Source organism: Panthera uncia (genome assembly GCF_023721935.1).
Source record: "Panthera uncia isolate 11264 chromosome A1 unlocalized genomic scaffold, Puncia_PCG_1.0 HiC_scaffold_17, whole genome shotgun sequence".
Taxonomy (NCBI): Eukaryota; Metazoa; Chordata; class Mammalia; order Carnivora; family Felidae; genus Panthera; species Panthera uncia.
In genome coordinates this window covers 27,245,777-27,316,471 of record NW_026057577.1, presented here as the reverse complement: position 1 = coordinate 27,316,471, position 70,695 = coordinate 27,245,777, and the positions used below count along the sequence as shown (strand labels likewise).

Genomic DNA, 70,695 nt, shown 5'->3' with positions numbered 1-70,695 from the left:
ACTCCTCTGGTGTGGTTGGCTTTGTTATTTATTTCTAAAAGAATTAAATTCATTTCTTACTATCTTTATTCCATTTGGGGTTCCCCTGCATCCTGGTTGATGTGAATGATTATCACTATTATTTTTTGGTATGTGAAGTATTACCGTGGTTTTAAGACTTAGATCTAGACAGGGCATCCTGGGTGGCTCAGTTGGTTGACTTTGGCTCTGGTCAAGATCTTGCAGTTCCTGAGTTTGAGCCCTACATTGGGGCTCACTGCTGTCAGCACAGAACCCACTTCAGATCTTTTGTTCTGCTTTCTCTGTCCCTCCCCTGCTCCTTCTCTCTCTCTCTCCCTCTCTCTCTCTCTCTCTCTCAAAAATAATAAACACTAAAAAAAAAAAAAAAAGAACTAGGCAAAAAGATTGGCTCAAAGAAGTAGCACTCCGCCATCTTTACTCCTGCCTGCTGTCATTCCCTCCCTATCACCACTGTTTCCACTCTCTCCCATAGGTTACCAGTCTCATGAATTGGCAGTTTCTCCTTCCTCAATTTCTCTTTGCACCATGAGCAGATGTTTTTACATATTTTCTTATACTCACTTCCCTTCTTTCTCACATGAAAAGTAGTATGCCATAGGTACTCTTGCATTTTTCTTGTTTTCACTTAATATCTCTTGGGAATCTATTTGGATTACGTTCCTTATTTTTCTTTCTGGCTGCAAGCTGCTGCACTATGTGGTTCTACCATAGTTTATGCAGCCACTCTCCCGCTCATGGACGTTTAGGTGGTTTCCAGTATTGTGCCACTACAAATAATTCTGCAATGAATAGCCTCGTGCATGCATATTTGTGTTGTTGAAGCTTGGTCTTCAGAGTAAATTCCTGGAAGTTGGTTGTTGGGTCAAAAGGTGAGCGCAGATGTAGGTTTGTGAGGTAACCCATTAGTTTGTTAAGGCTGCTATATGACAAATCATCACAAATCTAGTGGCTTAAAATGGCACAAGTTGATTATCTTCTGGTTCTGGGGACCTGAACTCTGAAATGGTGTCACTGAGCCCAAACAAAGGTTGTCAAGGCCATGCTCCCTCCAAGACTCTAGGACAGAATCTGTTCCCTGGTCTTGTCCAGGGTCTGGAGCTGTGTTCTTTGGCTTCAGGCTTCTTCCTTCATCAACAAAGCCAGCAGGCAGCGTGTTACTGTCACTGTCACATGGCCTCCTCCTGTAAAGAACCCCGCTCTGACTCTCTTTTATAAGAACACCTGCAATGGCCTTCAGGATCCATCTGGATAATCCAGGATAATCTTTTTATCTCAAGGTCCTTAATTGAAACACATCTGCAAAGTCCCTTTTGCTATATAAAAGGAATCTGTAAAATTCACAGATGGCAGGGATTGGATCCTCGATATCTTTGGGGACATTATTCAGTTCACCATAGGTAATGAATGCTTTTTGGAACTAGGTTGAATGTAATCCCTATAGATTTACTGCAAGTTTTCATTATTTTAAAGTTTGTTTGGGGCACCTGGGTGGCTCAGTTGGTTAAACATTCGACTTTGGCTCAGGTCATGATCTGGTGGTCCATGAGTTTGAACCCTGGTTGGGCTCTGTGCTGGCAGCTTAGAGCCTGGAGCCTCCTTCAGATTCTGTGTCTCCCTCTTTGTCTGTTCCTCCCCTGCTCTCTCTCTCTCTCTCTCTCTCTCTCTCTCACACACACACACACACACACACTCTCACTCTCTCTCTCTTTTTGAAAGAGAGGGTTCCGGGTGCCTCTGGAGCATCTTCTTTTGGGTCCTTGGGCTCCCTAGGGAAGAGGTCCTGCTCCAGCAAACTTGGGCCTAATTCATGATTCCAGCACAAACAAAGAACTGAGGGGAAAACTTTTCTACCCTGAGACCTGCTAGTCTGAACGTTCTTATTATTAGAGCTGCCAAATAGAACCTTGTGAGGCAGTGAGTTTCCTGTCACAAGAAGTTCTGAACAGACGCTAAAGGACCAGGAGATACTTCTGGGGGAACCTGTACATTATTTAGGCCCTCACTGTCCGACATGGTGGGTACTAGCCACGTGCTAGCTGATGCTTTATACTTATGTCATTTTTACATTTTTAAAAACTTTTTATTGTGAATTAGTTGTAGATTATTGCAAAAATAGTACAGAGAAGTCTCATGTACCCTTCCCCCAGTTGCCCTCAATGGTTACATTTTATATTCCTGTAGTACAATATCAAAACCAGGAACTTTACATTGCTACAATGTGTGCATTGTCCTATGTGCTTTTCCTACATGTATAGACTTGGGTAACCACCACCATAATGGAGATATAGAACTACTCCATCACCACAGAGCGCTCCCACGTGCCACCCCTGTAGAGTCACCTACCGCCCTTTCTCCCACCACGCACCCTTAGTCCTGGTAACCACTACTGTTTCCCATCTCCATTATGTTATCATTTTGAGAATGTTACATTAGTGGAATCACACACATGTGCTACTTATGTATTAGTTTATATTTTTATTTTTATTAAAAAATTTTCAATGATTATTTATTTCTGAGAGAGAGAGAGGGAGACAGAGTGTGAGCAGGGGAGGGGCAGAGAGAGAGGGAGGCACAGAATCCAAATCAGGCTCAGGCTCTGAGCTGTTAGCCCAGAGCCTGACGTGAGACTCGAACTTAGGAACTGCAAGATCATGACCTGAGCTGAAGTCGGATGCTTAACTGACTGAGCCACCCAGGCACCTCTATTTTTTATTTTTATTTTTAAAATGTTTATTTATTTTGAGAGAGAGAGAGAAGTAGTGGTGGAGGGACACGGAGAGAGAGAATCCCAAGAAGGCTCCACAGAGTCACCGCAGAGCCCGACGTGGGGCTCTATCCCATGAACTGTGAGATCATGACTCGAGCCGATCCAGAGTCAGACGCTCAACCAGCTGAGCTATCCAGGAGACCCCACATGGGCTATTTAAAGTTTAATTCATTAAAATTAAATCAAAATTTAAATTCAGTTCCTTAGTCATACTAGCCACATTTCTAATGCTTAGTAGCCATAGGTAGCCAGTGACAGTCAGTGGACAGCACGGATATATGACTGTCCCAGTATTGTAGAAAGTTCTATTGGAAAGCACTACTTTAGGGAATAAGACCAGATCCGTGATTCACAAATGCTGATTCATAGACAAATCACCCAGGAATGTGATGAAATAGAGTCCTGAGTATATTACTTACCTATTAGTACATAATAATAAACTATGCCTAAAGGTTGTGGCTTAAAACAACCTTTATGATGTTGCATACTTTCTATTGGTCAGGGTTCAGGAGTGATTCAGCTGTGTTATTGAGCTCAGAGTCTCTCATGAAGTAGCAGTACAGTGTTGGCTAGGGCAGGGGTGCCTGGGTGGCTCAGTTGGTTGTATTGGACTCTTGATTTCATCTCAGGTCTTGATCCCAGGGTCATGGGATCAAGCCCCACATCGGGCTCTGTGCTGAGCATGAAGCCTGCTGCAGATTTTCTCTCCCTCTGCCCCTCTGCTTCTCTCTCCCATTTGCATGCATGCTCTCTCTCTCTAAAATAAAATAAAATAAAATAAAATAAAATAAAATAAAATAAAATGTTGGCTAGGGCTGTAGTCATCTGAAGGCATGGCTGGGCTGGAGGAGCGCCCCCTCCAAGGTGGTTCCTCACGTGGCTGGCAAATGAGTGCTGGCTGTTAGGGTTACCAGTTGTCTCCATTTACGCAGGACTAGACTAAGAGGTTGCCTGAATTGTGGGACTTGGCTGTGAAAAGTGGGGCTCTCTGAGACAAATGGGAACAGTTGTTGATGGGAGGACTCCCAACGTGGGCCTCTTACAGGGCTGTTCTAGTGGCCTGTCCTGTGACATGGCCGTCAGCTTCTCTCAGAGCCAGTAATCTTAGAGAGAACAAGGTAGAAGCTCCAGTGTCTTTTCAGACCTGCCTTGGAGGCCACACAGCATCACTTCTGCTGTGTTTTGTCATTAGAAGCAAGTCCCTGAAAACTCTGGTCCACATTGGAGGAGAGGGGGATTAGGATCCACCTTTTTAAAGGCAGGATTGTGAAGGGATAGGTGGACATATTGGAAACCCTCCACAATGGCCTACACCTGAGATCCTGGTGGGGCAAAGGGAGCAGCGCCTGGGAATCCGTACTTTATCAAGATTTCCTGATGACCCCTGGTGTGCCTATCACTGGCTTGCCTGGCTCAGCAGAACTGAGCATGATTCCTGAAGCTTTATTAGATTGTATGGATATCCCATACTGTGGTGTAAATGAACAACAACTGGGAACCATTTAGAAAATCCTCACTGCACTGCATCATTGAACCCTGTTACAAACTATCATTCCCAAACCATATAGCAAAATGGGGGAAGATATGCTACTACACACACACACACACACACACACACACACACATGCACACACTTGAGGAATGGCTGAAATGCTGTAGCAATACATGGACAAAGTCTGGAGATGCATTTATTATACAAAAAAGAACACAACTACAGTTATGGCAGGTCGGTCGGGACTGGACAGTGAATAATTTAAAGAAATGCATATTACTCTCTATTCTGTTGTCTTTTCAATAAAAGAGGGTCATTCCTCCCTCAGACCTTAGCTCACCTGTCACCTTTTTTGAGACCTTTCCAAATTTCTTGGCTAAAGCTGGTCTTCTCTGTACTGTTTTTTAAATTTATTTATTTTGAGAGAGAGAGAGACAGAGACAGAGAGAGGGAGAGGGCTTGAAAGTGGGGAAGGGGCAAAGAGAGAGGAGAGAGAGAATCCCAAGCAGGTTCCTCTGTCAGTACAGAGCCAACTTGGGGCTCGATATGATGAACCATGAGATCATGACCTGAGCTGAAATCAAGAGTGGAACACAACCGACTGAGCCACGACTGAGCCACTCAGGCACTCCTGGTCTCCTCTGAATTATTTGGTAGTTTAGTGCCTTGTTTGTGCCCATATAGCCCTTGTCACATTTGCAAATCTGTTTCTCCCTGCAGCTTGAGAGCTCCTTGAAGAGAGGAAGGGACTGTCTGCTTTTGTCCCCCATGGTCTAAGGCCAGCACAGTGCCTTGGACATGCTTGCTGCCCAGGAATTGTCAATTGAGGCCTGAGTGAGGTGAGATATGAAGGAAGGAGGAGGGAGATGCTGCAGGTGAAGGAGGCAAGGGGACATCTTGCAGCTCGTTGGGGGTGGGGAGGCTGGGATCAGCCTAGTTCAGTGGGCTCTGATCCAGGGATGTCTAAGTCTTCATGGGCCAGCACTTGAACATGTGATTACATCAGTGTTTCTCAACCTTGGCACTGTTGATGTTTTGGGCTAGATAATTCTTTGTTGTGGGGGGTTGTCTTGTGTAAGATGTGTAGCACCATCCCAGGCCTCTGTCCAGTAGAGGCCAATACCACATCCTCCCCTGTTGTGACAATTAAAAATATCTCCAAAGGCTGCCAAATGCGCCCTGGGGATTGCCCATGGAGTTGTGTCAGAAAACCTGTCCAGCATCTTAGTGGGCCTGAAATCTTTGCATGAAGATGAGCTGGGGATGTAAAAGAGGGACGCTAATGCCTGTCTTACGTGGGAACTGCACTCTGGAGAATTTGATTCAGAACCGGCTGGGTGACAGGCACAGCCTGTGCTGCCACCTATTGGTGGATTGTTGGGAGTGCACCCACGACAACACAAACTTGCCTGGCAGGTGGGGGCAGTGGGGCTGGCCATTAAGGGCCTCTCCTTAAGAATGGGCCAGGGAAGCCCCCAATAAGGCCAGCCAGGGTGTGCAGCAACCAGAATAGCCAGGTGGGAACAGGACATTTTCCTATCATTTAGTCAAATGTTTCATGATGTACTTGTTAAAAAAAAAAATCAAGCCAACGTATTCTTTCTTTCTTCCTTTTTCCTTGAAGACACTATGATCCCTCCTCCTTTGAAATTCTCTGATTTGGGCCTGGCCCTCAAGGGTTTCAGTCAGGGCAGGGACACTTTGAGATGGAGTCATGCCCAGCTTCTTGCTCCTCAATCACTTCCCTTGGCCAGACTGCTAGTCATCCCAGAGATAGCCCATTCCCACAGGCTGCCCTTGTGGGGGTAGAAGGGACTGGGGGGGGATTAGGGGGTAGGGGTTGGTTGGGGGGAAGGCAGGAGTTTGGCATCTCCAATGGCCAAATCCAAACTTACCATCTTCTGCTACACCTGCCCCTTTCCTGTGCTCCCAGCTCAATAGGGACAGTACTAGCCCTAGTTACACAGCGAGAAACACCCCCTCCATCACTGACTCCTACAGGTTCCACTATCAGTCTACTTCACCCACTCTCCTGCCTCCCCACTGTTGTTCTTGTCATTGTCTGAGCCCCGCTCATCCCAGTGCAGTGGCTCAGCTGGACTGTTGTGATGCATCTAGTGTTGTCTGAGGTCACACTTGTGGCTGCATTTAGCTGGAAGCTTGGTCACGGCTGGGATGTTCTAAATGGCTACACTCACATATCTGGCACCTGGGCCTGAGGGTGGGTGTGGGAAAGCAGGCCAGTCTCCCTCTCCTGCAGGGTAGTTGAACTTCTTATTTGGGGGACTGGGGCTACAAAAGACAGAGAAGGGAAGCTGTTTGACCTCTGAAGTCTGGGCCTGGAACTCGCATAGTGTTCCTTCCACCACATCTTGTTGGTCAGAGCAGAGCCTGAAGGCCATCCAAGTTTTAATTTTTTTTTTAAGTTTACTTATTTATTTTGAGAGAGACAGAGACAGAGTGAGCTGGGGAGGGGCAGAGAGAGAGAAGGAGAATGCTAAGCAGGCTCCACACTGTCAGTGCAGAGCCCCATGCCGGGCTTGAACCCACGAAATTGTGAGATCATGACCTAAGCTGAAACCAAGAGTTGGGTGTTTAACCGACTGAGCCACTTAGGTGCCACCAAGTTTTAATTTTTAAATTATTATTTTTTTTTATGAGAGAGAGAGAGAAAGAGGGAAAGGGTACAAGCAGGGAGAGGGGCAGAGGGAGGGAGAGAGAGAGAGAGAGAAAGAGAGAGAGAATCTTAAGCAGGCTCCATGCTCAGCATAGAGCCAGTTGTGGGGCTTGATCCCATGATCCTGGGATTGTGATCTGAGCCAAAATCAAGAGTTGGATGCTCAACGAACTGAGTCACCCAGGTGCCCCCAGCCAAGTTTAAAAAGGTGGAGAAGACTCTAGCTTTTGATGAGAGAAGTGGTTGGGAGGAATTGGCCACCATCTTTGCAGACAACCTACCAAGCCCACCTCCCTCAGGTCAGGTCAGCCTCTCCATTGAAGATTCACTTTCTCACTTCATTCATTTCTGTTTAAAAGTCATCTCCTTGGAGAGGCCTTCCCGGACTGTCCTGTGTGGACACTCTCCCCATTGGTTTCTGTCCCTACACTGCCTTAATTTTCTACAGGACTTTCCAGCACTTGACATTATAGTTCATCTTTATTGACTAACTTTTAGTCTTGCCCACTCGACAATGAGCCCCAAGAGGGGAGGGATTGTGTCTGTTGAGTTCAGTGCTGAGCCCTCAACATCTAGAAGAATACCTGGCTCATTGTAGGAACTCAATACATGTTTGTCAGATGAATGAATGTTTCTTTTTATCTTTTTTTTAATTTTTAAAACATTTTTTTAATATTTATTTCTGAGAGAGAGAGACAGAGAGACAGAGAGACGGAGTACGAGTGGGGGAGGAGCAGAGAGAGAGGGAGACACAGAATCTGAAACAGGCTCCAGGCTCTGAGCTGTCAGCACAGAGCCTGATATGAGGCTGAAACTCACCTACAGCAAGATCGTGACCTGAGCTGAAGTCAGACCCTTAATTGACTAAGCTGCCCACATGCCTCACGAATGAATGTTTCTAAGAAACTTTCTTCCATAGGAGTTACCAAAGTTCATCGTTGTGTGTTTATTTGTATAGAGATTTGAGCAAAGTCTGTCTTTTCCACAAAGAAAGGAACAGTGTATGTTTATATCCACCATTAGGTTAAATTGCCAGTTCTGGGGGCAGTGTCTGGAAACTAGCAACCTGCCATGAGGCTTGGCTGAATGAATGAACCCTGAGTGGAGGGGTAGGATTCAGGGCAAAAAGTGAAGTATCTTCCCATGGAGTCATTCCTCTTGACAGCACATGGACCCTGGATCTTGAAGAAGAGGGCTGTAAATAAAAATGTTCTGACTTGGGGGGCCTGGGCAGCTTGGTGGTTAAGCATCCGACTTCAGCTCAGGTCATGATCTCGCGGTTCATGGGTTCAAGCCCTGCGACGAGCTCTGTACAGACAGATTCTGTGTCTCCCTCTCTCTCTGCCCCCCCCCCCATTCTCTGTCTCTCTCTGTCTCTCAAAAACAAACATTAAAAAATGTTCCGACTTGAGGGGCTCCTGGGTGGCTCAGTCCGTTAAGGGTCTGACTTCAGCTTGGGTCACGATCTCACGGCTTGTGGGTTCGAGCCCTGTGTCAGGCTTGGTGCTAACAGCTCAGAGCCTGGAGCCTGCTTCAGATTCTGTGTCTCCCTCTTTCTCTGCACCTCCCCTGCTCATGCTCTGTCTCTCTCTCTCAAAAATAAATAAACATTAAAAAAAAAACATTAAAAAAAAATGTTCTGACTTGATATTCTTTAACCCCCTCAGGGTGTTGGTGTTCAGAGCAGCCACACCTTGAATTTCTTTCTGTGAGGTTATGGAAGGTCACAGCATCTCTCTGATCCTGCTGTTCCGGGACCACTAGCGGTGCTTGGGAAAAATGCAGATGCTGGCCGCACCACAAAAATATTAATGGAGAACCCTGAGTGGGGGAGGCCCCACCACCTGCATGTACCAGCAGCCCTCCAGGTGATTCTCATGTGTACCGTGTTTTCAGAAATACTGCTTTCCATTTCTGTTTTCGATGTTTGGGCTTTTTGGGGAGCTGGGTTTTCTTGTAGACCACTTGTGTCTCTTGAGTCCTTGGTAGCTTTATTTATTTATTTCCCTCAGAAGGCTTTGTGAACAAGCAGTCTGTTCCCTAATCCCTGGAAAATGAGGCATGTTTGCTTACTTTTTGAGGAGGCTGATGCTTAGGGTCATGGAGAGGTCATATGGTCCAATCCCCTGTGGTTGGGCAGGATCATGCTTAAACTACAAGAAGCAGAAAGGATGCTGAAAACTGGGTCTCTCCTTCTGTAGATTTACTCTGTGTGAAATTATGAGGTTTGTGCCTGGTGCTTAGAGAGAGAAGGGGTGGGGTCCTTGATGTGGGGAGGTCCTTGGCACAGTTAATGGGAAGCCAGCATTTCCCCAGGGGTGAGGAGGAACTAGGGAGAGAAAGGGAGGGATAAAGGGCCTAATCTTCTTATGTAAGAGTCATGGAAGAACTTGTTTTGTAATCCCAGGGCAGCAGGGCTGCTAAGTTTAGATTTGAACCTGAAACTTCTAAACTTCGAGAGGCATCTGGGCTGCTGCTCCCTTGGGCTGTGTTGGCCCTGGCCAGAAGGGCTGTCTCTGGCCCCATGGTCTCCACCTGGGCAGCTGGGGGAGATGGTGGGCATTAGAGGAAGGAGACACCTAACTAGTTTTAGGAAAGCTGTGGCATTTCCAGAGAATACCCTGATGGTCAGCCCAACCCCCACAATGTCTCCTCCAGCAAAGACTACAGTAGGCGGTGGGGTGGGGCATGAAAGGCTGGGGTGGGGACAATGGCAGGGGCACTTGGGGTCAGTAGCCCACCTGGTTTGTTGCCTGCCTGCCTACCGGTCACTGCCCACATCATCAGGGAAGTCCCCCCAGCAGCTCGGACACAGGGGGAAGCGCTGCTGGTGGGGCCAGGGAGGAAACAACTATTGTCCTGGAGCACCTGGAGGACGCCTTTGGGAATAAGAGCAGTAGGCAGCGTGGTCTCAGTTGGGACAGATGCCTAGTCTGAGAGCAGACCTAAGTCAGCCAGGAGAAACCAGGAGAAGCCAGTCCTCCTCCTTTAGAGTATATCTGTTTGTACATGTGTTTGTGAGTGGGGTGGGGGGTGGCTTAAGGGACAAGCAACATGAGAGGGAGCACAGTCCCCCAAACCATCCCCACTGACACTAGTTGCAAGTTTCAGGGTTTCCAAGGTCACCTTTACATGTAACGATTTACTAGAAAGACTCATAGAACTCACCGAGGACCATTGTACTCACAACTACGGTTATGGAATATTGCCAAGCCGGAAAGCTCACTCGAGCTTTGGTGACCAGAAATTTATTGGGGGCTCCGTGGTCAACTGTCCATGGAGCTGACATCAGTTTCCAGTCCCTCTGGAGGTCCAGCTGATATGGTGTGACTCAAAGCACCCACCCTAAATCACATTGTTACTTTATCTAGTAGCTGGTCCACACCCTAAATCACATTGTTACTTTATCCTGTGTGGCCAGCCCTCACCCTATCTGGCATGACTTTGCAAGGGCTCAGAGATTATTTTCCAGAAGCTAAGGACAAGTTCCAGATCTCTCTTTGGATGAGGTGTGGTTCAATTATTTTTCCTTTTTTCTTTTTTTTTTTTTTTTACGTTTATTTAGTTATTTATTTTGAGAAAGAGAGATAAAGCACAAGTAGGGGAGGGGCAGGGAGAAAGGGAGAGAGAGAATCCCAAGCAGAGATCCAGAGCTCTAACCCATGAACTGTGAGATCATAACCTGCTTAACTGCCTGAGCCACCCAGGCACCCCTGGTTAAATTCTTTATTACAAAGGCAGACTAAACAGCCCCCAGCCCACAACAAGGCTGTCATCCCATTCTTCCTGGATGATTGACATCTCACAGGGACGATTCCTAGCTGTCTGGACAGTAGGACTGAGAATAGCTGTCCCCGAAGTGTGCCCCCTTACACGCATAGAGGTGAGAGTAAGCCACTTCAAGTCAGTTACCTCCTTTACGCTGTGTGCCACTCACCATCTATTTAGAGATTTGTTTACTCCCCATTTACTGAACGCCTGCTACGTGAACAGCATTCTAAGGAGGGAGACACAGAATAAAGAGCAAACCCATGGTTAAATAATTTTAAAGTGTGCTCATGCTATAAAATAAACAAAGGACTGATCTCAGAATACGGACAGAGAGGAGAAAAGAATCTGCTTTTTAACTGCAAAGCAGGAAAAGGCAGCTTTGAGAAGGTCCCATGTTAGCTGAGAATGAGAAAGGAACCAGCTGTGGGAAAAGCCAGCAGAAGGAGCATGTCTGGTGCAGGGCACGTGGGCCTCAGTTGCCAGCTGATGCCCCCACACAGATTGTGAAAGGCACCTGGAAGCAGAAACATAGTTGCTTCCTTGTGGCTGACAAGAGTGTTGTCAGGACCCCGGGCTTCATGAGCTGTGTGGAGACAGGACCTCAGTCCCACACATCCCCTTGGCCTGTGCTGGTGCAGTGTGTAGGCCACATGACTCAACATGGCAGCCTTGGACAGACAACATCTGGAAGCAACACCCCTGGGCAGTCCTACCAGGTTGGTACCAGGTACAGGCCATTTTAATTCCATCTGACTTCGTCCACGTTTCAAATAATATTTTGCCTGTTAGCAGAGGCCATGGTGCAGAAATTGGGAAATTCTTCATCAGGTCCCAGATCCTTGAGCAGTGTGTGCGAGTTAAGGGCAAGAGGCATTTCTATTTCTGTCTTCAGGGCAAACTGCATGCATCCATTTACTGGTGGGCTCCAGAAAAGGGGTTCCCTGTTCCTTGCAATAAAAGGGGATCCTACGTGATTTTTCTCCTGGCTTTCTTCATCTTTTGCAGGACCCAGTATACGCTGAGCACTGGGGAAACTCTTGCCTTCTTTTAGCTTAGCAGTCTCTGGTAGGATTCCAGCCCAAGTCAATTGTACTTAGCACAGTGAAACCCACCTACCCATACCCACACCCATGTGCACATGAGCACACATTGATGTCCCTTTCAGGGGTCTTTATAAGTACCAGAGTTGGACCTGGATTGAGGCCCAGGTTTGCCATACAATAATAGTAGATTTGGATTCCAAATCACAGGTAGTTTTGTACGGCAGGCAGGGTTCCCTGCCTCTTTTCATGATTGAGTTCAATTTGTTTACCACAGTGCTTAAAAGTCGGAATTTAGTGGGTGCCTGGATGGCTCAGTCAGTTGAGCATCTGACTTCAGCTCAGGTCATGGTCTCGCAGTTGCTGAATTCGAGCCCCATGTGGGGCTCGCTGCTGTCCGCCTGTCAGTCTGTCAGCACGGAGCCTGCTGCGGCTCTTCTGTCCCCATCTCTCTGCCCCTTCCCCCATATGTGCTCTTTCAAAATTATAAACATTTAAAAAGAAAGCTATTTAAAAAAGATGGAACTTAGAGAAAATTAAAAAACAACAACAACAAAAAACAAACACCCACCACTTAGAAACTTGCCATTTATTGTGGACTGCATGCTTGTGTCTTCCCCCAAATTCAAATGCTCAAATCGTACCCCCGCCCCCCCTCCAACAGGATGGTGTTAGGGGGCAGGGCCTTTGGGAGGTCATTAGGGTTAGATGGGGCCTCCATGTTGTGAATAATGCCCTTATAAAAGGAGGTGGGGTCTCCCTGCCTCTCCCTCTCTCTCTTTCCTCCTACAAAGGAAGGCCACGTGAGGACATAGCCCCGAGGCAGGGCTCTCACCAAGAGCCCGACCACGCTGGCACCCTGGTCTCAGACTTGTAGCCTCCAGACAGTGAGAAACTAATGCCTGTTGTTTAAGCCCCCCAGTCTGTGGTTTTCTGTTACAGCATTCTGAGCTAAGACACCGTTCTAACAAATCATTTATAGTATCGTCTCCTGCAGGTTTGTTCACTAGTTTCCTCAGGTATTATAAAAACCATAGACTTAGTGGCTTAAAACCATTTAGATTTATTATTTTACAGTTCGGGAGGTCAGAAGTCCAAAATTAGTCTCACTGGGCAAAAGTTCAGGCGTCAGCAAGGGCTGGTTCCTTCTAGAAGTTTTTGAGGGGAGAGTCTGTTTCCTTGTCTTTTTCAGCTTCTGGAGGCTTCCTGTATCACGTAGCTCATGGCCCATTCTGCCGCCTTCAAAGTCAGGAGTGAAGCATCTTCCAATCTTTCTCTCCAGTCTCTGCTTCTGTTGTTATATCACCTTCTCTTGCTCTGAGTCTCTTGCCTTCCTTCATAACACCCTTGTGATTACATTGGGCCCACCTGGACAGTCTAGGTTAATGTCTCCATTTCAAGACCCTTGACATAATCACATCTGTTAAGTTCCTTCTGACAAGCAAGGTAACATATTTATAGGTTCAGGTGATTAGGATGTGGACATCTTGGGGGGGGGGTCATTATTCTGATAATGAAATTCTGATAATGAAAAACAGTCTACCACTGTTTATCTCTACGTTTTTTTTTTTTTCTTTTTCTTAATATTTACTAATTTTTGAGAGAGAAAGAGGAAGAACGAGCTGGGGAGGGGTAGAGAGAGAGGGAGACACAAAATCTGAAGCAGGCTCTGGGCTCCGAGCTGTCAGCACAGAGCCCAATGCAGGGCTCAAACCCACAAACTGTGAGATCATGACCTGAGCTGAAGTTGGATGCTTAACTGACTGAGCCACCCAGGTGCCCCTCTACATTTTTTAAAAAATGTTTATTTATTTCTGAGAGAGTGCATTTGGGGGAGAGGCAGAGGGATCTGAAATGGGCTCTGTGCTGACAGCAGCAAGCAGTCCGATGTGGGGCTCAAACCCATGAACCTCGAGATCACGACCTGAATTACCCAGGCTCCCCTGTTTCTACAGTTTTTAATGTTGTGGTTGCAGTAATAGTAATACATGATTGCCTTCAATTAGCATTGTAACAGAAATATTTCCCCACAGGAAGTCTTTGTAACCTTCTTTCCTCAAGGCTATGAATGATCCGTAGAGGGTATAAGCTTCAATTTGCTCAAGCTAGAAACCAGGCTGTATTCCATTCTGGGCTGCAACACATCTTCCTGAAGCTAGTATTCCCATTACTTGGGATTGCTTTAACATAGGTTCCTGGGAACAGATCAAAGGAGTGGGTTTATGATTCTTATTTCATATTGTCTAATTGCTTTCCAGGATTGTATCAGTTTATTCTACCTCTCCTAATCAACCTCATTTGGCCTATTTTTTTTTTTAATTTTTAATTTTATTTATTTTGAGAGAGAGAGAGAGAGAGAGAGGGAGAGAGAGAGAGAAAGAGCCAGGAGGGGCATAGGGAGACAGGGAGAGAGAGAGAATCCCAAGCAGGCTCTGCACTGTCAGTACTGAGTCTGATGCAGGGCTTGAACTCACGAACTGGGAGATCATGACCTGAGCTGAAATCAAGAGTTGGACACTTAACCAACTGAGCCACAAGGGACCCTGTTTTTTTTGTTTGTTTGTTTATTTATTTTGAGAGGAAGTGTGCAAGTGGGGGAGGAGCAGAGAGAGAAGGAGAGAATCCCAAGCAGGCCCCTCGCTGACAGTGCAGAGTCTCATGAGGGTCTTGAACCCACGAGCCATGAGATCATGACCTGAGCCAAAACCAAGAGTTGGACGTTCAACCAATTAAGCCACCCAGGTGTCCTCTCATTTGGCTTTCTTATTTATTTATGAATTTACTTATTTATTTTTTTAATGCTTATTTTTGAGAAAGAGAGAGAGCAAGCGTGAGCGAGCAGAGGAGGGTCAGAGAAAGAAGGAGACACGGAATTCGAAGCAGGTTCCAGGCTCTGAGCTGTCAACACAGAGCCTGATGTGGGGCTCGAACCCACAAACTGTGAGATCATGACTTGAGCCGAAGTCCACTTAACTGACTGAGCCAACCAGGCGTCCTCCCCTCATTTGACTTTCTTAAGAAAAAGTTATCTCATTTTATAGTAAAGGTGTTATATCTCATTACAGAATATGTGGGAAATACAGAAAGGGGCAAAGGAAAAAAAAAACACTCATAGTTCCATAAAATGACTTTTTAAAGTTTATTTATTTATTGTTAGTAATCTGTATACCCAACACAGGGCTTGAACTCACAACCCTGAGATCAAGAGTCACATAGTCCCATAAATTGAAACATAACTTTCACTAATGCTTAATAAATTTCTTTCCAATATTTCTCTGTGTACGTACATATAATTTTTAAAAACCATGGATGTTATGTTGGAACATCTTGGAACTGTTTTAGATCTAGGTCACCTTATGTTTCTGGATATGCAGGAGAAAAAAATTTTTATTGGGATGTTCTCAGAATCTAGTCTATGTCTGTCTTTTGTGGGCTGGCTTCATTCTTAGGGCAGGTCTGCCTTTCAAAAGGCCCAGGAAGTCTGACCAGGGTCTTTGGTCCATCCCTATGAGTGCAGTGCTTTGATTGATCCAAGAAACGCCCTGGAGTGGAGTCAGCTCCATCAAAGCTTATGGACTGACAGGAGGAGGGGAAAGTGGTTATTACCCCCAAAGAAAAACTGTTGGACCTGACCTGGGTGTATTTGTTCATAATTGCAAGAGAGGACCTGATTAGCCAATCAGTCTTGGGTCAGGTGCCCACCCCCAGCCCAAAGCCTTGGAAGACAGAGTGGAGGTGGGGCTGGAGGTGGGGGTGCTAAGCCTGGCATAACAGGCTGCCTTGTACAGCTCTTCTGTTGGGGCTATGGTGGGGAGGGTCAACAGTAGGGCCTGATTCCATGTCCCACCAGATTCCTTCACTGTTTCCTGAGTGCTTACTCCTTTTGCCTCCCATTTTAGACTTGCCACAACTCTCTGAAGTTGCAGCTGAGTGGTTAGGTCTGTTGCCCAGAGTCACACAGCCAGTGACTCAAATGGCACTCAGGTGATTAATCTGAAAGCAGCCCGGAGGAGAGCCCCAGAAGAGCCCCAGAGCAGGTGGGGGATGGGGGTTGAGGGTCCTGAAAGGGGGTTTGGCAAGGAGGTGCTGGAGGGGAGGGAGCACCTTGAACATTTGGGCCAAGCATCACATCTGGACTTCACTGACCCAGGGCAAGACTCCTAGCTCATGTGCGGTTTCTGGAGCCCCATCTTCCCGCAGAGCCATCTGGTTCTGCCCTGCCTCCCTGAGGATCTGCCCTCCCAAACTCTGCTTTACCGCACTCATGGATGACTCACTGGCTTTCCTTGCCCCACCCTCTCCCGGAGTGTGCTGAGGCCTTTGTGTGCAGAGTGGGAATGACCAGGTTGGAAAGCTCCGAGTTCCCAGTTGGCCATGGAGTAGCTCAGGGGGCCGGGGGAGAGTTCTAGCATCCGTCCTCCACGCTAAATGAGCTCAAGGGGTTTAGCTGTGCCTGCTCACGTGGCCAGTTAGACTAGGGACCTCTACAGAGCCCAGTGCGCCTTGTCTGCAACCCCCCCCCCCAAGCTCCCCTCTTCCTCAACATCCCGCCCCCACTGGAACAGGTGCCCTTTCCTATTTAAGCTGCCATCTCTTTCCAGCAGCCTGTCCTGACTGCCTCTGCCCACGCCCCAGTTGCCTACTCCTTGAATTTGTGCTACGTCTGATTGGGAGCGAGTGTCCCGATTTTGTAGCCCTGCGCCTCCTCCACGGGGCCCCTAGACGCCTCACGTCTGTTGGCTGAGGCTAAAGAGGTGCAGAAGCTTCATTCAGCCACGAATTGTTTAATACTTGGGGACACTCAGTGGTAATTCTTGGTGAAGGAAACCACCCACTTAAGGCCTAACGCGGAGACGACACACGCTTTCACTGAGCTCCGCGGGGAGGCAGGCCCCGGGTTCCCCCAGGGGCCCTCCACTGGCCGGAACCTGCGTCACGTCTGCGCGCTGTCAGACCCAGCAGGGGACATTCTGGCAAAACGCAATTTACTTTTCTCACTTCTCAAATGCTCCGAAAATGGCTACTAGCAGCTTCGCTGTAGGGGAAAACTGCTAATGTGGAGCGCAAACTCCGCGCACAGGGGAGTTTTCCCAGCGCTTCGCCCACGGCGGCCGCAGGGTTCCGGCGAGCCTGGAGAGGCGCGAGGAAGTGTCGGGGGCGCGGGAAACACTGGGTTGGGAGCCCAGGGCCGGGAGCAGGGGCGGGGGGGGGGTGGCGACAGTCGTGGCTGCTCCTCCGTATCCGCGGTGCCTCCAGCGCCCAGTCCCTCCCACCTCCCGCTCCAGGGACCGCCCCCGGGGGCTCGGAGCCCGATTTAACAACCCGTGGGGGCTTTGCCGAGGTGGGGGTTCCGGGGATCAACTAGTCGAACCGGGCTAGGTCCTGGTCCGGCACCGCACGCCACATCATCTCTTGGGGGTGGGCCGTTGTCTCCCAGCCCCGAGAACCGGTTGGGGGCCCAGGATCCCGTGCGTCTTCCATTAGCGCAGGAGGCCCCGGGCCACGGCTAAGAGAACCGGAAGCCCCCCCCCCCCCCCCCAACGCGGGCTTCAACCTGGCGCGTTTCCAGCCAAAACTGGCTCCCGTGGGCGGCTGGCACGCGTGTCCCCGCGCACGCACACATCTTGTACACGTCAGCCCCACGCCTCCCCGGTCCCGTGTCCGGGCGCACGCAGCACCCACGCGTGCCCGCACACGCCCGCGGGCACACGCGTCCGCGGTGGGCACTGAGGGCGCAGGAAGGTAAGGGTTCTGGCCAGGAGCTGGTTGGGGACCCGGGCCCAGGCCTGGGCGGTGTCCGGGGCGGGCCCAGGGGCGGAGCTCGCCAGGCCGGGCGCGCAGGGTCGGGGCGGGTCCGCGCCGCCGCCGTCCGCGCTGTCCCGCCCTCGGCCCCGCCGCTGCTCTCCGTTCCTCGAGCTGCAGCCCCCGCGGTAGCAGCCGCCGAGCCCGCCGCCACCGCCCCCGAGGTAGGCGCTGCGGACATGGGCCCGCGATCTGCCGGCCTCTGGGGTCGCGGGCCCTGCCCTGGGGAGCTGAGCAGGAGGTGGGGGGGGAGGAGCGGGCGTGGGCGAGGGGCTGAGGACCGGGCCCCAGGGGCCGAGCGGGAGCTCCCGGCGCAGAGCAGGCCGCACAGGCGGGCGGCAAGCGGGCCGGGGCGCGGGAGCGGGAGGCCGGACATCCGGGGGCGCCTGCGGCTGGGACTCGATCCTTCGGGGACCTGCGGGCGGAAGGGCACGGGCCGCCGCGTGAAGGCCAGGCCGGCTGCAGGTCTAGGTGACCTTTCCCGGCGGCGCCCTCTGGCCCTCGATCCCGCCAGCGCGGGTCGGGCGGGGAACCGCCTGCCCCCACACTCACCGGGCTGGGCGCACGGATCTGTGCGGGCCACGCTGTCGCCGCCGGCATGAGTTCCTGAGACGACCGCGGCCCCTCGCTCCCAGCCCCACACGCCCTGTCCGGCCTGTCTGGTCCACGCCCGGAGAAGCTGGCGCCCGGCGCTGTTCCGCGCGTGCCAGCTCCCTACCGGGCGGAACGAGAGGCTGAGAGTCGACTTAGGCCGCAGGAGCCTGTGCAGTAGGCTCGGCCTTGGGAAAGGACGCCCTGCGGGGAGCGGATGTGGCCTCCTTGGCCTTAGGAGAGATCCTGGTTCGGTTGCTCATTCATTCACCGAGTGCGTCTGTGCCTTCACGAAACTGGTTGGAGCCCTTGGATTTCAGGGCTGCAATCCTAGTGACTTGCCCAAGGTCACACAGCCGGGGCGATACGAAGCCTAAGTTTTCTCATCTGTACAATAGGAGCAATTGTAGCTCTCCTTGTAGCGGCCATTCATCTTTGGGAAGAATGATATGAGTTGATTAACGCCAAACCTTCAGTAGAAACCTTGACACTTGAGGCTTTTGGGGAGGATTTAGCCCATCCTCTGTAGACCATTCTACTCCACTTGGTGTTCTGGAAAACGTTTAATAAATATAGCCCCTGTTATTTTAAACGTTATTGCTAAACACTTGTGTGCCAGGCATTGAGTAACTTCCATGATCATTAATGAAAAATTCTTTTAAGTTTATGGACAAGGTCAGGTTGAAGCAGGAAGTGCGTGCAGACCTGAGGGAAGGTTTCACCTGAGGTCTCCATCACCCTGACCAGCCTTACCTCCGCAGAGGAGGTAGAGAATGGGCCCCTACTTTGCCTAATGTGCTGTTGGCAAGGCCAGGGCAGGCTGCCCAGGGCTTGCCTTGTTTCTCCACCCCAGCTCTGGAATGAGTTCTCCAGGGTTAGGCTTAAGCCCTTTGCAGCTTTGTTTTCATTGCCTGGGGTGGTGCCATTTGGCACACAGTAGGTACTTGAGAAGGGTCTGTGGGGGTAAATGTGCTCTTCCTTTTTATCCAAGAGTCACCTTACCCTTACTGATAGGAGGATAGTTGTGGTTTTTGTTTTTTTGTTTTTTGTTTTTTGTTTTTTTACCATTGCAGCATATGTCTTGTAGTAGTTGTTCATTAAGTATTTGTGAAGTTATTGAATGGGCATATGTAGTGGCTGCAGCCCCGGACCATATTCTCTTGATCTTGGACATCCTTTCTGAGGGACACACACATCTATCTCACTCACTTCCAGAAAATAGTCTTGCTTAGCCGAGGGTCACGCCTGTTTAAAGAGCTCCTGCGGAAAGTACAGCCCTAGAGCACTGAGACGCAAAACTGTTTCCCATTTGACATAACTGCTTTAAACGTGCTATCTTCATTCTGTGACTTACCAGGTCCTGTGGGAAAGTTGTAGAACTGGTGTTTCTGGGCCTGCAGGGGAGGGCGACCAGGGTGAATGGGATTCTCCTAAGTGCTTTTTCCCTTCTCTGATGGTGGGTGGTGGGTGGGTCGATAACTTCTGCTGGAGTTGTTCTGAATAAAATGCTTGACCTTGGGGAGGGGGGTACTGCTCTCAGTTGATTGCTTAGTTTTATTTCTGTATTTTTATTCTATTGGGTAGAGGCAAGGGCTGTCTGTAGACACAAACACAGGGGCTCCGGGAGACCATATAGTGAGGAGTTGCCTGTGGGCTGCCGATCCTGCTGGACCCTGGGCAGATGTGGACAGTAACCTTCAAGCTGGTGGTAATGAGGGACATTGACCCCCCCCCCCCCATCTTTACTGATGGGATGCTCCCAAGGCACTGAAGTTCACTTTGCCCTTGATGGAATTTTAATGGCCTGACATCGTTGGTGGTGGTGACTGGGGAATGACTGGGGAAGATGTGTGTGTGTGTGTGTGTGTGTGTGTGTGTGTGTGTGTGTGTGAGAGAGAGAGAGAGCCAGCCCAAACCTGCAGGCAGCCCCCTCAGCGAACTCAGAGAGTCTGTGGCCTTGGGCTCCCCACAGACTCTTCTGGTATCCACTGAGGAAAAGTGAGCAATGGGGTCCTCTGCTGGGCCTGGGCACAATCCTCCATTTTACTGCTTGCTCTCAGGGAGGTGAGGGTGAGTGGGCTTCTAAGCCCTTTTTCCAGAACTGTCCTGGAAAGAGTCCTGGGGAGCAGATTGAGCTCACAACACAGCTCTGACAAGAGCCACAGGATTGAGTACAGGTCAACTCACTGTCTTGTTCCTCAGTGTCTCCTTTATAAAAGTGTGACCATCATCATCATCGTCACAGTCATTCTTTATTGAGGGCCTGCTCAGCACCCTTCTGCGGGGCTTAACATATGTGTGACGTTGAATGTACCATCCTGCAAACCCTGGGAGAGAGGCACTCTTTTTCATGGGTCAGGAGGCTTGAGCCCAGAGTTGGGATTTGGGACCTGGTCTGGCTAGTTCTAGTGCTGGTAATTCCACACTGAAGTTGCCACGGCAAGGGGCCATTGCCACCAGCTAATAGATGTGGATGCATCTGAAAGGTCGAATTTGCTGTTCAGAGGGGAACTGTTCTCCTTTCACGCTGAGCAGAGTGAACGTGTGTATGGCTGTGTGTAGGCTGCCTGGCAGTGGATTGTAATCAGTGGAGTCACTCCTCTTTGTTGCAAGGACAGTGACACTGGGTGTCTATCAGGAGAAAGGTCAGTTTTTACTGGGATGAGGTAGGAGACATTCTTCCAGGACTTACCTGGACAATATTCAGCTCAAGAGTACCTCATGTGGTCAGGGAGGACTCTGGACCTTGTGGTTGAGGGTGGCCTTTTGATAACCTGCACAGCAGCGGTAATTATACTAAGAAATCTATAAAATGTAAACCTGTAATAAAATCCTCTCTCTGGTCGTTGTGTACTTACCACGTACCAGTCACTGTATTAAGTATTTCATATTAGCAGTCCTCACGGTGATGCTGAGACAGATACTCTTTCCCCATATTCGAGCTGAAGAAACGTGAAATGCATATACATTGTGACTTGCCCTGGGTCCCATATCTGGAGAGTCGTGGAGTGGTATTGGAACTCAGGGCTGCTTGACTCTCAAATCTACTTGCCCAAGCACTGTCTATTTAAACCCCACTGGGTCAAGCCAGGCAGCGAGGTTCCAGGAAATGTGAGGTGTCTGAGGTCAGACAGGAGCCCTGGGTGCACCTGGGACCCAGACCTTGCCATGCTGCCTGCCAGCCCAGGCTTTTCTTCCTTTGATGGGTGGGTGGGCCTGCAGGCTGCCCCCAAGTCAGTTACATTCCCTTGCGGCTTCTTATGGAAGGCTGTGCTGGTGGTGGCCTAGCTCCCAGAGTGTTTTAAAATAGAAGCAATGCCTAGGAAGCCGGGCTCCCCGGTGTGAGCCTCTCGTGGAGTAGGAGGGGAGGGCAGCTGTACTGGGAGCACAGACTTGCTTCAGAGCACAGGTCACCGGCTTTGCCAGCATCCGGTAGACATAACCAGGGGCTGCCTTTTCCGTGAGATAGGGATAGGGGTGTGAGGAGGCTTCTGATGGTGTTGGCTTGATATATTGGCTTTCAGAGCTGGGCTAACCTCCTGCTGGGGAAGTTGCTTTTCCTGGTCCCCAGAGTTAGGGGGAGGTGCTTTTGTTCTAATCCCTGGCTGGTCTGGTGCTTCTCCTATGTGCTGGCCCAGTTCTGCTCAGACAAACCACCTTAAATGATGTTAGAGAAACAGCAGAACCAAAGGCTTTCCTACAATTTTCCCTTTCTAAGGGAAATCCAGGATGGTCATGGTGATGGTGGTGGAGGTGACTACCCTCTTGGTCAGGGGCCTTGCACGAATCAGTTGCACACTTACATGGGGTGATAAAAGAAAGCATAATGAAGGGGCCATTTGCAAAGGTGTGAGTAGAGTGTGGAGCTCCTTGGCAGGAGCTGTGGCCTTGGAAAGTAGTCACTGCCCACCTGAGGCCCAGCAGGGAGGGAGCTTGGGAAATGAGTACTCCAGCCTCTCTCCCATCTCCTGCTGGTGCCTCCTGTTGGCCAAAACCAACGATACATAGCCTTTGATAGCAATCCATAGTGATCAGCTCTTGGGTCACAGAGCAGGATGGAGGAGAAAAATGGATCTGAAGGGACAGAGAATATCCAGAATAATGGACTGTGATTAGTACTGCCATTTATGGAGCCCTCACCGTGTGCCAGATACTCCTACGTGCTCTGCCTACCTAACTTACTTAATCTTTGCAGTAGCTCTGGTAGAAAGGCACTAGTGTTAGCCCCATTTTATAGGTGAGCAAAATGAGACCCTGGGAGAGTAAGTTATCAGTGGCTTGTCCAAAGTTACACAGCTAGTAAAGGCTGGTGCTGGTAAATCCTCTGCCAGGCTCATAGCTCCTTCTCATAGTCACTGTGCCTTGCTGCCTGGGCACCCAGTTGTGCTGTGACAATCCGTGGCAGGGTGGCTCCTGGTGTTTGGGTCCTAGTGCTGTTGTACCCTTGCTCTTGAAGATGGTGTCTCTTAATCCATTAGGTGTTACCTTGCTCACAAGACTGAGTCTTGGGAACTTAAGGCCACTCTGCTCCCTGTGTCCCCCACCGCAGTGGTTGTTAGCTCTTTGAGGGTACCACGGCTCCTGTGCCAGGATTCTACCTCTGTCGACAGAAGTGCTGTCCTGCCTGTTTCTTAGGCTGCGAAAGGCTAAGAGGGAGGGAAGGAGGCTTTTGAACAAGTGCTTCAGGCCGTTCTCATGCACATTAAAGTTAGGGAGCCCTGCCCTACTCCTGCCTCCTGGGCAGGGTGGCCAGAGCCACAGGTGGTCATCTGAGGGTAGAATGTTCCCCCTGCAGGCCTTGCCTGTTAACCCTGCCATCTCAGTGTAGTTGGAATCTGTTCTTGGAACCCGGATAGATACTTCCCACGTGGCCTTTTCCTTCTGGCACCTCTATTGCAGCAGTCTTTTAGAATGTGGCTTATTGTGGCATCGTGAAGGCAGCGTAGCTCAGTTTCAGACACGTTGGTTGGGTTTTTAAATTTTATGTCCTTAAAAAAGTTATCAGTATGTACAAACAACTTTAATAAAGTGGAATAAGAAATGAAAATCCTATTTTAACTCTCCTCCTTTCCTAAACCCCCTTCATTTCCAGAAGCAGCTCCCAGTCAGCCACAATGTACAGATGGGCTTGTAGCCTTCCTACATGCTTTCCCATCATTCACAAATGTGTGAGCGCATAAACGTGTGTGTGAAAGGGTTTTCCTCTAATAATGCAGAATTATACATTTTCTGTGACTTGCTTTGTGCAATGAACTACAGTTGGCCCTTGAACACTGTGGGGGTTAGGGGTGCATACTCCTCATGCAGTTGAAAATCCTTCTCTAATTTTTGACTCCCTCCCAATTTAACTACTACTGTTCACCTCAAGTTTTATTGATATTATACAGTCAATTAACACATATTTTGTATGTTTTGTATGCATATATATTATATATTGTATTACAATAGAGTAAGCTGGATAAAAATATTACTACTTTTGAAAAGAACTCTTAAAAAATTTTTTTTTAATGTTTATTTATTTTTGAGAGACAGAGAGAGAGCATGAGCAGGGGAGGGGCAGAAAGGAGAGAGACACAGAATCCGAAGCAGGCTCCAGGCTGCGAGCTGTCAGCACAGAGCTTGATGCGGGACTTGAACTCACAAACTGCGAGATATGACCTGAGCTGAACTTGGACGCTTAACTGACTGAGTCACCCAGGAGCCCCTAGAGAAAAAATACTATTAACGAAATCATAAGGAAGAGAAAATACATTTACAGTATTGTATTTATTGAAAAAGATCCAACATATAAGTAGACTTGCGAAGTTCAAATCTGTGCTTTTCAAGGGTCAGCCATGTGTCAAAGATAGCTTTCTATGGCACCTTGCATAAATCCACCTCATTCTTTTTGATTACCACATGGTGCTCTTTAGTTTTTGTAAGTACCTTAATTTTCATTCATTTCCCCATTGGTGGACATTTAGATTTCTTCTGGCTTGTGTTACAGAACTAATGCTGCAGTGAGCATCCTCGTGTGCACCTCTCTGGGGACCTTGGCTGGGTTCCTAGCAGTCGAATTGTCTCTAGGTTAATGCATGCCCACTTACGCATTGGCCAGTAGTTGTCTCCAAAGGGGCTGTCCTATACTGGCGTGAACAGGGGTGACCATTTTCCACACCAATAGTGGATGTTTTCATTTGCATTTTTGCTGATTTGTTTGTTGAGTGAGCCTTTCAAACACAGGTGTGTCACTCACTCTACAGTGGCTCCCTGAGGCCCTTAGAGTAAAGTCCACACCTTGTTCTGAGGTAGTAAGTGGCCCTGCTCCCTTCTGAAGCCTGGTGGTCTCATCAGCCTGAGTTGAGTTCTCCTTAGGCCAAGGCGGGTGGAGAGGGTACTAGTTGTGGCTGTCTCCACCCCCCATTCCTGGCGGTGCTACAGCCTCCCTGTAGAGGGCGCTCCTGCTGCTTGGTGACATCGCCGTTTACTTAGACTCTTGTCAGATACTAAGTTTCTGTTTTTTTCCTTCTACTATAAAAGTACTTTCATGCTCCTTGCACATTTTCTCATTAAACAGACCTTTGTATTGAATACCTGCTACTTGCCAGGGCTTGTCATCTTTGACACATAGCTTTTTACATATTTTGGATAAATTTATGCATGACAGGCTCTGGGCTGCTTTGAGTTCAAGGGTGTGAGTTGGGGGTAGGTGTGCACGTGTGGGTGTGGTGGGGGCGCTGGAAGCAGAGCAGCTGTCACTGACAGGCAACTGATGAGTCAAGGAAGATATGTCCCCCCAAGGTGGAGGTTATGTAAGTGTTATGCAGACTGTGCTGGGCGATATACTATCTCTCCCCTCTGAGTTTCCAGTATGGGCTGGATTTTCATTCCTCGGCTGGAGTGGAGCTTGCATAATCTGTTCAAGGTCAGCCAGCGAATGGTTGGGTAGGTAGGCGAACAGGCAGTGGAGGGAAACAAGGGACTCCTGTCTCCCACTGTGATTTACTGGTCCTTCTCAAAGTCATCAGTGACTGTGGGAAGGTCTGCTCAGTCCAGTCCTGTCTGTCCCTCATGTTCCACTTATCCTTGGGAACCATGCTCGCAGGCTCTGCATTGAAGCCTTCACCCAGGCCGGCTTCTGATTCCCATCTGTCCAGGGCTGGCTGCTTTCCTGTGTCAAAGTGCCCCGCCTCACGCTCGGACTCTAGAGGCTGGGCTTCTGAAGGCACATGGGGTGGATGCCACCAAGACAGATGGTGAGCGATTTGGAGCGATTTGGAGCTGATCTAGGCGGAGGTAGGGGCCAGGGGGTCAGGGTTCAGCCTTAGAATCAGCACAGGCATCGTGTTAAATGAGAAAGCAGGATGCTGAGGTCTCTTTCACACCCCCTGGTCCCGGCCTGAGAAAACATGAATGGAAATCATTTCTACAAGATGATTTTTGCAGCGGGTGCTGAGAACTGTGTAAAAGTGGGCATTTTCTAGGCGCTGTTGGCAGTTGTAAGAAAGCGGAGCTTTTCAGAGGCACACTGCCTCAGGCCTTGCCTCAGTCCTGTCAGATAAATGCAGGAGGCGACTGGGTGGGGAAAGAGAAGGCTGCAGCAAAAGCCTAGGGGAAGCTACAGTTGCACAGCAGGTGTGGGCCTGTGGTGAAGGGAGCGTCTTGGCTTCTGGGTGGGTGTTTCCTCAGGTCCAGGAGTGGGTTTGGCTCCGCTCAGCTGGGGGTTCCTGTGCATCTTCCCTGCCAGGTGCCGAGCTGGAGCCGCAAGGAGAACCTGGCCTCATCCAAGCTCCCTCTGCCCTCCCAGCTCCCTTGTGTTTGGATGGTAATCTCCTTAGTGGCCATGTACTTTAGGGTGATGTTTGTCGGTGGTGGAGTGTTTTTTGACAGGTGGTTTTGCTGGTTCTTTTTTTGGGGGATTAGTGATGAGTGAGAGCATTTGGGGAACATTAAATGATGAGTGATCTGCTTTTCTCTGATGCGAAAGCTGTTCGTGTCTGGTGAGGTGGGTCCTAGAGCCACAGCAGAGGGTACTTTTTGGAACGCCCTGGCCCCTGAGGTACAGGGAGGTCTTGGCTGACCCAGAGAGGTTGCCACTGTACTGCTCTTTCCTCACCCTGGGGCTGAGTTTGCAGTCCAGCTGGGGAAGGGCAGCGCTGAAGAGGGGTGCTCAGTCCACTGATACCTGTTGGCACTGGTGGCCGTAGAGAATGTTCTGGATCTTTTGCTGAGATGTTCTGCAAGTTTCCTTGGGGCTCCATCACCTCAGCCTTTGATGCAGGTTTGTTTCCTTGCTTCTGGGAGGGGCCAGGGCCATCTGTGGCTGAGACATATCCACGCCTTAGGCTGGGGGTATTCTGCATGACCTGGTGGATGGTTTCTTTGGCTGTCCCTGGGGTGGATGTGCCTGTGAGGTTCGCTTGGGGTGGAAGGGGGACAGGTCGGGGGGGGGGGGTCCCCAGACTTGAAACAGCCAATGGGGACAGCCTGAAATGGATCTTCCCCCATGCTCTTTGTGCCCTGATCCTAATGTGGACTGAGCTGTCCATGGTTCCAGTCTGATCACGTGCAAGAGATAACAAGAGCAACAAAGAGGATCGTAAACAGCTCGCTGGGCTGCTCCACTCTGCTCTGACAAAAAAGTGAATGGAGGCGGAATTAGCAGAACCTCTGAAAAAAGTACCATAGGACCTGGACCACAATTTTATTACTTCAAGTGGTGGAAGTTTGTCGTTGTTTGTTTTATAGCGTACTCATTGCTTCTGTGGGCTCCTTGCAGCATCTAGGATGTTAAAGCTTATGTCAGGAATGCAGCTTCCTGTGGTGATGCTGCTCCCCCTAGGACCGATTGAACTATTTTTCTTAACCGACGGAGCCATCCAGGCGTCCCGATTGAGACATTTTTCGTTGGGTTCCCACTTACCAGGAACATGCCGTGCAGGTGTTTGCTTGTGTGAGTGCATACGTCGGTGAATTCAGGTGGGATATATGCAGGCTCAGTTTGGAAATTTAGGTATACTATATTTTAAAAATTAATGGAACCATCCTTGGGTTAATTGGATTCCTGCTAATTAGGGCTGATGATTTGGGAAATGGAGAAGGTGCAGATCATGGTGCTTTCTCATGACTCCTTTCCTCCTGGATGGAGCACACTGTGTGTGTGTGTGTGTGTGTGTGTGTGTGTGTGTGTGCGCGTGTGCGCTCGCGCTGTCCTGGATTAGGATTTTAATTCTGTGTATGTAATGCGTCAGAATACAGCCTCTCAGGGACACAGTGTGGCCTTAGGGAAAGGACTCTGAATTACTTGCCTTCCTTGAACCCTGAGGTGTTTAATAAATGCTTGTTGACTTAGTGATATGCAACAATTTCAAGTAGTACTTTAAAAAATAAAGTCACATTGTAGCTCAATAGATGTTTGTTTGAATTGATTTTTTTTGGCGGGGTGAGGCGATGTGGTTATATCTCCTTCCATGTGAAGAGTTGCCTAATTGTTAGGTTTTACTGTATTCTCTGTGAGGAATCTGATACTCAAAAAAATGGGGTCCCCTGAAATACAAAGTTTTTTGAAAAGTTGCGTTTATTCTGGCACATAGTAGGTACTCTGTAAGTATTTTGTTGGAATGGATGAAATCAGAACCATATGGAAAATAGGATGGCCTGAAAAGCTCTGATTTCTATTCAGTACACTGAATGCCATAGCAGCCGACATTTTGTAAGAAGATATGTTTTATTGGCAAGAGTCCTGTGATTCAGTAAAGTAGCTGGCTCGTGGGAATTTGTCTTTGACAGTTAATTCATTCAGCAAATGTTTACCGACTGCTGCTATATTCTGCACTTGTGCTCAGTCTGGGGGTGCCAAGGAAGAAGAGGTCTAAAGGCAGGCTGGTCTGCTGTCGACAGAACTTACCTGGGTGTCTCCACCTCTCGACATGAGGAGGCACGAGAGAGCAAGGCTTCTCTGTGCACACCTGGGAGAATAAAGTGCCTGGGACTCTGTGCTGATGATTTTTATTGGTGGTTAATTATAGCTAATAATTTTTATTGATGGAAAACTAATTTCCCTAATTACTGATGTGTGTCTTCTGGTGATTCTTTTATTGTAGCAGAAGATGGCTGTACCTCCCACGTATGCTGATCTTGGCAAATGTGCCAGGGATGTCTTCACCAAGGGTTATGGTGAGTGTTTCGGAGCTAATGGGCTGGGTTGGCATGTTTGGGATTTTACCCCTCACAATTCGGGAGGCCTGGGTGGGTCAACTCTCAGAACTTTGATGTCGGGGGAAAAAAAAGACAAGCCTACTATGCCTAATAAAGCAGTGTTGGTTTGTATACCTGGTAAGGGCAGGCTTACGAATCACTGCAGACAAGTGGACGCCCTGGTTTCCTCTCCCACAGGCGGGAGCAGCTCTGTGTGTGCCGTGGTCATGGAGTGCAATTTCTAAGTGTTGCCCATCCTTAGGCCTGTGCTCACACTGTCCCGTACCTTTCCCTGTCATTCTGCTGGGAGCGCACAGCCACTGTTCGGTAGCCAAAGTTCCACACGTAGGCAGGCAGCAGTGGAGACAGGCACCCTGCACACTCACGGCATCTTGAAACAGGAGAAGGGAGGCAGAGATGCTGCTCTTGAGCTGGTTATTTAGCCTATTAACAGTTCCCATGTTCTTTCTTTAGGATTTGGCTTAATCAAACTCGATTTGAAGACAAAATCTGAGAATGGACTGGTAAGTTGTCTGACCGACACGGAGCATGGGGGTTTATCGTAGATCAGTGGAGAGGATAACTACCGTGTCCTGGGTGGCAGAGTCCAATGAAAGGACCTTTTTTTAAATTAAAAAAAATTTTTTATTTTTTTGAGAGAGAGAGAGAGTGCGCACATAAGTCGGGAAGGGGCAGAGGGAGAGAGAAGGAGAGAATGTTAAACAGGCTCTGTGCTCAGCAAGGAGCCTGACACGGGGCTCAATGTCACAGCCGTGAGATCATGACCTGAGCTCAAATCAAGAGTTGGACGCTTAACTAACTGAGCCCCCCAGGTGCCCTGAAAGGACCTTTTTGATTGTGGCAGTTTGTGGTTGTCACATTCATCGCATCCTGTATGGGATGGGTGGTCCAGGGGCATGCTGCTGATAGGTCCCTAGTTTAGCAGCTGTTAATACTCACTGAGTTAATAAACTGTTTCATTTTTCCTTGTTTCTTTTTAAAATTGAGCTGTTTTCAATGCCACCTGATTATCAAAAAAAAAAAAAAATTAGTAATCCCTTTTAGACTGTGTGTGTGAGGATTGTTGAAAGGAGGACGTTTAGGGGTTGATGTACTCCAGTGTCATCTTGAGCTCAGAGGTTTTGGTCTGTATTTGGCTGTAAGTATTGTGGAAGCGGGATTGTCTTCCTGTCGAGACTAATGTATTACCAGGGTGGAAGGAAGCTGTCTCCTGACAGAGAATTCCCCGTAAGAGTCTTTTAACTAACAGGGCTCTTTAATCCCATCTGTATTTAAATATTGAATTGAATTGTAGAAGTAGCCTTTGCCTCCACACATTCAGGTCTCACCTCTTGCATAAAGGAAAGTCCGTTCCATTTAGGATGCTTCAGTGGAGCCCTGGGGAACAGGCCGTGACTCTCTCTCTGCTTTACAGGAATTTACGAGCTCAGGTTCTGCCAACACTGAGACCACCAAAGTGACGGGCAGTCTGGAAACCAAGTACAGATGGACTGAATATGGTCTGACGTTTACGGAGAAATGGAACACTGACAACACATTAGGCACAGAGATTACTGTGGAGGATCAGGTAATGGTGGTCACTGCGAAGAGACACAGTTTTATTCTGCTGCCCTGCCTTTGACTAAACCTGGCATGTTTCTTTTCTGTTCAGCTTGCACGTGGACTGAAGCTGACCTTTGATTCATCCTTCTCACCAAACACAGGGTAAGAATCTCACGTGTTTTCTTAGCAAGGACGTTTAACAGTGTTTTATCTGTTTGTTTTTAAAAAATTTTTTTTTTTTATAAAGTTTTTTTTTTTTTTTTTTCCAACGTTTTTTTTTTTTTTTATTTATTTTTGGGACAGAGAGAGACAGAGCATGAACGGGGGAGGGGCAGAGAGAGGGAGACACAGAATCGGAAACAGGCTCCAGGCTCCGAGCCATCAGCCCAGAGCCTGACGCGGGGCTCGAACTCACGGACCGCGAGATCGTGACCTGGCTGAAGTCGGACGCTTAACCGACTGCGCCACCCAGGCGCCCCTAAAAATTTTTTTTAATGTTTTATTTATTTTTGAGACAGGGAGAGACAGAGCATGAATGGGGCAGGGTCAGAGAGAGAGGGAGACACAGAATCTGAAACAGGCTCCAAGCTCTGAGCTGTCAGAACAGAGCCCGACGTGGGGCTCGAACCCACGGACCGAGAGATCATGACCTGAGCCGAAGTCGGATGCTCAACTGACTGAGCCACCCAGGCGCCCCTTAAATTTTTTTTTAATGTTTATTTTTGAGAGAGAGAGAGAGAGAGAGAGAGAGCGCACATGAGCATGGGAGGGGCAGAGAGAGAGAGGGAGACACAGAATCCAAATCAGGCTCCAGGCTCTGAGCAGCACAGAGCCTGACGTGGGGCTCAAACTCATGAACTGTGAGATCATGACCTGAGCCAAAGCTGGAAGCTTAACCAACCGACTGAGCCACCCAGGCACCCCTAACAGTGTTTTATAGTGAGATTCTGTGCTGCGTGTTGTGGCCATCCTGGCTTCATCTGTGGAGGGCTACAAGATTTGTGTGGTCTAGTAATGCTGTGTTTCATGTGAGTGAGGCTGCTGGGAATGATGTAAGCGGCCAAGGCTGTAGACAGCCGGCGATGTTGGGAAGCAGTGTCTGAGCGATCATTGTTGCCAGCCCCAGTTTTCAGGCTGGGAGGGCCCTTTCCCCAGTTTTCTACATAGGAGCACTGAGAGAAGATGGGTTTTAAGTGCAATGTGGCTCCTGAGGCTGCACTTTTTGCCCCATGTCCCCCAGCCACAAACCAATTATGCTTCACTGTTATTGGGCTCATCAGGAGGCAAGACCGTGTGTTGGTTGCCTCAGCCCCTGGTGCTTTTCAAAGTGACTAGATGGGACACATGTTGCACAAATAGCATGTCGGGTTCCCTTACATCGTACACCCAGCTTCTCCTAATGTTAACATCTTACATAACTATGATGTAATTATCAGAACCAGGAAATTTATATGGCTGTCATACAGTTAACTAATCTGTTGTCCTACTGATGTCTTAGTTCTGGTCCATGACCCATTTCAGGATACTAGATTGCATTTAGTCCTCAAATCTCTTTGGTCTCCTCTAATCTAGAATGTAGTCTTTCTTTGTCTTTCATGACCTGGACGCTGTTAAATAGGATTGATGAATTATTTTGTAGAATCCTTCAGTTTGGATTTGTCTGATGTTTCCTCATGGTCAAACTCAGGTTATGCATTTTTATTATATTATGTTATATTATTGTTATATTATTTATTTTATTATCTTATAACACTTCTGTTATACAGCCACAGAAGTGATGTTGGGTCTGTCTTGTGCGTGATATCAGGATGTGTATGTCAGTATTCTTTACTGGTGATACTAACTTTGATCACTTGATTAAAGTGGTGTTTGCCAGGTTTCTCTATGAAGTTACTTTTCTCTTTGTAAATGGGTATGTCGGGAGATACTGTGAGACTATGTAAATATTCTGTTTCTTACTTTTTGAAAAACAAAATTAGTATCCATAGTGATTCTTGCCTGCAAATAGTATGTTTGGTAAAGATTTTCTCTTCCCATCATGCCTTCTGCATTTATTAATTGGGATTCTACTCTAAGGAGGAGCTCTTCCTTCTCCATTTATTTATTGAATCATTTATTTATATTGATATGGATCCACAGACATTTATCCTGTGGGTTATAACCTATTACCACAATATATTTGATTCCTCATTTGTTTCAGATATGGCCATTGGGCGTGTCTCCAAGTGTGCTTTTGATAATCCCCTGTCACTTCTTTTGAGCTCTACTTCGGAAGATATAGCAGGCTCATCTTTTGCTCTAGTCCTGCCATCAGGCATTTCTGCAAGGAGCTTCAGTTCCTTTTATTGAAGAATGGCATATAGAAACCAAGATGGTGGGCACAGTGTATCCGCATTGCTCCTGGGTATTTGAGGCAGGTTTTGATGGTTTATGGAGATTGGAAGTGAAAGCTGGCTTTCCAAACCTACTGAGGCGGATAGCCTGGGAAAGCATCGTGGCTTCTGAAGGAGCTGAGTGTAGACCACAAATGGATGAGGCTGCAAACTCCTCTAGGGACCAGCCCCCACATTGAGCACCTACCACAGAAAAACCAGATCGTTAACTGGATATCAGAGTCATGCCTCTCTCAGGTGCTTGTCAAGTTAGTGCTATTGTTTAAATAGCTTAAAAAAAAAAAAAAAAATCCCAGTAATACTTGAAAGAGGGAAAACTCCAAAGACGTGGAGTGTTGCATTAGAGCAGAAGCCTGGAGAGAAACCCGAGTCACTGCCCGAGCACTGCCTATTCTCTGAGGACTTTGTGCTCCTGGCCAGAATTCATTGAGACAGGGTAAGGAGGCACCATGTAAATGGTCTGGGATGGCTGGTCCACACCACTGGTCAGAGGCCCTGCCACAAGCAGCACACTTTGGTCAGCAGCAGCTTTTTACCCAGTGGTTATAAGATCCCTGATTTTTACAGTGCTGGTCTCCCTCCCTTCCTAAATGTCAGCCTCTGAGCAGCTGCCTTTCATCAATCACCCCACTAGCATGGTGCCAGTTGGATAAGCAAAAACCCAGGTTGCTTCCTCCAAAGGGTAGGCAGACCAGAAGAGGTTTATTTTATTTTGAGAGAAAGAGAGAGAGAGAGCACGCATGAGCAGAGGAGGGGCAGGGAGAGACAGGGAGAGAAAGAATCCCAAGCAGGCTCTGTACTGTCAGCTTGGAGCTCTACACAGGGCTTGATCTGACGAACCATGAGATCATGACACCAGGTGCCCCTATTTTGAGTTTTTCTTATTGACAGATAATTTGTTTGGTTGTTATTCCTTTCCTTCAAAGCTTGTGAAAATGTACCAAAGCAACTTGAACAAAAGTTGTAAGCATCATTGTCACTTATGAAGGGTGTTTGGCTTTATTTTCAACCATGACCTTGGAAATTCTCATCTCCTTGATGACTTGGAATGTTTAACCTTAAATTTTTTGTTATAGAAAATTTCAAACATACTAAAGACTGGTATATTAAACACTCATCAGGGGGGTGCCTGGGTGGCTCAGTTAAGCCTCCGACTTCAGTTCAGGTCATGATCTCGCGGTCCTTGGGTTCAAGCGCTGCCTTGAGCTCTGTGCTGACAGCTCAGAGCGCGGAGCCTGGTTTGAATTCTGTGTCTTCCTCTCTCTCTGCCTCTCCCCTGTTTGCTCTCTGTCTCTCTCTCAAAAATAAACATTAAAAAAAAAAATAAACCTTCATCATGTTCCCATCACCCAGCTTTAATAATTATCAACCCATAGCTAATTATGTTTTATTTATGCACTCACAATCAGTCTCTTCCACCCTCAGATTATTTTGAATAACAGTTATTGCATAATTTCATCTGTAGATATTTTAATATATATCTTTAAAAATTTTTTTTAAATGTTTATTTATTATTGAGAGACAGAGAGAGAGACAGAGCATGAGCATGGGAGGGGCAGAGACAGGAGAAGACACAGAATCCAAAGCAGGCTCCAGGCTCTGAGCTGTCAGCACAGAGCCCAACACGGGGCTCGAGCTCACAAACTGTGAGGTCATGACCTGAGCTGAAGTCGGACACTTAACTGACTGAGCCACCCAGGTGCCCCAATATGTATCTTTAAATGATGATTTTTTTTTTTTTTTTTTTTTTTTTTTAGTTTATTCTGAGAGCACAAGTGGGGTAGGGGCAGAGAGAGAGGGAGAGAGAATTCTAAGCAGGCTCTGAGCCATCAGTGCAGAGCTTGACATGGGGCTTGAACCCATGAACTGTGAGATCATACCCTGAGCCGAGATCAAGAGTCAGATGAACTGACTGAGCCACCCAGCTGCCACTTGTTTTTATTTTAATTCTAGTAGTTAACAGTCTTGTGTATTAGTTTCAGGTGTACAATATAGTGATTCAACAATTCCATACATTACCTGGTGCTGATCATGACAAGTGCACTCCTTAAGCCCATCACCTATTTCACCCAACCCCTGGCCCCCTCCCATCTGGTAACTGTCAGCTTGTTCTCTGTAGTTAAAGATTTGCAACGTTTCACGAATTTGTATGTCGCCCTTCTGCAGGGGCCATGTTAATCTTCCCTGTATCGTTTCAGTTTTAATACATGTGCTGCTGAGGCACACATTTTTTAAAAAAAGTTTAGTCACAAAATGATTACATTGTAAAAAATTAATCATCTTTCTTTAATATTGTTAAATCTCTAGTCCGATCAAATTTACATAGTTTCATAAAAAAACTTTTTTTAATGTTTATTTATTTCTGAGAGAGAGAGAGAGCACAAGTGAAGGAGGGACAGGGAGAGAGGGAGACACAGAATCTGAAGTAGGCTCCAGGCTCCTAGCTATCAGCACAGAGCCTGATGTGGGGCTCAAACTCCTGAGCTGTGAGATCATGACCTGAGCCGAAGTCAGACACTTAACCGACAGAGTCACCCAGGTGTTCCTACATGATTTCATTTTTAATTTATAGAATTAATATAGAAATTAATAGAAATTAATATAGAAAAAATTGTCTGTGCAAAATTGTGAAAATTGGGTCGTTTGCCTCCTTAAATCTCTTTAATTTTTAGATTCTCCTCTGCCTTTTTCTCCCCCCCTTCTAACTTATTTGTTGAAAGTAGGTCATTTGTCTCATAAGATTACACATAGACTAAACTATGCTGTATGTATCTCTATGGTCATTAAAAAATTAAAAAAAAAATATTTATATATATTTTTGAGACAGAGAGAGACAGAGCATCAGCAGGGAAGGGGCAGAAAGAGAGGGAGACACAGAATCCGAAGCAGGCTCCAGGCTCTGAGCTCTCAGCACAGAGCCCAGTGCGGGGCTCAAACTCACAGACTGTGAGATCATGACTTGAGCTGAAGTCAGACACTTAACCAACTGAGCCACCCAGGCGCCCCTCTCTATGGTCATTTAACTTACCCTGTCCCTCATATTTACTGTGAATTGGTAAGTCTACAGGCTTCATTGCATTTAGATTCCATTGGGGAGGGGAGAGGGTAGAATAAAAGTGGTGACGTATGCTTCCATTGGATGTGCATAGAAGGGTGGGTTTTTTCTTTGTACGTTAGTGCTATTCACAGTTCACTCAGGGGTTACAGACTGGTGATAATTCCACTTTAATCATTTATTCTTCATTTATTAGGTAGACTATTTTGATAAAAAGAAACTTCTAAACTATTGGTTACTCTGAGATAGTGTATCAAAGGTAGTAAACGTTTGCTTCCTTTTTATTTACTGTTTCAAAGTAACACATTGGTTCTCTAGTCTCTAAAGATGCCCAATGTGTGTGTTTTAAGTGTCAGTATGAATGAGTTCATAGATTTAAACATATTTGATATGTTTCAATCCATTGCCAGTATTTTTTTTTCAAAATTTTTAATGTTTATTCATTTTTGAGAGACAGAGACAGAATTCGAGCAGGGGCGGGGGCAGAGAGAGAGAGATTGGGAGACGCAGAATCTGAAGCAGGCTCCAGGCTCTGAGGTTTCCCAGCCCCCATGACTACAGGGTCCCGGGTTCTACATCTGTACCCAGGTCTCAGAAATACATGCTCATTGGGATCTCATGAATACCGAGTTAAAAGCTATCTGTCATATTTACTTAGGAGGGATGTACCTAGTATTTGTTTCTTTATTTACTTACTAAGTGAACCACAAAGTAAGAAAGCAACCATCTCCTTAAAAGCTGCTGTTTAGGAGCGCTTGGGTGGCTCAGTTGGTTAAGCATCCGACTCTTGGTTTTGGCTCAGGTCCTGATCTCAGGGTTTCGTGAGTTCAAGCCCCACATCGGGCTCCATGCTGACGGTGTGGAGCCTGCTTGGGATTTTCAGTCTCCCTCTCTCTCCGCCCCTCCCCCACTTATGCTCTCTCTGTATCTCTTGAAATAAAAGCTTGAAAAAAAAAGCTGCTGTTTAGATAGATGCCTTCATGACAGATATAATGTGTCTTTTTCATAGACTTGGAGAATAGCAAAGATACATCTGTTTCATAATTACATGAGCGCTCTACCTAGTAAATGCCTGTGTAGGCTCTTACATTAGGCATAGGGAGAGGTTAGTAAAGGAAAATTACTTAGTGCCCCCCCTTGCCTATGTTCTCACTTGATTATTGTGGCATTTCTGCAGATGGGTTTGTGGTTGAAGAGAGGTTGTGTTCTTCCATTGGGGCACAGCAGCTGCTTAAGGGAGATCTGGGGTGTGCTGACTTTGCCCTCCATCCCTGTATATAACCTGAGCTTTAAAACTTTTTTTTTTTTTTTTTTGCATTCTTTTGGTATCGTTGTCACAAGGTGAGTTAGCTTATGACTTTAATACAATTTCTTTTCCTTCAGGAAAAAAAATGCTAAAATCAAGACAGGGTATAAGCGGGAGCACATCAACCTGGGCTGTGATGTGGATTTCGACATCGCCGGCCCTTCGATCCGGGGCGCTCTGGTGCTGGGTTATGAGGGCTGGCTGGCTGGCTACCAGATGAATTTTGAGACTGCAAAGTCTCGAGTGACCCAGAGCAACTTTGCAGTTGGCTACAAGACTGACGAATTCCAGCTCCACACTAATGTGTAAGTACGTGAGTGTCATGTGTAAGTGTGTGCGGGAGGGGGATTGCTTTTCAAGCTCACATTTTAATCACTTTAAAGTGAGTGTTTTGACATCACATGAGCCACATGGCCTGCTGGTCTTTTTCTGTTTCCCACCTGTCCAATTCTGGAAGTGGTTTGGGCTCTTTGTGTTCTAGAGACGGTCGGAGCTGTCACTGGTACAGAATGACTGATCAGTTACAGCAAGGGCATGACGTCAGTCCAGTGGAGTGTCCCTTCCCTTTGTGGGCATTGGAACTCCTTTCATTGTTAGTAACAAAATAGTGGGGAAAGGTGTGGCTGCCCCTCTTTCTCTGTATGAAGCCTGAGGTCAGTTTGCCATGCTTAATGAAATATAGATCTGAGACACCAGGTTAGGGGATGATGATCTCAGTTCCATACAGTGTCTTCTCATGGCAGAGCATGCAAAAGTTGACTAACTACCAGATAGTACAGTGAAGGGAAGAGAAAAGTGCAGATTGGCTTAGAGAGCCCCTTGTAGTTAAGCTTGGGAATTGGAGTGCAGTGGAGTGCTGATGTAGGTGAAGGGAAACGGATGTTTCATCTCTAAAATCCCGATGCCACAATTGGGGGACAACTTTTTCGGATTTCTTTCTTTCCACTAGAGGTCACTAAAGAAGTGACTTCTTAGAGTTAAGTGGTACATGTATAGTATTTAATAACATTTCCACTTACAAAGTTTTTTGAAAAATTTTTATACAGTAGTTCCCCCATAACTGCCATTTCACTTTTTGCGATGTCACTTACCCATAGTCAACCACGGTCCAGAAGTGGATGATCCCCCTTCTGATGTATTTTTGGAAGGTCAGCGGTAGTCTGATGCTACGTCACAGGCCTGTGTCACTCACCTCACTTCATCCCATCATGTAGGCATTTTATCATCTCACATCATCATAACAAGGCCATACATAGTACAATAGGTATTTTGAGACAGAGAGCACATTCATATAACTTATATTACAGTATGTTGTTATAATTGTTCTATTAAAATCATGAAAGTTATTGTTGCTGATCTCTTACTGCATCTACTTTATAAATTTTGTCATAGGTATGGATGTATAGGAGAAAATGTAGCCTATATGTAGGGTTCGGTACTGTCTGTGGTTTCAGGCATCCCCTGGGGGTCTTGGAATGGATCCCCTACAGATAAGGAAGGGCTACTGTAATTAGTATAATTAACATAACAGAATTAATATAACAGATCTATTATTTTGAGTTTTGAGTTTATTTATATTTATTTATTTTAACATAACAGAATTAATATAACAGATCTATTTTGAGTTTATTTATTTGTTAACATAACAGAATTAATATGATATAACAGATCTATTATAATAAGTTTTGAGTTTATTTTTTCAATGTTTGTTTATTTTTGAGAGGGAGAGAAACAGCGTGAGTGGGGGAGGGGCAGAGAGAGAGGGAGACACAGAATCTGAAGCAGGCTCCAGGCTCTGAGCTGAGCCGTCAGCACAGAGCCCGATGTGGGGCTTGAACCCATGAACCGCAAGATCATGACCTGAGCCGAAGTCAGAAGCTTAACTGACTCAGCCGCCCAGGCACCCCTATTTATTTATTTATTTTTAAAGTTTATTTTTGAGAGGGGGGGAGGGGCAGAAAGAGAGGGGGGGCGGGGACAGAGGATCCAAAGCAGGCTTAGCTGACAGCAGCGAGATTATGACCTGAGCCGAAGTTGAAAGCTGGACGCCCAACCAACTAAGCCACCCAGGCACCCCAGTTTTGAGTTTTTTGAAGCTAAAAAGTCACAGGAAAACCAGAGTGATGGACAGTCCAGTGGTTTCTGGAGTGGGAGTGGGGGAGAGTGTGACTGCCCAGGGGTGGTGTGAGGAGATTTGGGGGTGGTGGAGCTGTTCCTTATCCTGATTGTGGTGGTGGTCACACAAATCTTGTACACGTGTTAAAATTCATAGAAATGTACACCCCCCCCCAAAAAAAGTCAAAAAAGGTATATAAATTCAAAAAAGGCAACATACAAAAATGTCACAGGAAAAAGGACACAAGCAATAGAAGTGTTTTTTAAGTTAGAGTTATGACTGAAATGGAAAGTCCTTCCTTGGTGTCGAATTGGAAATTGGCACCAATTCTAGGAATAGCAATGGCCCTTACTGTTTTCCCCACATACCTGAGCCTCACATACCTGATTTTATTAAGTGGACACGGTTTATTTTTAGCTGGCGTGGAAACTGCCGACACAGCCATCTGGGTTGTCCTAGGGCTTGCAGAGACCCAAGTGTCATAGTTGTGCTCTGTGCTTCATGTAGATGAATTTGAACAATGACTTCCCTCTGTTTATGGTTTTGAGAGCTCCCAACAGGAAGGCAGTGTTGCTGGTTTTAGAATATAATGAAAAATCTGACATTTTTTAGATACACATGTGAGCCCAAGAAAATTTCCCGATTTCAGTTATACTAAAGTTAATCAAAAACTTTAGTTTTGTCTGTGACAAGCTGCTGTTCTGTGGATTTTCTGGTTCCCTGCAAATCAGGGGGTGCCTGTCCTGGCCTTGTACTTTCTGGAAGTACAAGGTCTGTATCACTGAATTTCAGGGGAAAACTTGAGCATTTAGAATGTATTTAATGAGCATCTACTTTAGGGAGAGTATATTAGTGAGGAGCGGAGTTTGCAGTGAATCAGCAGTTTGTCCCTGGATTAGTGAGTTCTAAGCTCTTTGCTGAATTCCGGAGTACGTGGGCTCTGCCTTACTAGTTTCTGATGACATTTCTACTTGAAGCACCCAAAATGACGAGGCAGAACTTTGACATTGTTTTATGTTAAAAATGGAAAGGAGGGGAAAGGGATATTTCCAAATCACACCGTGGTGTGTTTGGAAGAGATGAAGGAGTTTGTCCAGTTCGGTTTCATTCCATTTTTGAAAGACGGAAACATTTTGTAATGCACCAAATGTCTCCTTTTCATCCCATCAGAACTGTAGAGATTTTGCAGTTTGGGCCAAGAGTATTGCACAGGTGGAAAAGTCTGAATTGCAGGTCAAGTTCTTCTGTAATTGCTGCCCCTCCAGGGGGCTAGGTGGGTTTTGGCTGTGCCCGCTCAGCAGTGGCTGCAGCTGGTGGTGCTAAGGGCTGTAACCTTCTGAAGAACATGGGTGGCCCACCCTTTCTTACCATTTCTGGTTGTGTTCTCTTCTCATTTGCTTCTACTCCCTTACCACTGTTATGATAGATGCATTGACAAAAGAGGTAACATAGCAGCAGCAGCAAAAAAAAAAAAAAAAAAATCACCCAGAATTCCATTTTCTTAGTTGCTGCTTCTATTTTAAAGAATATTTTGGAAGCAGATTTCAAATTCCATGCAGCCTCAGCTTCCTGCCTTTGGGTGTTCCCAGTGGTGGTTGAAAACTAGCCTCTCCCTTCCTTTGAACCTTCCCAAAGCTGGTGTCTGTTCCATTCCTATCAGGCTTTTCCCTACTTTGGTACTCGTTTTGTGATCATTTTGGTCCATTTATAGCAGCCCTGCCCTCTGTCAGACTTGGACCACTGTGCCCAGCTCCAGGCTGCCTTCAGGGGTGGATGGGCACCTGTGCTCTGATTGTTTGCAGAAACGATGGGACAGAGTTTGGTGGCTCCATTTATCAGAAGGTGAACAAGAAGTTAGAGACCGCCGTTAATCTGGCCTGGACAGCAGGAAATAGTAACACTCGCTTTGGAATAGCGGCCAAGTATCAGATTGATCCTGACGCCTGCTTCTCGGTGAGTACCTGTGGAATCACGCATCACCCAGGCTCCACCTGAAGCTTAGGATGGAATCCTTCTGGATTGCTGGAGTTCCATGCTGGAGCTAGAGATTTTTTTTTCTCTATGCAAAGAGTTTGAAATGAGGAAAGTGATGATAGTAATAGCTCTTACTGTAGATGCCAGCCACTGTGCGGAGCCCATTATGTGTGGGTTACTGTCTTTAATTCTTACACAACCTATTTGAGGCAGGTGCCTTTAAAAAAAAAAGAAATATCATTCCAACCTTGTTTGCACAAATGAGGAACTGGAAATTCAGAGAGGCTGAGGGCAGATGGAGCAGATATCTGGTAAGTGCTGGGGTGCTGGGCCTGGACTTGACCCACACTGGTTTGCTCTGGAGCCTGCTCTTATCAGCCCATGTTCCATGCTGCAGACTCTAAAGGGGGTCACCTTGAACCCTAAGGTTTTATTTTTTTATTTTTATTGTTTTAATGTTTATTTTCGAGAGATAGGGCAGTCAGGGGAGGGGCAGAGAGCGAGGGAGACAGAGAATCCGAAGCAGGCTCCGCGCTGACAGGGGAGAGCCTGGTGTAGGCTCAAACTCATGAACTGTGAGGTCATTACCTGTGCTAAAGTGGGCTGTTTAACTGACTGGCCACCAAGGCATCTCCCCCCCGGCTTAAAAAAATTATTACTATTATTATTTTTTTTGAGAGAGAGAGGACCCTCAGGATTCATGTTCATTTAATGCTTCTCATTTTTCATCCTCTTGCCAGCTCTTGTATTGGATATTAAGAAACCAGACCCTGGCACTTAGTAGTTGGCATCTAATCTTGCAGACTCGGTGGCATTGCTCGCGGTTGAGTTGCTGCACGATTTTTGCATTAAATCCTGTTGAACTCATCTCTGTTGTCACAGGGCACTGCTGGCTGCTTCCCTTTGGGGTGGAATGCGGAAGTCTCATGTTGCAGGATGGTTATTGTGTAATTTACAAACAGCCCATTTGAAATGGGAACTGAATTTGGCTCCCTTAAAGTTACGCAGTTAAAACAAAGGAAGAGGGGCCTTATTAATTAGATGGTATAAGCAAAAAGGAACAGCCAGATGGGGCCCTTACTGCCAGGAAATCTTTCCCCCTGCTTTGTTCTTTCTTATGGAAGTTGTCAGGTCTGAAAACAGCATTCAAGCAGGAAAACGTACCTTGGCAGCCTCAGCTTTTGCCAGGACTTGGTGTTCTCATGACATGAGCCTTCTCTGCTCCTGACCTCTCCTTGTTTCACTAGAAAGGGGGTCAGGGGGAGGCCCAGATTTTCCTACAACTCAGGCAGAGGAATGAGGGTAACATTGACTCAACTTCTTTATTGAACTTAATTATTAATTAGCATTCACAAAATGCTGAAATTTAAGTGACTGGCTAGGTCATTCTTTTGCTCCAGGATGCATTTTATTTTATTTTATTTTAATGTTTTATTTATTTTTGAGAGACAGAGTATGAGCGGGGAAGGGGCAGAGAGAGAGGGAGACACAGAATCTGAAGCAGGCTCTAGGCTCTGAGCTATCAGCAGAGAGCCCGATGGAGAGCTTGAACCCATGAACTGTGAGATCATGACCTGAGCCGAAGTGAGACTCTTAACTGACTGAGCCATCCGGGCACCCCATAACTTTCCTTTAACTGACAGTTGTGTTGACTCTTTGAGTTTCTTTTCTGAGACTTTGCTCTCAAATTTGATATATTTCATGTTGAATTTAATGAATTTCATAATCAAAGTGGTCATGAAAAAAGAGAATTTGATTCTGAAGGTCTGAGTTGGTTGGTTCCAAAGCTCTTACTCATTTTGGAGATGAAAACATAAAGTACTTAACAATTTCACTCTGTCTTATCTTTTCCTTGACTAGGCTAAAGTGAACAACTCCAGCCTGATAGGTTTAGGATACACTCAGACCCTAAAGCCAGGTAAGCGTTGCTTTGAAAGTTAGTGAAATTGTTTCTTTGCCTTAAAGAAAAATTGTGGTGCTGGTTTGCTGCTTTATGTTACTGCTTATATAATGCCTGAATAGTACATTATAAACGAGTGGAGAGAAAGTTTTATAATTAAATGTTTATAAAAGTGTGCAGAATTGTTATAAAACATTTGGAGCATAGAAGTAGTAAGTAGGAGAGAAAAAGGCCAAGGCTAGAGTGTTACACCTTTGGTTATTTTCTTCCATCTGTTTTTCCATTGTGTACGTAGTGTCTGATACTTATTTCTAGCAGATTCTTAAAACTAGCCCATAAGTCATCCTCATTGTAAAACCGTTGTGCCGATTTCCTCTGCACAGGTGGCTAGTCTGGTCCATAGTATGTTAGAACTACGGGAGATAATACCACTTTGGGATTGGTTTGGTCAAGTTGGGTCTTTGAACTCTACAAATCTGAGATTACATGATGAAAGAATCAAACTTTCAAATACCAGTTAGTCGCATGCATGTGTGTGTGTTTGTGTCCATGCCGAGAGTGAGATCTCAGAGTCTGATTTATGGTTGGACTTCCTTTCAAGGCACTTTTGCTGAAGAAGCTTACTGCATGGTGCCACTAGAAGAGAGATGATTGTAGCAGGGGGCAATGAGAGGACAAAGTAAAGTGGACTCCCTAAAGTGGATTTGGAAAGCCTGTGGAATTAATCAGATGGATGTTCAGTAACAGGGACTGATGGGCCGTGTGGTTTTTTTGCCTGCTGATCACACACAGCTGAAGCAGGTTTTGAATCTGGTGTTGTCTTGCCATTGTGCTTAGGTACTCCTCCTTGTGTTAACCTTTCTGCTCTGTGTTGACCTTTCTTTTTGTTTCTCTCCTCCATCCCTCCCCTTTCCTTGTCCCTGGTTATTCCCCTTGCAGGTATCAAACTGACGCTCTCAGCTTTGCTGGATGGCAAGAATGTCAATGCTGGTGGCCACAAGCTTGGTCTAGGACTGGAATTTCAGGCATAAACAAATACTGTACAATCGTTTAATTTTAAACTATTTTGAGCATAGCTACCTTCAGAATTTAGTGTACCTTTTAATGTCGTATGTCTGGGATGCGAGTATTGCTAAATATCATGTTAGACCTCCAGGTTAAAGATGATTCAGCTTTAAGGTGTTACCCTTTCAGAGGTACAGAAGAAACCCAATTCCAAGAAAAGTCCTTTCAGCTGTAGACTTTGGGGGACCTTGGTGGCCCTCTAGAATTGTCAGGTTTCTTTTTTATCTAGAAATGGCTGCAAGTGGAAGCTGAGACTTCGTAGGCACTTTGTAAACTGGTATTGGGTAAATGGATGAAATTATGACTTCCTGAGAATTAACTTTGGTTTCCTATCCTAATGAAGGAGAGACTCACTGATGGTGTGTACAAAATCATCTGAAAGAGACTTTTTTAGACAGATTTTCATGACCTGTTTCCACCCCAGTCCATCACCTCTTTTACACCAAAAGTAGTCTGCAGGGCGTGGTAGCTGTTTCTTTTGTGCCATTTGGGGTGGAGAAGGTGGATGTGATGAAGCCAATAATTCAGGACTTAATTCCCTCTCATGTTGTGTTTTTTTTTGCCCTTGCACCAGAGTATGAAATAGCTTCTAAGAGTCCCAGCTGCAAGCTGGGAAGAGTCTCTGTGACTGTAATCACATGGTGACAACATTCGGAATCTAAATTGGACTTCTGTTATATTCTCGCCACTCAGTTTATTTTTTAGCAGTTTAATGGGTACATTTTAGAGTCTTCCATTTTGTGTGGAATTAGATCCTCCCCTTCAAATGCTGTAATTAACATCACTTAAAGTAAAACTTGAATAAAATATTGAAACCTCATCCTTCTGTTGTTTTTATTATATTAATAAAAGTGTGAATAAACAGGGCATTTGGCATTTGTGTTTGCACTGTATGTGTGTATGTTGTGTGTGTATGAGAGGGGGATTTTTAGTTTTCTGTTGTTGCATAACAAATGACCCAAATACAGTTGCTTAGAACAACACTCAGTATTTATTTCACAGGTCTCTAGGTCAGAATTCCAGCATGGTATGGCTGGATTTTCTGTTAAAATTCTCATAATGCTGAAATTAGGATGTCTGCCAGACTGTGTTCCCGTCTGGAGCTTGAGGTCCCCTTCCTAGGTCACATGGTTGTGGCAGAATTCAGTTCCTTTCAGTTGTAGGATAATGGCCCCTATTTCCTTGCTGGCCATCAGCTAGGGGCTCCTCTCAGCAAATAGAGACCACCTGCCTTCCTTGCTGCATGGCCCCCTCCCATCTTCACAGCTGGAATGGAGTAATTCCATTACTGTCAGATCCCTCTCACAGTTGAAATCTCCTCCAGGAAGAGCCCCAACTATACTTTTCCCCTTTTAAAAGTTTTAATTTTATTTACTGAGTTATAATTGACATAAAAAATTGTATTAGATGCCCAACATGGTTCAATATTTGTATATATTGTGAAACGATCACTACAATAAGGCTAGTTAGCATCCGTCACCACACAGTTACAATGTCTTTTTCCTTGTGATAAGAATTTTTTTTGTTTTTTTATTTTTATTTTATTTTTTCTTTATTTTTTCTTTATTTTATTTTATTTTTTACAATATATGAAATTTGTCAAATTGGTTTCCATGTGATAAGAACTTTTTTTTTTTTTAATTTTTTTTTTAACATTTATTTATTTTTGAGAGACAGAGCATGAGCAGGGGAGGGGGGGAGAGAGAGAGAGAGACACAGAATCCGAAGCAGGCTCCAGGCTCTGAGCTGTTTGTTAGCACAGAGCCCGATGTGGGGCTTGAACTCACAAACTGAGAGATCATGACCTGAGCCGAAGTTGGACGTTCAACCGACTGAGCCACCCAGGCGCCCCGATAAGAACTTTTAAGATCTACTCTCTTAGCAGCTTTCAAATATACAATACACAGTATTATTAACTCTAGTTACCATGCTGTACATGACATCCTCACCACTTACTCATTTTATAAGTGTCCCAATCCTTTTAAGGACTCAACTGATGAGGTCAGGCCCTCTGACAAAAATCTCCCATTCTTTTTTTTTTTTTTAATTTATTTTTTAATGTTTATTTGACAGAGAGAGAGCGAGCGAGCAGGGGAGGGGGAGGGGGAGGGAGACACAGACTCAGAAGTAGGCTCTAGGCTCTGAGCTGTCGGCTCAGAGCCCGACACAGGGCTCAAACTCACAAATCTCAAGATTATGACCTGAGCCGAAGTTGGACGCTCAACCGAGTGAGCTACCCAGGTGCCCTGAAAAAAATCTGTTCTTAAAGTCAACTGTGCCATTTAATAACGTAACCACAGCGGTGGCAGCCCATCATTTTTACAGGTTCCTCCCACACTCAAGGGCAGGGGATCATACAACAGCATGGATCATTGGGGTTTGTTCTAGAATTCTGCAATATGTTTAGTTTTTAAAAATGACAATGTGTCAATTTCAAACATTTACAAAGTAGAAGAGTAAACTCTGTTACATTATCAAGCTTCAATAAATGAACATTTTTCTATTCAATAATACACATTTTTTTAAATGTTTATTTTTGAGAGAGTGACTGGGGGAGGGGCAGAGAGAGAGAGAGAAGGGGAGACACAGAATCTGAAACAGGCTCCAGGTTCTGAACTGTCAGCACAGAGCCCAATGTGGGGCTTGAACTCGGGAACAGCGAGACCATGACCTGAGCTGAAGTTGGATCCCAAATGACTGAGCCACCCAGGTGCCCCAATAATATGTATGCTTTTAGGCAGAGTTCCTATTTTTTTTTCCTTTTTTTTTTTTTTTTTAGGTAGGCTCCATGCCCAATGTGGGGCATGAATCTATGACTCCAAGATTTAAGAGTCGCATGCTGTTCCGACTGAACCAGCCAGATGTCCCAAGGTAGAATTCCTTTTTATGTATGTTTGGAAGCGACCATGCCAAACAAGTATCACATTTACTTGAACATTTTGTGTAACTGATTACCCAAAACCTGCTTGCCTCAGCATTTGTCATACTGTCTTCATCAGGTTATGAGGATGTATGTTTCAAAGTGAACTTTTGAATTTGTCCAGAGACTTTGGCACATAATGGTTGTTAGTTACATCCAGTCAGATGCCAGATACATACTGCTATTTTGAAATGTACACAGGGCCCTCTGAATTTTGAGGGTATATTTCCCTCCTCACATATTATCTGCCTATGCAGCATGTCAGAATATTGTGCAACTGCCTTGGGTTCATGATATCTCACCAGTAAGAGGACTGAAACACTCTGGTGTGAGAACAAAGGAAGAAAGGGAACAAAGAAGAGAATTGAAGGTGTGTTTATTACAGAAAAAAGGCCTATGCCTGGATCTCCCAACAAGCAGAAGCTAGAATCGAGAGGCTTATTCATTAAACTGAGTGATGGTTTCTGTGCTCACAGAAGGGAAAGCTCCAAGGGAATTTGGGAAGACTTTGTATCCTGGATACCCTGTGAGGTTTGCAATAAGGGCACCATTCAGTCTCTCTGGGCTTGTGGTGGGCTTAGGGAAATGGACATGAATGACCTCTTAGTTTTCTTAACAACACAGAGTTTGTTGTGTTTCTGAGCTGTCACTGGGGCCAGATGAATGTTAAGGGAAATAAGATTCAGGAGAACAGGGGCCCTTCTCTCTTTAGGGGGGCAGCTCAGCTTTGTCTCTGGAAGATAGCAGCAATCTTCTGTGGGAATCATGGAGATCAGAGTGGTGAAACTGTGCGTACAACAAATATCTTGCTTCATGCCACAATGATTTTCCTGGAAATCAATCAAGTGGAAGGAACTTCCATGGTTTTAAGCCTACTGACATTTTTTTAAGAAACATTTGCAGAACATACAGACCAAAGCATGTGCCAAGGCCATAAGGGAACTTCCTAAATCTGCATTTTCATATGCTGGGGGTTTTAAAGATTAAATTTAAAAAGTAACAAGCTTATTTTAGGAAATCTGGAAGCTGTTTGCACCCTACTTCCTACCCCGCTTTCCTGCTTTTTCTCCATAACACCTTTCCCATTGTATAGTGTATATCTTACACTATCCTCTTCTTCACAAGAAAATAAACTCCACAAAGGTATGTGGTTTGTATTGTTAACAGCTGTACAATGAAATATGAAAGGGTGCTAAGTATTTGTTGAAGGAATAAACGGTTAGGAAAAAGAAAAAGTAAAACATTACCTATAATTCCACCACCCAGATATGGCAAATGTGAACATCTGTGTTTCCGTTGCCTTTGGGAGAGGGAAGGCGGTTACTTCCTCTTCCAGACCAGTCTATTCCCCAGTTGGATCTTCCTTTTAACAATATTTTAGGGGCCTCTGATTGGCTCAGTGTGTAGACCACGCAACTCTTAATCTCAGGGTTGTGAGTTCGAGCCCCACTTTGGGTGTAGAGATTACTTAAAAAATAAAAATTAAAAAAAAAAGTTTATTTTTGTGAGAGACGGGGTGGGGGTAGGGTGTGGCAGAGAGAAAAGCAGACAGAAGATCCAAAGTGGGCTCTGTGCTGACAGCAGACAGCCAGATGGAGGGCTGGAACTCACGACCTCTGAGATCATGACCCCCTTGGAAGTCGGAGGCTTAACCGACTGAGCCCCCCAGGAGCCCCCCAAATAAAATCTCTAAGTGAACAAACAAAACAAAAACCCTTCAATGTTTTAAAATACTTTCATGAGCTGTAATAGTATCCCATCACGTGGCAGGCAGAAAGAGGCTCACTCTGAACCTCTCTACATCTTCACTTTACAACCTCGACCCGAAAGGGGCTGGGGTGACACCTACCCTTCGCTGAAACTCCCACTACCCTTCCTCTTTAACCCGGTTTCCGGAGCGCCCCTCTGGGCTGCGACGTCATCACGTTGGGACGTACGTGCTGTGGTGCCTTACGCAGTGTCTGATGTCATGACGTAGAGCCTAGCAACAACGCAGGCTCCCGGTGGAGTCCGTTATGGCCGCTGCTGTCTTGAGGAGGATGAGGGGAACCGTGCAAGCGAAACTGCGGTACTCGCCCGGCCTCCAGGTCCCGGGAGGGTTGGCGCAGCCGCTCGTCCTGGCGCTCCTGCTTGCGTCCGCCACCTTGTCCAGTGGTAAAGTGGGCGCGGCGGCAGGGCGGGCGCGGGAGGGCCGCGCGGGCGGAGAGACAGGCCCGGCCAGGGAAAGGGCGCATCCGAGTGTCCTGAGCAGATGGCGATGTCCAGATGGGGCAGGGTCTCTAGGCGCCGAGGAGGGAGGGTAGGCTGTCTGATGGAGTCTAAGGAGGTGGGGATTCTGAGAGGCCCGAGATGCGGGGTTGAGAGATGTGGGAATCCGGGCAGCAGAGTATGGAGATGGGCGTGAGGGAGGAGTGGTGGTGTTATCCACAGAGTCTTGAAGAAGGCGTTGCACAGGGAGTGGCGGTGGTGGGGGCTCTCCAAAATTGCTTGGAAGGAGGAGTTATGAGGGGGCAGAGGGAACAGATGCTGAGGAGATGGCCGTGGTTAGGAGGTGTGGTGTCTAGACACGTTCCCTAGGTGGGGGGAGGTACCCAGCGGTCTGGCAGGGCCAGGGGAGTGTGGGGGTTTTCCAGAACGGGGCGGGTAAGTGGTAAAGATCGAGGTGGGCAGGGGCAGTGACCAGACTGAGCTGATGGAATATTTCGGAGAGCAAAAGTGAAGGGGAAAACGCTATCTTAAGGTACTGCTTCATCTCTCAGATCTGGGAGGTTCTGGTGCTTGGTAAAGAGCCAGAATACTGGGGCTTTGGGCTCCTGAGGGGTTTACGAGGAGGAGAGGGAGAATGCAACAAGGGAGATTCTTTGTAAACATGGTTCCCTGTGTCCTGGGTTAGCTGGGCAAGACTGCTTCATTTTTTTTTTTAATTTTTTTAACGTTTATTTATTTTTGAGACAGAGAGAGACAGAGCATGAACAGGGGAGGGGCAGAGAGAGAGGGAGACACAGAATCTGAAACAGGCTCCAGGCTCTGAGCGGTCAGCACAGAGCCCGACGTGGGGCTCGAACTCACGGACTGTGAGATCATGACCTGAGCGGAAGTCGGACGCTTAACCGACCAAGCCACCCAGGCGCCCCAAGACTGCTTCATTTTTAATAGAGTTGTAGGATTTGATTATTTCATTTAAAACATTTGAAAACTTCTATTTAAAATTTAAAAAAAAGATTTAAAATTAAAATTTTTTTATTTGAAAGTTTTTATTTATTGAGGTATGATTGGCATATTACGTTATGTTAGTCCTAGGTGTACAGCATAATGATTCAATATTTTTTTTTATTAAAAAAAATTTTTTTTTAACGTTTATTTATTTTTGAGACAGAGAGAGACAGAGCATGAACGGGGGAGGGTCAGAGAGAGGGAGACACAGAATCTGAAACAGGCTCCAGGCTCTGAGCCGTCAGCACAGAGCCCGACGAGGGGCTCGAACCCACGGACAGTGAGATCGTGACCTGAGCCAGTTTGGCCGACTGAGCCACCCAGGCGCCCCAATGATTCACTATTTGTATACACTGGGAACTGATCACCACCGCAGCTCTACCATTCACCATACAGAGTTACAGATTTTTTTTTCTTGTAATGAGAGCTGTTAAGATTTACTCTCTTAGCCACTTCCAAATATGCATTACTGTAGTATTGACTGTAGTCACCAAGCCTTATACTACATCGTCATGACTTACTTATTTTGTAACTGGAAGTTTGTACCTTTTGATGCTCTTCATCCATTTCGCCAACCTCCTATCTACTCCCCTCTGGCAACCACCCAGTCTCTTCTCTATATCTGTGAGTATGGCTTGTTTGTTTGCTTGTTTGTTTTGTTTTGATTTTTTTCTGGACTCCACATATAAGTGAAATCATATGATATTTGTCTTTCTCTGACTTATTTCACTTAGCATAATGCCTTCAAGGTCCATCCATGTTGTCACAAAATTTCATTTTGGGTGTGTGTGGCTGAGTAATATTCTCTTGTGTGTATATATATATATATACACACATATATATGTGATATATATATCACATATTCTTTATGTGTTCATCTATCCATGGGCATTTAGGTTGTTTCCATATCTTGGCTATGATTATTTTTAGAGAGAGAGAGAGAGCATGAGTGGGGCAGAGGGGAAGAGGGAGAGAGAGAATCTTAAGCTGGCTTCATGCTCAGTGTAGAGCTCGATGTGGGACTCTATCCCATGACCCTGGGATCATGACCTGAGTTGAAATCAAGGGTTGGATGCTCATCCGACTGACCCATCCAGGAGTCCCCATATCTTGGCTTTTGTAAATAATGCTGCATGATTAAATATTTCTTTTCTTAGAAATGTTACATTGTGAATGAAGATATTGAAGCCTTTATCAGGAAATAAATCTGTAAACTAGGGCTTGAGACTTCGGGGGAACAAATCTATTAATAAGAATTTGTAATGATTAAGCAATATTTTATTTAGTCATCTCTTTTTTCTTTCAGGCCAAGACACGGTCCTGCTTTTTTCCTTAAATCTTTTTTCAGTTTTCAGATGAAAAACATGGTGAATGGGATAGCAATTTTCTTATTTGCCAACAGGGGCTGTCTAGCTACACGTTTCTCTGCTATAGTGCTCTGGTTACTTCCTTAGGTTTCCTCAGCAGCACTGAGGGTGGGGCATCCACTGTCCCAGAAGCATTTGTAAGTCTCTGGGGAAGAACTGAGGTCCATTTTCCCAAAGCTCTTTAATAATGACTAAAATAGAACTAGGATTTCTCTGATCGATGCAGATATTCCTGTTCCTAAAGTACTTATGTAACATAATTGTTTTGGTTATTTAATCATTTAAGAAAACAACTAACATTTAAACATTTATATTTCTTACTGAGATGCTAAAGACATACAGCCTGAGGGATATGTAGCTGGTAACTGTAGTTGCAGGAAGAACTTTTCCCTTTAAGAGATGGTTGGAAATCTTGTGGAGAGGGGCAAGTGAGGGGGTAGTTTGGAGTATTAAGGTGTCTTCTTGTCTTTGTTTTTACTTATTAGACCCTCATAAATATTGCTCCAACCATACTGGGACATTTTAGGTAATCTTTTTCTTTTTTATTAAGTGTTTATGTCAATTTAAAATTCATATTATTCCCTACTGAAAATAATTTAAATGTAAACTAACATATATGCTTCTAAGGGGGAAGCAGCTACATTTTAGTACAGCATAGCATTTGTAAAGGTTTGGGTAGTGTAAGTGTTTTTTTAAGCATGCCTTGGAGTAGTGTGATTTCAAAGTAATTACTCTTTTAATATGAAACTTATAGTCTAGATAGGAGATGTTGAGTCCCAAACTTCAAATAAGCATAGAAAGTTAGGAAGTTACTCCATTAGATGTATTTAAACTTGTTCCATATTAGGTTTCTTAAAATTTCAGTTCTCAGGTATATTCTTGGCAATCTGTAAGGATTTTAAAGTTCTACATTTTTATTTTGACAAAATCTAAAAAAATTAATATAAGCATTATTTTGGATCACTGGATGATCACCTTCTGATTAAGTCTTGCCAGGCCATTAAGACAGTTTTTTAAAGGGACCCATAGAAGAGAATTAAATGTAGAAAGTTATTTTTAAAATGTTGTTTTAATGAGGGAGGTAATATCAAATAGGAAAGGACAGAAATGGAACATTTAGAAGTCTAAAGTACTGTATATGATTGTAGAAGCTCAACAATTAAATCCATGAAGTCAGAGTTCTCACTTTCTTCTGCATACCCTTCATTTCTGACTAGATCATATTCTCTGATTTGAAGGAGTGGAGGTCTAGGAGGTTGATCTAATTTGCATCAAATGTTTCAGATGAATTTTTCATTTGTTTTCTGTGTATTACTTCCAAGTTTTTACTCTTTGAACAATACTTACTAATTCTGCTCCTACTTGGTGCTAGGTTTTGGAGTTACAACAACAAATGTGTTAACATTGACGATACCCTTAGAAGAATGAGTGGGTTTTTCCTGGCTGAAACTATGGGAAAGGCTTTTCAGAGGGTGTGATAGGTGCAAAGATCCTACTTGAGAAGTGGTGTAGGGTTTGTGATGAGAATTGGGTCAAAAGCATATTCTATAAACATTGATTGCTATCCGTTAAGTAGGCAACAGGGATAGAGGAGTTTGGGAGATAAGTAAGAGATAAGATTGAGGCTCCAGATCCTGTAGGATCTTGTAGGCTATTACAAAGACTTGGAATTTCACTTTTGAGAGATGGAGAGCTCTCAGAGGGTTTTAAGCAGAGGAGCAACATCAAACTTAATCACATTGAACTTATATCACATTCTCAAATGTGATGATGACTCGAGCTGTTGTGTTGAGAGTGGACAGTAGGAGTTAGGGTAGAAGCAGGCAGATTAGTTAGAAGGCTACCGTAATACGCCAGGTAAGATGATAGTGGCTTGGATTAGGCAGTACCAGTTAAAAGGTGAACAGTCTTTAAATTTTAATACACTTTGAAGGTAGGGTAACAGATTTGTTGTGGGATATTAAGAACATAATGATTACAGGGTTTTTTCTTCAGTAACTAGAAAAAAGGAATTGCCACTAACTGAAATCTGGACTGGAGGTAGAGCAAGTTTTTTTTTTTTTTTTCTTTTTGTGTGGGAAGTAAAATTCATTTCTTAAAACTTTTTATTTTGAAATAATTGTAGATTTACTTGCAATTGTAAGAAGTAATACAGATCCTGTATACCCTTTACTCATTTTCCCTAGTGGTTACATCTTAAGAAACTGTAGTACAGTATCATAGTCAGGACACTGACATTGCTAGTCAAGATAAAGAGCATTTCCATCAACCTCTCATGTTGCCCTTTTATAGTCACTCCCATGTCCTTCCTTTCCCTACTCCCTCCTGAAATCCTGGCAACCACTAATCTGTTATTTATTTCTTTAATTTTGTCATTTTGAGAATGTGATATAAATGAAATCATATGGTATATAACTTTTTGGACTTGGCTTTTTTTACCTAGCATAATTCTCTGGAGATTCATCAAGTTGTTTCATGTGTCAATAGTTTTTTTTTTTTTTTTAATTGCTGAGTAATATTCCATTATCATGTAGCCACACTACACTTAGTTTAAACATTCATCCTTTGAAGGATGTCTAGGTTGTTTCCAGTTTTTGAGTGTTATGATTAATATGAAGTAAACATTCATGTCCAGATTTTTTGTGTGATCCTAAGATTTCATTTCTTTGGGATAAATGTTCAGGCGTGCAATTGCTGGGTCATGTGGTAGTTAGATACTTAGTTTTTTAAGAAAATGTCAAACTGGGACACCTGGGTGGCTCAGTCGGTTGAGTGTCTGACTTCGGCTCAGGTCATGATCTCACAGCTCGTGAGTTCGAGCCCCACGTTGGGTTCTGTGCTGACAGCTCAGAGCCTGGAGCCTGCTTTGGATTTTGTGTTTCCCTCTCTCTCTGCCCCTCCCCTGCTCATGCTCTGTCTCTGTCTCAAAAATAAATAAAAACATAAAAAAAAAAAAAAGAAACTGCCAACGTGTTTTCTGGCATAGTTGTCCTATTTTGTGTTACCACCAGCAACATAGAAATGATCTAGCTTCCCTGCATCTTTGCCAATATTTGGTGTTGTCATTACTTTTTATTTTACTGTCATTCTGATAGTTGTGTAGTGATATCTTTATTGTGGTTTTAATTTGTGTTTCCTTAGTGGCTAATACCTTTTCACATGCTTATTTGCCATCTGTATATTCTCTTCAGTGAAATGTGCCTTTGTGTCTGTTGCCTGTTTTCTAATTGGATTGTTTCCATTTTCATTTTTGAGCTTTCAGATTTCTTTTTTTTTAAAAATTTTTAATGTTTATTTTTGAGAGAGAGAGAATGAGAGAGACAGAGTGGGAGCAAGGGAGGGGCAGAGAGAGAGGGAGACACAGAATCCGAAGCAAGCTCCAGGCTCTGAGCTGTCAGCACAGAGCCCGAGGCGGGGCTGGAACTCACGAACTGGGAGATTATGACCTGAGCTGAAGTTGGACACTTAACCAACTGACCCACCCAGGCACCTCGAGTTTTCAGATTTCTTTATGTGTTCTGGATACTCTTCCTTTGTTGGGTTGGGCCTTACAAATATTTCTCCCATTGTGTAGCTTATCTTTTCATCCTCCCATGAAAGTCTTTCCATGGAGCAAAAGTTTTTCATTTTGATAGAATCCAATTTATGGGTTTTTTTCTTTTATGTATTGTGTTTTTGGTGTCAGGTCTACAAATTTGTGCTTAGTCCTGGATTCCATAGATATTTTCCTTTGTCTTTTTCTACACGTTTTATAGTTTTGCATTTTACATTTAAATTTGTGATCCACTTTTATTTTTATTTATTTAGTAATTATTACTATTATTATTTTTTAAGTAATCTGTACACCCACTGTGGGGCTTGAACATATGACCCCTACTTCAAGAGTCACATGCTTCATTGACTGAGCCACCAGGTTCCCCCATGTTCCATTTTTAGTTTTTGTAGAAGATATGAGACTTATATGAAGATTCATTTAGCTTAATATGGTGGATTGCATTGATTGATTTTTGAATATTGAATCACTTTTGCATTGCTGGAATAACCCTCACTGTTCATAGAATATCATTCTTTTTATGTATTACTGGTTTCTATTTGCTAATATTTTCCTAAGGACTTTTGCAGCTATTTTCATGAAAAATACCAGTCTGTAGTTTTCTTTTTCTGTAGGGTTTTTGGTTTTGGTATCAGGATAATAATACTAGCTTCATAAAATGAATTGAACAATGTTCCCTCCTATTCTCTGGAGGAGATTCTGTAGAATTGGTGAGAATTCTTCTTTAAGCATTTGGTAGGATTCGCAATGAAACCATCTGAGCCTGGAGATTAATTTTTTGGGAATTTTAAAATTAAGGATTCAGTTTCCTTAATGATAATAGGGGTATTCAAATGATGTATTTCATACTGAGTGAGTTGTAGTAGTTTGTATTTTCAAGACTCTGGTCTTATTTAAACTTTCTCTTTTGGTTAGCTTTTTATGACATAACTCTGGCAGGGGAGGAGGGAATTACTGCACATTATTGTCAGGTAGAGGTAGGAATCTGGAGTCTCCATTTGATCTCTGTTGTCACCCAAAGAGTGGTAGTTTTTTTGTTACTTCTAGACAAGAATGGGAGTTCTGTCTCCACTGATGGCCTGTACTTACATAGTGGTGGGAGTGGCCTCATTACTGTTGGGTGATGGTTAAAGTCTTGACTCTCCATTAGGCCTGTTCTGACAACATTATTGTGGAGGGGAAGAGGCACCTTATTACAGCCTGCTGAGGGTGGAAATCTAGGCTTTCTACTTGGCCTTTGTTGGTGTGGATGTGAGCAGAGCCACAGTTTTTTTTTGTTATTTGTTTTTTGTTTTTTTGTGGGTGTTTGCCTCGAGTAGAGCAGTCATTGTCTAGAAGTTTTCTTTCTTTTTTTCTCAACGTTTTTTTTTTATTTTTTTTTTTATTTTTGGGACAGAGAGAGACAGAGCATGAACGGGGGAGGGGCAGAGAGAGAGGGAGACACAGAATCGGAAACAGGCTCCAGGCTCCGAGCCATCAGTCCAGAGCCTGACACGGGGCTCGAACTCACGGACCGCGAGATCGTGACCTGGCTGAAGTCGGACGCTTAACCGACTGCGCCACCCAGGCGCCCCTAGAAGTTTTCTTTCTTACGAGGCTGCGTCTCTCCTGATCTTTTAGAGAGAGAGCTTTTTTGGGGGGAGGGGATGGCATGTTTTTGTCCATACTCCTTGCCGTTTCCAGGTTGCTGTCTTCTTCAGGTACAAGTCTAGAATATATGAGGTAAAAAGAAAATCCAGGAAAGTCACTACTAGGTTGTTTCTCAAATCTTGAGGTCTCTAACCATTCTGCTGTATTCTCTCCACCTTTCAGTCTTCTTAAGCTATTTTACATATAATATGCAGAGTTAGTTTTTTCACTGGAGAAATAGGGAAAAGTTTTCTACTCCATCTTCCTAGAAGCCAAAGTAAGAATTCATTTTGAATATGTTAATTTGAATGTCAGACATCAAGAGGAGATGTCAAGTAGTAGTGGATTTATGAGTCTAGAGTTCTGGTAATTAATGGAAGTTCTCTTCTCATGGCTTCCTTTTTCTCTGAGAAGTTAGGAAGTGATGCCAGTGAAAACGAGGACAACAGAGAAGGTGTTGGGAGAACAGAGGAACTTGTGAATGGTCTCCTAAGGGAGCAAGAGGGTGAATGGACTAGAAAAATACAGTATAATTGCCAGTAGCATTACACATACACTTGAATTTTTGGCACTGAATTTAAAATGAAATAAAAATGGTGACATGGTTTTGTATTTATTTCCAGCCAAGTTCAGCCAGTTGGTGCAACAGGGAGTGGTCAGAGAGTTTGATTTTACTTGGGATGTAGCCTTGCCAAGTGAGTGGAACAAAGTGAGCAAGGGGATGGGGATTGGAGGTGTATGTAAGGGATGCATAGTGCTGACTATAAAATTGAATCTGGGTAAAGAGGGAGGGCAAAGATATTGGGCAAGGGTGGGATGGTGGCCATGAGGGACTGAAAAGATGGTAGAATCAGAACTGTAGGTCCTGATAGATTCAGGATACCAGGGAATGAATTAGAAGGATAGGTGGTTACGTGAGCAAGTAGGAGGATGCATGAAATTGAGATTATGGAAGAGTTGTGATGATAGTGACCATGGTGTGACAGGTTAAGGTAAGGGGGAGGGCTGGTCATCAGAAGAGGGGGCAAGGATTTGTTTTTTTTTTTTTTTTATTTTTTTATTTTTGGGACAGAGAGAGACAGAGCATGAACGGGGGAGGGGCAGAGAGAGAGGGAGACACAGAATCGGAAACAGGCTCCAGGCTCCGAGCCATCAGCCCAGAGCCTGACGCGGGGCTCGAACTCACGGACCGCGAGATCGTGACCTGGCTGAAGTCGGAGGCTTAACCGACTGCGCCACCCAGGCGCCCCGGGGGCAAGGATTTGAAATCAAGACAGGAGCACCTGGGTAGCATGAACTCTAGAGCCAGAAGAATAGGAACTGTGACCGGGAGTTGGTGGACAAAGGTTAGTGGGTGATAGCTGATGATAGGAGAATCAAGGCTGGTGCATTTAGGGAGGGGAAAGGGAGAATAGTCTGGAAGGTTCCCCCGCCCCCACACACCCCATGCCCCACCCCAGAACAGTTTCCCCCCTTTTCCAAACTCAGTGGTGCAAGGATGTGGGTGAAAAAACAGCTGTTAATTAAAAGGGCTTCAGGGAAAGTGTATCTTTAAGGGAGAGCCAGGTTTCAGTTATCACAACAGAGTGAAGGATAAAGGAAGGGATTTGCTGATATTTGACTGAATTCTAGAGTGCACAGTGGATGGGTTTCTAGACGTGGAGATGGGTAGGAGGTGGGGAGAATTATAATCACTGCCACCCTTATCAGCTTGTGTCCTTTAGATATACATGATAATTCTATATTAGTATATGTGCTGCCGAAGCGAGCACTATACATGATTATTCTAAAAGTGATGTATAGAAAAACGATTTTTTAAAAAAAGTCAAGGTTAGTTAGTTCGCTCCCAACTTAAAAAAATTATATTTTAAATCATATTTTCACCAACTTTGGCAGGAAATTTAAATATACCAGAGAAATAATAATTTGTAAATGTCTGAATCATAACTTATTTGAAGTGACAAATGTAAAAATTATTTTAACAAATTCCTGTTAATAATTTTCTGAATAATGTACTCACTTATAGGCCCTGTTTCTTTCTTCTAATGGAAAGTTTCAAGGAATCAATTGTTGAAAATATTTAAGAGAGTGTTACTCATTTACTAATTTTTTTTTACCAATTTATTAAATTATTTTTTCTAAGAGATTCCATTCAGTCCAGTTGATACTAGCTATTTATTTTTTCTATACAAAATAGGTGTCATCTATGATACACAAACCAGAGTGTATTCATGTATTCAGGTATTACATGTTCGAACAGAGAGTGGTCTGTTAGATTCTTAATTTATGTGCATGCACATGTTTGTGAAAGCCCAGGAATTATTTGGTTTAATTTTACCCCTATAAAATATTTTACTATAATTTGATAGATGTTAAAATAGTATCTGTGTATTTTTAGATCTCACGTGACCATTCTTTTTTTTTTTTTTTTTTTAATTTTTTAACATTTATTTTATTACTGAGAGATAGAGATAGAGTATGAGCATGGGAGGGGCAGAGACAGGAGGAGACACACAATCTGAAACAGGCTCCAGGCTCTGAGCTGTCAGAAAAGAGCCTGACTCAGGGCTCGAATTCACAAACCACCAGACCGTGACCTGAGCTGAAGTTGTACACTTAACCGACTGAGCCACCCAGGTGCCCCCCTCCCCATTTTTTTCTTTTTTACAAGTATAATGGATATTCTTGAAGTTCTTCAACAGATATTACATTAGCTTATAAATTAGAGGCACTGTTAAATTTCAGCAGGGATTCTTCTAAACTTTTGCTGTGTAGAGTTACTTCTCTAAATAATTTAAACTACTTAAGTAAACCACACTGAGTGGGTAGGAGTACAGGGAAATAAGAGCTTGTATGTATTTGGTGTTATTCCCATACCTGGATTGCCTTCCCCAATCGTGAAAAGTCTAGTTCACACTTAGTTTTCAAGTTTCCAATTTCCATTTCTTCCCTTTCAGGAGTTTTCCCTTAGTCCTTCCTAAGAATACTTAAAAAAAAAAAAAAAATTGGGAGAGGAAGTGTTCTGGTTCTAGTATCATTTAGAAATGCTACCTACAGCTTGCTTATAGCTTCTCTTAAATTTGTTGTATTGGAAATATTTAGGCTCACATTCCATATCTGGTTTGTGACCTACTTGAGCTAGGATCAGCCACCGATCTTTCTGTTCTGGGGATGAGGTGCAGTCTAGGCAAGGATTACTGGAGTCCAACCTCTTTGTGAAATGAAAACAGGGGATGCATAACAACACTGTGTGGATTTCACCATTGTGACCTAAAGTCATCCCTCTCTATTCTTTTTCTTTCTGTGACAGGCTGTGTAATGTAGTTGTTACTTTCTGGCTAAAGAGTTATTATCTGATGAATAATTGACTAAGAAGAAATGTGACTGATGGCTGGCTGTTGAGACTTATTAACAAATTCTCAAGAGAAAGAGGGATTTGGCAAAAAAATGCTTAGCAAAAAATTTAGGCAAATATGCTTCTAGCTTGATGGAGATAAAGTTGGAGATTTCCGTTTAATGTTTTTTATTCACCATTTTAGCTGTACCACAGACTGATTTGCTGAGCCAAACTGTACTCCAGCCAGATGTCTCTGCTCCAAATATGAGTGCTTTAACACATGAAAACCAAACCAAACTTTCTGTCTCCCAAATCAGCGCCGCTCTCCGTCCCACAACTAGTACAGAGAAAGGTGGAGGGGCATCTGTGGCCCCTCATCCCTCACCTACTACTTCCCTGTCTCAGGAGGAGGCAGATAACAATGAAGATCCCAGCATAGAGGAGGAGGATCTTCTTACGCTCAATAGTTCTCCATCTACCGCCAAAGACACTCTGGACAATGGAGACTATGGAGAACCAGACTATGACTGGACCACCAGCCCCAGGGACGATGAGTCCAGTGAAGCTCTGGAAGAAAACAGGAACTACATGGAAATTGAACAGTCAGTGAGATCTTTTAAGACCCCATCCTCAAATATTGAAGAGGAAGATAGCCATTTCTTTTTTCATCTTATTATTTTTGCTTTTTGTATTGCTGTTGTTTACATTACATATCACAACAAAAGGAAGGTAAGTTTGGGGTTTTCATCCCCTCTATTTGTCCTTTATTATCTCCGTTATATTTCTTATGAATATTTTTGATGATTCAGAATTTTTTTCTTTTTTAGTCAAGTTTAAATTGATGGTAAAATATCAAGATGTCTAATCAATATAAATCTCTGGTGTATTTTTACAAATTAGAATGCTTTACCTTGTATGCTTCTGAAAAAGAAGTCAAATTGTTTTTTAATGAACAAATCCAAAGCCCAGTGGTTTTTAAAAAAAAAACCACTTAGGTCTTAAGTTAGCATTGCTACTTCAGTGGGAATACATGTGGAGAAAGATTGTTAATTTAATACTTTTAATTAAGCATTGAACTTAATTATATTTTAATAACTTTTTCCTTGTTATAAAGGTATTACACGTTTATTTTATTATTATCATTTTTAAAATATTTGTTTATTGTTGAGAGAGAGAGAGAGAGAGAGAGAGAGCGCAAGTGGGAGATGGGCAGAGAGTGAGGGAGACAGAATCCGAAGCAGGCTCCAGGCTCTGAGCTGTCAGCACAGAGCCCGATGTGGGGCTTGAACCCGTGAACTGTGAGATCATGACTTGAGCCAAAGTCAGAGGCTTAACTGACTGAGCCACCCAGGCACCCCTACATGTTTATTTTGAATGCCAGTGATACTCTAACCCAGTGTTGAATGTTGGGCCAACAAGTGGGCTCCTGGGCTCCACTGTGATCTACTAACTCATCTCTGCAGATAGAACCCAGGAATCAGTCTTCAGCAAGCACTCTACATAAAATTTGAGAAGCACTGTTTAACTTTGTTTACAAGATGAAAAATACAGTCCTTTTGTTGTTATTTTATTTTCCATATTTAGGAAACTAGGAGAGAGGGAGAGTGCACTTGTTATACATATTTTCAGTATATCCTCCACTTTGTTTTTTCCACATCTAATTTATTTTGTTCTTTTCCAGATTTTCCTTCTGGTTCAGAGTAGGAAATGGCGTGATGGTCTTTGTTCCAAAACAGTGGAATATCATCGTCTAGACCAGAATGTTAATGAGGCAATGCCTTCGCTGAAGATTACCAATGATTATATTTTTTAAAGCACTGTGATTTGAGTTTGCTTATTATGTAACTTTATTTGCTTGACTTTTTTATATAATATTGTGCAGATGTTTGCCATAGGCAGTTGGTACTTAAATGAGAGGTGGGTCTCTCTTTATTTTGCCTTGGTGCTTTCGAAATGAAATGTCACAAACAAGGAGTATATAATTTTTTATCTACACATTTAGAGGTAAATTCAATCAGGTGTCCAGAATGTGGAGCTAAGCATTATATTAGTTTTGTTTTAGATTTCTTTATTGTTCTCCTTCTGGAAGTGTTAGTAATACTAGTTTTACAAGATCCCAACCTTGTAACTAAATCCTAACATATCTGGTACTGCTGGCTCCGATTCTCTTTCTGCCATCCAAATACTGTTTTATAAGCACACATTTTGTGATCCCAAACTGTTAATGTACAAGGATGCGTATAATAGCGCTTGGCATATAAGTAACATTTTTTCTTCCAGGAAAATCGCTTTGGATATTTTTGGATGATTTAAACATAACTTAAGATAATGATAATGCTCAATCTGACCACAGTTTTAGGTAACATATTAATAAATGTCTCTAGAAATTCTGGCAATAGAGAGACTCTGCAGTTTGCAGTGGATATAGATAAAATGTTATAGAGACACCATATTTTGGCTTAAATTACTGAATTAAATTTAGAGGTAGAAATTGTGGCAAAATATTAAATACACATACAGTTGCTTTTAGTCAGCAATTGATTGTAGCACGGGTTCCTCCAAGCTTCTAAGCAAGGAGCAGAGTTTAAAATTATATCAGATTTTTTCATGTTGTCTATTACTTTATAGTAAGTTTGAATAAATTTTAGGGGTCATTATCACTTAAGTAATTCTGTATCTAGGCCTTTCAAATTAAAATTATACCTGAATGAAATGGTTTGTATACATAGAGGGTATATGTGTGCACTGACTTTTTCTCCCCCTGTACTTGTTTTATTTTCTTCTGTTTTGTTTTTCACAGCAACTGGAAATTATTTACTGTATTTTGTTTTACCCTGTCTTTCTATAATAAAGAATTGATCAATATGTACATATGTGATTTGAACCATGGTTGACTTACAAGTGTCACTGCAACTTTGTAGAAAACATAACCCCTAATATATGTTAAACACCCACTCAGAAAGTCCGGGTGAGCCAGTGGGCATGAGCTTTGTGTAAAGATGGAAGAAGCGGGGCAGTCCACCATTTCTTTCAGGTGGACAATTTACTGTCCTGATAAGGAAGGGCAGCACAATGGAAATATACCTGAACTGTTTTATGGCAGTAACTTTTCATATCTGAAATTGTATTATTTAATATTTTGAATAAGATTTTAAAAATAAATGGCAAAAATATAAATCTATGATTTTATAAGTGTGTTTCATTTTAGTGATGGCATGATGGAGCCCTTCATATGGGTGGTGACAGAGGGGTAGTGCTTTGTTTGGGAGGAAGCCAGCTTGGTTTTTTTCCTTTTAGTAGTAGTACTCTATGAATTCCCCTTAGATTTCTAAATCCTACTTTAGGCCCAATATTCTGCTGAGTAGTGAAGATTATTGAAAATGTGGTAAAGTAGGATTGCAAAGAAAAGTAAAGCAGCTAAATCAGTGTGTACTTTCTGGCATCCTGGCCTTCCTGTTTCCCTGTCGAAGGCTCCCCTATCAGGAGGCTCATCCTCTCTTAGTGGATCTAGCGTTCTTGTGCTCTTCCTCTTAGCACAGTCTCTGCGTTCTAAGCCCCAGTGTGCTGCAGTCAAGTAGTCTTTGATGTTTGGAGTGTCACATCATACATCGATTAAAAATGCTGCCAGTAGGATGCCTGGCGGGTTCAGCTGGTAGAGCACCCGACTCTTGATCTTAGGGTTGTGAATTTGAGTCCCACGTGAAGATTACTTTAAAAACATAAAAAATCTTAAAACAGAAAATGCTGTCCAAGTCTTAGGCACCTGAGCTGCTGGGCTATAAATATATATATAATTCAGACATACAGGTGTATGTTACAACTTTTAAGTAAATTTGATCTCCTCTAGGGTTTTGTGTCTTGCTCGTTACCTAAAAAATCATGAACATCTTCCATATCATTAATATTCTTTAAAAACATCTAGTAGCTATATAATTTAGTTAGCTCTTTTCCTGTTTTGATGGTTTCCAATTTTTGATTCAGAAATAATGTGATGAACTTTTCTGTATTGGAATCAATTTGTTGGATTGTATGAGGCAAAGGAGGCACAAATAGAACTGGATGATGCAAACAAGACCCACATTTGAGTCTGAAAGCACCAGAATAGCCTACTTATGTGTGCTGTCTGCTCTCTTCTCTCCACGTCACAGTCTGGGCAGACTAGGTGCTCTGAGTCGAATGTTGGAAATAATAGCATAATAGGTTACCCTTTAGATTCTGTTTCTGTGTCTTACCTGAAAAGGAATGTTTTGAAATTTGTGAGACAGATGGAAATAGACCAGACATTTTGAATTTGTGCAGGCAGGCATGTTGTAACTGGGATTTTGATTTTTTAAAATTTTATCATTTTTTAAATATTTATTTTGAGAGAGAGAGCATGAGCTGGGGAAGGTCACAGGGAGGGAGGGAGAGAGAGAATCCCAAGCAGTCTCCACACTGTTGGTGCAGAGCCTGACATGGGGCCTGGTTCCAAAAAACAAGAGCTTGTGGCCTGAACTGAAATCAAGAGCTGGATGGATGCTTAACCAACTGAGCCACCCAAGGCACCCCGGGGATTTGATTTTAGATGTGATGTCACGTGGGTGAATGCAGTCTCTTGTAGAAAGTGTGCAGAGGTGGCTCTCTCTATAGTTTACCACAGAATGTAAGCTTGAAAACAGAGGACTGGCTGTTACTCATCTCTGGCTGCATATTCAGCACTGCCTGTCTCCTACTAGGCCCCTGGAAATTGTACAGTGATGTCTCTGTGAAATTAAATCAAGAGAAAATCCAGTCGAATCAGGCTCAGCTCTGGCGCATGTAGTTGGCATACGGGCTAATACTATTGACATCCGGGACCCAGAACTCCACGCAGTGGGGGAGAACCAAGATGTAGTGTGTCCACTTTGTTGGAACGGCCACATTTCTACTTGGAGCTAAAGTCCACATTAATTGTGTGAGATCTCAGCCCTCCCTGCAAATCCCAGGTTCTGATCAGAGTAGCTGCTGCCCATGGAAGCAAAGGGGATGGAGAAGGTTACTGGGATAGTGCAGCTGCCCACAGTGTCCAGGTCTTTCTCTCTCTCTCTGGCTGACTTTGCCCTTTGCCCTCTCTCAACCTGGTCTGCTGGTGCAACAGTTTGCCTCCCTTCTGGGTCCAGCGGTGAGCAGTTCCATCCTTCCCAGCAGAAGTACAAGAGGTTGGAAGGATTCTGAGGGCTAGGTGTCTTCCAAGGGAATGGAAAAGGAGGCTGTCCTGAGGTGTGAAGTCCAGTCTGTGAACAGGATTCTGTTCACCTGTGGGTTTATAGTTACTTTTTTAAAATTTAAATTCAAGTTAGTTAACCAAGAGTGTAGTACTGGTTTCAGGAGTGGAACCCAGGGATTCATCACTTCCATGTACCACCCAGTGCTCATGGTCTCCTGGGTTTTTAATTTCGACGTGAGCAAGTTGCCGGGATAGATTCTGGAAATGGACCTGGGGTCATTTTTGACCTCCACCCCCCATCTCAGTAGCCCTGAGGTAATGACCTGCTGTCTGGATTATGTGCCTCAGGGAGCCTGATTCTGGAGTAGTAGGCAGCACTTCTACCCCATAAGCTCCAAGCCCACCTTTCTTCCAGCTCCCTCCTAAAGAGCCCCAGACCCCTCTGCCACTATTGATGAAGCTCCAGGTTTAAAATTCCTGCTCCTTAGGTAGCATTTCTTCACCTGACACCCTAATATCTTTGCTTTAAAACCCTATGCTTCTTTTTCTCACAGCCCCCAAGCTGCTTCATTTCTCTGCTGGGTGATGACGGCATGTTCTGGGAATCCTTTACTTCCTGCATATTCTTCTCATAGGGTCCTTTGTGCTTTTGTGCCAGGCCGCCCTTTGGCATATGGGTTGGACAGCATTCCCATGTGGGACCCTTCTAAAGGCTCTATCCCTGGTGGGCCCTGGAATCAGACTGGTCTGGGTTGAATTAACAGTCTGGGCCTGACCTCTCTGCTGTGTCCTCCCTATTTTGTAGTCTCGAGGGAGACGCCAAACACATTTCTTGATACATTTGGTTGTGAGAAACGGTGTGGGGTCTTGAGGGCTAAGTGGAATGCCCTAGGCTTTGCTGGGGCTAAGATGTCCTGGCCCATGTTGCACCTACCTGCCTTTCTAGGAAGACCTGGGGAGAAATGGAACAAGGGAAAGAGGAGTGTAGGATGAGGTCAAGTCTGGATGACCTTGGTCTAAGCTCTTTGTGTTTATATCAACCTCCTACCTTGTAAAATAGACAGGTGAGTAGCTCACAGGTTTGTCAGGAAGAGAAAATGGATTTATGTTTGAGAAAGGACTTTGTGTAGAGGGAGGAGTTTCCAACATGTCAACCCCAAAAGAGCCAGTTCAAGGCTTGGGCCCATCAAGGAACAAGAGCTTGATGGAGCTGCTCAGCAGTTGCCCACAGTCCTGGGACTGCCTTCCCAGCTCCCTTGAGGCATGCAGCTTATCAGAGCTGGGTATACCCCAAATCATCCAGGCATGTTCAGTTTGCTAGGTGACATTTGGTGCTTCCTTGGAGTCTCCCAACCCCATTCCCTGTTCCCTATCCTCATCCTTTTCCTGAATCAAGGCCAAAGGGTCCTTCTCACCATGCTCTGGCTGTTCCCAAGAACTTTTGCTTAGAGGCAGTGGGACCCAGGACCCCGGAGAGAACTACTCTTAGGCCACTTTAGTATGCCTGAGCTAAGGGGGCTTGATCCTCCCCCGGGGGAACAAGGACAGAGGCAGGGCTTGGGTGCCAAGGTTTGCTGTCAGGCGTCCACATAATGCCATTACCAGAGCATTGTGTTAAAAGCAAAATACCTGGGCTCTTCTCACGGTGTCCCTGTGCTGCCCCCGGGGATGACAGTAGGTCTAGACAGACACCGTCTCTGTACCCACGGTGCTCACTGTCAGAGAAGACAAGAATTAAGAAATTGCAGTAAAGTATTACACACCAAAAACTGGATTTCACTTGTGTTTCTTCACTTTAGACTTAGCACTGTAATAGCAGCCTGGTGGGCCAGGCACTCTTCGTTCTGTGTGTGCACACCAGCCCAATAAGGTACTTACTGTTATTACCCCCATTTCACAGATAAGGAAACAGAAGCCTACAGAGTTAAGTGACTTGCCTGAGGTCCTGTAGCTGATAAGGGAGAGCTGGGATTTGAATTTAGATAAAGTCACACTCCAGACTCCTTGTTCTTTATCACTAATTTGCCTGTTGTTAGAGAAAAAGAGACAGCTACAGAGAAGTAAGAAGAAAAAGTATCCAGAGTTTCTGTCCCCTTAGGCCCTAAACATTTGGGTGTATTCTCATTTTCTTTCATTTAAAATTGCTTTTATTATGAATATAACAGAATATACCACAGGAAAATGCATCAGGCAGATGTTCAGCTTAACCAATTATTACAAAGCAAATGCTTGTGTAGCTAATCGCCCAGACAGAGAAATAAACCTTTGCCAGCTCCCACGCTCCCCTTCCTCATAACTATCCTTTTCCTGTCCCCATAGGGAACTATTATTTTGACCTTTGTGGCAATCACTACTTTGCTTTTCTTTTTGGGTTCATCACCTAAGTACATATGCCTTAACACCATAATTTAGGCAGTTTTGGATTTTTATATAATTGGAATCCCATAGCATACATTGTATATATTCTTTTGGACTGATTTCTTTCATTCTGTGTTCTGATGGTGAGATTGATCATGTTAGTTCATTCATTTTCATTGCTGCATGGTATTCTGTTGTGAAGTATACTGCAATATATTTTTCTAGTCTACTGTCGATGGATGGTTGAGTTATTTCCACTTTCAGACTGTTACAGATGACACCGTTAGCCATGTTCTTGCACATATATGTGTCTTTTGTTGCTTGCAGCAGTGTGTGTATTTCTGATGGGGATATACCTAGGAGTTGACTTGCTGGATGCACACTTTCAACGTGAACAGCAAATGCCAAACAATTTTCTCGAGTGATTGAACCAATTTGTACTCCTCCTAGCAGTGCGTGAGGCTTCCTGTTGCTCTACATCCTTGCTAGCACTTGGCGTTGTTAGTGTCCTTAATTTAAACTATTCTGTGGATATGTGTAGTGGTATCGCATTGTGGTTTGACTTTGGATTTTTCTAATGATTAGTCTTATTAATAATTTTTTCATGTGTTTATTGGAATGTTCTTTTTTTTTTTTTTAAATGTTTATTTTTGAGAGCAGGCTCCAGGCTCCAAGCTGTCAGCACAGAGCCCGACGCGGGGCTCGAACTCACAAACGGTGAGATCATGACCTGAGCCGAAGTTGGACACTTAACCAACTGAGTCACTCAGGTGCCCCTGGAACGTTCTGTTTTATGAAGTGCTTATTCAAGTCTCTTCTTTTTCATTAAAAAAAAATGTTTATTTATTTTGAAGGAGGGAGAGAGGGAGGGAGAGCTCGAGAGGGGGCAGTGGGACAGAGAGAAAGAGAGAGAGAGAGAGAAAGAGAAGTGCAAGCAGGCTCTGTACTGTCAGCGCAGAGCCTGACACGGGGCTTCATCTCAAGAACCATGAGATCAAGACCTGAGCCAAAATCAAGAGTCGGGCGCCTAAGCGACTGAGCTACCCAGGCACCCCTCTTGCTTATTTTTCTATTGGAGTATCCGTCTTTTTTCCTGTTTTGTGGGAGTTCTCTATTCTGGATATGAGCCCTTAGTTGGTTATTCAAATCCATTTTCTTACTCTATGTCTGGCTTGCCTTGGCAGTCTCTTAAGGGTGTCTTTTGATGAACAGAAGTTCTTAAAGTTTTTTGAGGAAATTATAGCTGTTTTATTTGTATACTTTACATACATAAATTCACAGATTTTACATGTTCAGTTTAATCGTTTGGCGATTGTGTATATATGAGTAACTGCCACCTCAAATAACATATATGGTATTTCCATCACCCCAGAAAGTGCTCTAGTGCCTCTTTCCATACCCTTCTTTATGCATTTAATAGAGCTAACCACATTCTGATTTTGATCACCACAGAATGGTTCTGCTTGTTCTAGAATTTCATATAGGTGGAAAAGAAGTATGCATTGTCTTGTGTCTGACTTCTTTTGGGCAACATAATGCTTTTTTTGTATCTTGAGATCCACCCCTATTGTGGCTTTATCAGCAGTCCATTGCTTTTTATTGCTGAGTAGTATTTGTTGAATGACTAGGTCACAATTTGTTCATTCATTCTCTTACTGATGGATATTTGTATTGTTTCTAGATATATACCCATATATCTGTATCTGGATTTAATATATATCTACAGATATTAAATATATGAATGATGTATTTTAATAACTTACTGATACTTAATAATTAATATATTAAATATACAATGTAAATATATATAATGCTAAACTTTAAATTTTGAGATAATTGTAGATTAATATGCATGTAAGAAGTAATATAGAGATCCTGTGTTTCCTTTACCTCATTTCCCTTGATAACATTGTTTTTTTTTGAGAGAGAGAGAGAATGAGCATGAATGTGAGCCAAGCTCATATTCTGTGTATTCTTTACACAATTTCCCCGATAACATTTATTTATTTATTTATTTATTTATTTATTTATTTATTTATTGTTTTGAGAGAAAGCACAAGTATGAGCCAAGCACAGCATGGGGCCCAACACAGGGCTCAATTTCACGACTGTGGAATCATGACCTGAGCCTAAATCAAGAGTTAGATGCTCAACTGACCGAGCCTCCCAGGCACCCCTGTAGTAATATCTTATTATGGTTTTAATTAGTATTTACTTAATAGATAATAATGTTGAACACCTTTGCATGTACTTGTCATCTGTATATCCTTTTAGGTGAAATGCCTACATTCTATACAGTCTTTTGCCTATATTATAATTGGATTATTTACTTTTTGCTCTCATTTTTTTGATAAACTTTTTAACTATGGCAAAATAGAAAATTTATCATTTCAGCCATTAAGGATACAATTCAGTGGCATTAATTACATTCACACTGTCGTGCAACCATCACCACTAATTGTTTCCCAAACTTTTTCATCATCCCAACAGAAACTCTGCCATCATTAAGCGATAACTGCTCCCCACTACCCCTGATTATCTCTAATCTACTTTATGTCTCCATGAGTTTGCCTACTTAGATATTTCACACAAATGGAACCATACAATATTTATTCTTTCGTGTCTAGCTTATTTCACTTAGCATGATGTTTTCATGTTGTAGCATGTCTCAGAACTTCATTCTTATTTATAGATGAGTAATATTCCATTGTATGTATATACCACGTTTTGTGTACCCATTCATTTGTTGGCTGACACTTAGCTTGATATCACCTTACAGCTCTTTTGAATATTGCTGCAATTAACATTGGCATACAAATATCTATTTGGGTCCTTGTTTTCAGTTCTTTTCGGTATATACCTAGGAGTGAAATTGCTGTGTCATATGGTAATGTTATATTTAGCATTTTGAAGAACTGCCAAACTACCATAACAGCTGCCCCATTTTTCCACAGCCAGTGTATGAGGGTTCCAACTCCACATCTTTGTGAACATTTGTTTTGTTGGTTTGTTTATTTATTTATTTTGGTGTCACATAGTTTTATTTTAAAATGATTTGTCCAGAGTTAAATTTGAAGCTTTTAAAAACATTTAATAAAAATTGTTAGTTCCCACCCCCCTCCTAGATTTAGGGGTAGAATGTGTATCAGAGGAATGAATTTTTGAATTTAATAATTTATTTTATTTTTCTGATAAGGATGATCTTAACAGAATAAAAGAGATTTAGCAGACATATTGACAATCATATCTATCTATCTAATTGTATTTATATTGTATACATATTGTGGGTGTCTTAATATATTTAGTTCAGCTAGTTTGTTCCTAATAAATACAAAGCCATGGGTTTGACTCAGGTAAACGTGTTACTTTTTGTTTGTGGTTATTTAGAAAGAGTATTTAAAAAAAAAAAGACTCTGTTGTCACA

At 44.3% G+C, this 70,695-nt stretch overlaps 2 protein-coding genes and 1 non-coding gene across 4 annotated transcripts; 2 read left to right on the top strand and 1 right to left on the bottom strand.

Annotated features, from left to right (window-relative positions):
* Window positions 1-17,094: 17,094 nt before the first annotated feature.
* Window positions 17,095-44,529, top strand: VDAC1 (voltage dependent anion channel 1). 2 transcript variants are annotated; one of them, XM_049649170.1, is made up of 9 exons: window positions 17,095-17,510; window positions 28,244-28,316; window positions 28,812-28,861; window positions 29,773-29,925; window positions 30,010-30,062; window positions 36,732-36,959; window positions 40,573-40,723; window positions 42,605-42,662; window positions 43,584-44,529. In XM_049649170.1, the coding sequence occupies exons 2-9, from the start codon at window positions 28,250-28,252 to the stop codon at window positions 43,673-43,675; spliced, it is 852 nt and encodes a 283-aa protein (XP_049505127.1). In that variant the 5' UTR covers window positions 17,095-17,510; window positions 28,244-28,249; the 3' UTR covers window positions 43,676-44,529. The 2 variants fall into 2 exon arrangements, with proteins under 2 accessions (XP_049505127.1, XP_049505128.1); XM_049649171.1 differs by lacking the exon at window positions 17,095-17,510 and adding an exon at window positions 17,626-17,734.
* LOC125935827 (U6 spliceosomal RNA) lies at window positions 34,415-34,517 on the bottom strand. The gene has a single exon (XR_007461812.1). It is a non-coding gene; the product is annotated as a U6 spliceosomal RNA (small nuclear RNA).
* A 4,061-nt stretch (window positions 44,530-48,590) lies between the features above and the next one.
* Window positions 48,591-62,905, top strand: CA1H5orf15 (chromosome A1 C5orf15 homolog). The gene is made up of 3 exons (XM_049649173.1): window positions 48,591-48,783; window positions 59,931-60,457; window positions 61,410-62,905. The coding sequence occupies exons 1-3, from the start codon at window positions 48,645-48,647 to the stop codon at window positions 61,539-61,541; spliced, it is 798 nt and encodes a 265-aa protein (XP_049505130.1). The 5' UTR covers window positions 48,591-48,644; the 3' UTR covers window positions 61,542-62,905.
* Window positions 62,906-70,695: the final 7,790 nt, after the last annotated feature.

What these genes read in the sequence shown, in the direction of transcription:
- VDAC1 (XM_049649170.1), top strand. Translation starts at nt 28,250, where the DNA reads ATGGCTGTACCTCCCACGTATGCTGATCTTGGCAAATGTGCCAGGGAT. An exon ending in CAAAATCTGAGAATGGACTG is followed by an intron (nt 28,862 to 29,772) that starts GTAAGTTGTCTG and finishes TCTGCTTTACAG; the next exon opens with GAATTTACGAGCTCAGGTTC. An exon ending in AGATTACTGTGGAGGATCAG is followed by an intron (nt 29,926 to 30,009) that starts GTAATGGTGGTC and finishes TTTTCTGTTCAG; the next exon opens with CTTGCACGTGGACTGAAGCT.
- CA1H5orf15 (XM_049649173.1), top strand. Translation starts at nt 48,645, where the DNA reads ATGGCCGCTGCTGTCTTGAGGAGGATGAGGGGAACCGTGCAAGCGAAA. An exon ending in GTCCGCCACCTTGTCCAGTG is followed by an intron (nt 48,784 to 59,930) that starts GTAAAGTGGGCG and finishes TCACCATTTTAG; the next exon opens with CTGTACCACAGACTGATTTG. An exon ending in CATATCACAACAAAAGGAAG is followed by an intron (nt 60,458 to 61,409) that starts GTAAGTTTGGGG and finishes GTTCTTTTCCAG; the next exon opens with ATTTTCCTTCTGGTTCAGAG.